Source organism: Megalobrama amblycephala, linkage group LG18 (assembly GCF_018812025.1).
Source record: "Megalobrama amblycephala isolate DHTTF-2021 linkage group LG18, ASM1881202v1, whole genome shotgun sequence".
Classification (NCBI taxonomy): Eukaryota; Metazoa; Chordata; class Actinopteri; order Cypriniformes; family Xenocyprididae; genus Megalobrama; species Megalobrama amblycephala.
Window position 1 is genome coordinate 39,887,377 of NC_063061.1, and position 72,089 is coordinate 39,959,465.

General features: G+C 35.9%; 6 long non-coding RNA genes and 1 pseudogene across 7 annotated transcripts; 2 read left to right on the forward strand and 5 right to left on the reverse strand.

Annotated features, from left to right (window-relative positions):
* Positions 1–8,352: 8,352 nt before the first annotated feature.
* On the forward strand, positions 8,353–12,642 carry LOC125253587. The gene is made up of 4 exons (XR_007181474.1): positions 8,353–8,785; positions 9,631–9,799; positions 11,402–11,520; positions 11,978–12,642. It is a non-coding gene; the product is annotated as an uncharacterized LOC125253587 (long non-coding RNA).
* Positions 12,643–14,217: 1,575 nt separating this feature from the next.
* Positions 14,218–19,348, reverse strand: LOC125253255. 2 transcript variants are annotated; one of them, XR_007181394.1, is made up of 5 exons: positions 19,243–19,348; positions 17,924–19,098; positions 17,618–17,716; positions 15,163–15,227; positions 14,218–14,716 (listed from the first exon to the last, which is right to left on the reverse strand). It is a non-coding gene; the product is annotated as an uncharacterized LOC125253255 (long non-coding RNA). The 2 variants fall into 2 exon arrangements; XR_007181393.1 differs by having other exon boundaries at positions 17,618–19,098.
* A 2,516-nt stretch (positions 19,349–21,864) lies between these two features.
* Positions 21,865–22,079, reverse strand: LOC125253077. The gene is made up of 2 exons (XR_007181355.1): positions 22,040–22,079; positions 21,865–21,949 (listed from the first exon to the last, which is right to left on the reverse strand). It is a non-coding gene; the product is annotated as an uncharacterized LOC125253077 (long non-coding RNA).
* A 5,943-nt stretch (positions 22,080–28,022) lies between these two features.
* On the reverse strand, positions 28,023–29,415 carry LOC125252101. The gene is made up of 3 exons (XR_007181152.1): positions 29,325–29,415; positions 29,045–29,183; positions 28,023–28,135 (listed from the first exon to the last, which is right to left on the reverse strand). It is a non-coding gene; the product is annotated as an uncharacterized LOC125252101 (long non-coding RNA).
* Positions 29,416–40,164: 10,749 nt separating this feature from the next.
* LOC125252100 lies at positions 40,165–44,346 on the forward strand. The gene is made up of 3 exons (XR_007181151.1): positions 40,165–40,722; positions 40,860–40,961; positions 43,564–44,346. It is a non-coding gene; the product is annotated as an uncharacterized LOC125252100 (long non-coding RNA).
* A 1,837-nt stretch (positions 44,347–46,183) lies between these two features.
* LOC125253633 lies at positions 46,184–46,300 on the reverse strand (annotated as a pseudogene).
* Positions 46,301–52,983: 6,683 nt separating this feature from the next.
* On the reverse strand, positions 52,984–55,792 carry LOC125252925. The gene is made up of 3 exons (XR_007181308.1): positions 55,432–55,792; positions 53,625–53,805; positions 52,984–53,400 (listed from the first exon to the last, which is right to left on the reverse strand). It is a non-coding gene; the product is annotated as an uncharacterized LOC125252925 (long non-coding RNA).
* Positions 55,793–72,089: the final 16,297 nt, after the last annotated feature.

Sequence of the window (72,089 nt, forward strand, 5' to 3'; positions counted from 1 at the left end):
ACTTCCGATACCGATCCCGATACCTGGGATTCAGTATCGGCCGATACCGATCCGATCCGATCTTCAAGTAATAAGAAAAGCGCTAAATTACCTAATAAACTGTATGCCTCACTTAGGGCTGTGACGGTCGGCATGACAACCGCGCCACCGCGGTCGTGGAGTGTCACCGGCGGTAGTGTGGCGTGTATATAATATATAATCTCAAAGGTCGGGTTAACCGAGAATTTTCCGTCATTGATGGAATTTTTTTTAGCAGTGACGGAAAAAATCTGCAGCCTGTCCGTCATTTTGACAGATTACTGAGGCTGATGTAACTTAACTGTAATTCCCACCCCTGTCCAGTAGGTGGTGAGTGTGCTCCAGTGTGGCAGCAGAGCGCGAGTTCAGTCTCCAGAATAAAATGAAAACGATGCCTTTGATTACACACACCCAGTTTGTCCATTTTATTATATATTATATTATAATACTTATGCTTACATAAAGTTTCTAATCCGTTTTGTTTTAAATAGTTTTTATTTTTGTTGTTGCTGACTAAGTTTATGGTCAATGAATGGCTTTTCCTACGTGACATTGTTTACAACACTGATTGAACTGACGTGATACAGATTTCGGTAAGCTACTGCAACTTTCAACATATTTTTTGATTTTCATTCATGTTTATTTCCTTCTGTAAAGTAGTAAAGAAGAAGAGATGATCACGTTCACTCACGATCCTCAAAAAGTGTTGAGATGAGATGTAAGATGAAAACTGAAAAGTGACGCAGACTTTAACTTTTCATAATACTTTCTTTTCATAATATAAATAATTGCATAGCCTATGCCTATTTGTTTATCTTATACGTTTGTGAATACATATGAAAATGTGGACGAAATCAGAAGCTATTAAATGTCTTATAATTAAAATATAAAATTAAAATGATGCAGCAACATATGATAGATAGGACAGAACAAAAAAAAATGCTATTAAACAATCTTTCATTGCGCAAAAATATTATAATATGAACGGCTCCCATACAGAGCGGCACAAAGCGCTTTATGCGTATACCGTGTGCAGAATGATGTGCTTGAAGCACCATGGAATCAGCGCGCAGCGGCAGCGCTCCGCAGTGAAAAGTTCAAAGCACAAAGTGAAGAAATATTGATGCGTATTGTATTACCGGTATCTTGATTAAGTATAATAATAGAAACATTGATTCATCTTGGAGAGAGTTTCATTGTGTTGACTGTCGTAACTGAACGCGACACGCAGTCTGAATGCTGAATGGAGAATGACTGACAGCCGCAGCGGAGGGAGGCCTTTACATGAACTTTAATTTAACAACTAAAATATTAATCTGTACCTCAAATTAAACTATGGAATGGCTTCAGAACACTTGGAATATAGTGCACAGAAACTTTATGGTGCTTTTTAATGTGTTTGTGCCTTTTGTAGAGCTTAACAACAACAGAATAGTACACGCACAATATCGGATTTTGGATCGGTCCCGTCCGGCCGATACCCGATCCGGCAAAAATGGCAGTATCGGCGCCGATACCGATCTGAATATCGGATCGGTGCATCCCTAATTTTATCGTTATTAAACACTCGTTAGGCAATTTACTTCCACTTTTAGAAAATTTTCTTTTTTTTAATTAAAAATAAATGCCTTTCTGAAGTGATATATGATGGGAAAAGGGAGAATAGCGAGCTCGTCAAAAGGCAGATTCGAACCCAGTCAATCACATCACAAGTTAATCCTCTGCACACAACACACTATTGCCTACACCACTACCACCATTAAACATACGACAATTTTAACCTCGTGTGACATTGGTGGGCGGAGTTACTGTAAATTTGCACTTAGTAAAACCCAGAAGAAAAAAAAGTATACTTGAGTGCATTAAAAAAAATACTTAAATACAAGCAAGTACATTTGTAGTACATTCTTTATTTTGGTGCTAATTAAAAGTGTCAAAGTTATACACTATAAATGCACTAATTCAATGTATATCTGTACTTCAGTAGTACTTCACTGCACTTGGAAAAGTATACTAAATACCACTACTACTAAAATTGATTTTTAGTGCAATGAAATAAAGTATACTTACCACAAAAATATACAGAGGAGTTTTATTAGTGTATTTGTTAAAAGAGTGCTTTCAATGCTTTAAAATTAGTTCAATCTTAGTAGACTTTCATATGATAATAACTAAAATGTGCTTTTAACATAATATCTCTGTATTTAAAAAATGTATTTAGTTACCACTTGTAGTATACTTGAACCCATCTTTCACACACCTTTAAATGTACTCATCAGACATAGGAAATACACTCATGAATTATTTAAAATATAAGAATAATATATGGTAAATATATACAAAATTTGTAATGTTGTAGGCAATAAATTATAAATACATTTTGAATATATTCATTATATATTAATCTTATATTTGAAATACATCATAAGTCTATTTTAAAAGTGTTTGAATGATGGGTTCTACTACAAATGGATGTACTACAAGTGGTAACTAAATACATTTTTTTTAATACAGAGATAGTATGTTAAAAGCACATTTTAGTTCAAATTCATGGTGTCTCAAAATAGCACAGTTGAGTACACTTAAATATTCTTAAGATTATCTTAAGAAGTACTAAAGAAGAGCTTTTAGTATATTAAGTACAAAATAAGTGCAGGGAAATAGAGCACTTTAAGTACATTATGGCAGTGTACTGTGTACTAAAATAAAGTGTATTTTATTGCACTTTTTTTTCACCTGGGTAGACACTCCAACACTTTCCATTAAGATTATTTTTATTACCACACTGGCAGATATTGATAATTTTACTTAAGTAAAATGCACTTAATTTAGATCCCCCCCAGGAAACAAGACTAAATATCTTATATCATTTTCTTATATAGAAAATCCATCTTGATTTAAGAATTTTTAGATATTTTTACTTGAAATAGGATGAAAAATACTCATTTTTGCAGTGTGAATGAATGAGTTAACTATTTAAACATCACTTGTACTTTAAAAAGGGGGAGGAGACCGAAGGAAACTCTGGGTTTACTGAAGAAAACCTGCTCCCGACCAGGTTAGGTTCACAGAGTAAGTTACTATGGTAACTGACTCTGAGTAGAAGTTACCTCTCTTTCAGAAACAGGCTTGACTTACCCTGCTTTCTCAGGTTTGACATACCTCCCATTCTGAAACAGAAAACCCAGAGTTTCCCTCATTTCAGGGTTAACAATACTCAGAGTTTTCACTTAACCTCCTTTCTGAAACGGGCCCCTGGTGAAGCTGTTAGCGATCAAAATATTGATTTTGAAGATGTTGAAAATTATATAGTTTTGAGAATACGTTTGAGATCACGAATGGGCTCATATTCGTGACGTCAAACATAAAACTAGCCCATTATTTTCTGAATTTACTGGGAAATGAGCTCTGACGAGGACAGTGATGGTGGCATAAAACATCTGCTCAAACTGAGCCCTTTCAAGCTCCAAAAGGTAACAAAATATGCTTTATTTTATTCTTCTGTAATTGTTACTCTAATATTAGGGGAGTTTTATATTATTGCGACAGATAGAGATCCTTCCGTATTAGATATTGATCCGTGTCGATAAAGACCCGAATATGTAAGAATGATTGGCGAAACAGTCATGCATTTAAGGGTTAATTAGCCTACTGGTGTTAGAGCATCTAACGTTATAACGTTATCTTAAAAATCACCGTAGATTGACAGTAAAACTTTAGTACTTTCTAATGGTATTGTTATCTTTATTAATATTTTAGATAGTATCTAAGATAGATATGCTAGGCAGGCGTGGTTTCAGCAACAAGTCGCATGGGCTCCAACCACATCCCTCCTCTTTGCCCATTTTCAGTTATCCGTGAGTGACGTGCGGTCACGTGCAGCTAAGATGGCTGCGGCCTCATTACGCGTCAAAACTCCTGTTCAGAACTCTATGGGTGACGTCACGGACACTACGTCCATATTTTTTTACAGTCTATGGTCCCACCTCATGTGTGCTGCTGCCTGACACCTGGGAAAGACAACAGCCATCTGACAATGAAGCGAAAAAGATATGATATGAATCCCGTGCATCACTTTCAGGTAGCTTATATGTATGTTCACAAACATGTGAAAGTTTTGGCTTTTGAAGGGTGAGATTATTTCTAGCCTACGTGTTTAACGCTGCGTTAATAATTTGTCCACCAGCAACACATCTGCCTGATTTGATACTAATGCAATTTATGTCTTATTATAATTTCATTATTTTAATGTGCTATGCATTGTGTTTTGAACCATGGTAAAGATATCGGTAGGGCTTGTCAATACCGGAAGTGTATCATTCCACTGTCTAAGATCCATGAACCGCATTATTAGACCATTTTCTAAGGATGCATGATTTATTAAAACCATAAAAAAATCATAATACAGCATTGCATAATGCTATCATTCTTAAATCTACGCTTACACAGGAGAATGCATCAATAAAAGTATCAATAAAAGTTTAAGCCCTCGCTCTGTATTTGCATATTTTGATGTCCACATATTCTTGTTCAAGACATTACAGTGGCTGTAGCATTTCTGTCATAAAGAGGCCGATTATTATTATTATTATTATTATTATTATTATTTAGTCATTTAGTCAAGTCAAGTCAGGGCTGCGTTGTGGTCGTGTCAAGGCGCAGGTCCTCAATCTCACCTGGATACGGCCCGGATCCGATTGACTACAGTAAACCTCAGGATAAACAGAAAGACTAATATTAGCGTAGATGCCATTCTTCTTCTGATGTAACGAGTACATCTGGTGTTATAGGAAGTGTTCCCGGTTCTGGCTGACCTAATTTATGCAGCCTAATAATCCTTTAACGGATTTGAAAATATAAACTGATAATGTGTTATGTGTATGCCAGGTTAAAGAGATGCGTTTTTAGTCTAGATTTAAACTGACAGAGTGTGTCTGCATCCCGAACAATGCTAGGAAGATTGTTCCAGAGTTTAGGTGCCAAATAGGAGAAGGATCTACCGCCTGTGGTTGATTTTGATATTCTAGGTATTATCAGCTGGCCTGAATTCTGAGATCGCAATAAACGTGAAGGACTATAATGCATTAAGAGCTCGCTCAGGTACTGGGGAGCTAAACCATTTAGTGCTTTGTAAGTAATTAACAAGATTTTAAAATCTATAAGATGTTTAACAGGAAGCCAATGCAGTGATGACAGAACTGGGCTAATATGGTCATACTTCCTAGTTCTAGTTCTGCATTTTGTACGAGCTATAGTTTATTTATCAAGCGGGAGGAACAACCACCCAGTAGAGCGTTACAGTAATCTAGCCTTGAGGTCATGAACGCATGAACTAACTGTTCTGCATTCTTCATTGAGAGCATATGTCGTAGTTTAGATATATTTTTAAGATGGAAGAATGCGGTTTTACAGATGCTAGAAACATGGCCTTCAAATGAAAGATTGGTATCAAAGAGCACACCCAGGTTCCTAGCTGATGACGAAGACTTAAGAGAGCAGCCATCAAGTGTTAGACAGTATTCTAGGTTACTGTGTGAAGAAGTTTTTGGTCCAAAAATTAGAATCTCATTTTTTTCTGAATTTAGTTGTAGGAAATTACTGGTCATCCAGTTTTTTATATCAGCTATACATTCTGTTAATTTAGCGAATTGGTGATTTTCGTCAGGGCGTGAAGAAATATAGAGCTGAGTATCATCAGCATAGCAATGAAAACTAACGCCATGCTTCCTAATGATATCTCTAAGGGTAGCATGTACAGAGTGAAAAGCAACGGTCCTAGTACTGAGCCTTGCGGTACTCCATATTGAACTTGTGATTGATATGACCTCTCTTCATTTACTACTACAAACTGATGACGGTCAGATAAGTTTGATTTGAACCATGACAATGCAATTCCAACTAATGCAAACATAATTTTCAAGTCTATTCAAAAGAATCTTGTGATCAATAGTGTCAAATGCAGCACTAAGATCCAGTAAAAAGGAACATAGTTGTGATGAAACTGCCTTTTCTAGTATTTTTGACAGAAAAGTGAGATTTGAGATCGGCCTGTAATTGACTAATTCTTTAGGATCAAGTTGTGGTTTTTTAATAAGAGGTTTAAGTAACAGCCAGCTTAAAAGGTTTTTGGTATCCTAGCGATAAAGACGTAAACAATATTAAGAAGAGGATCTATGACCTCTGGAAGCATCTCTTTCAATAGCTTAGTCGGTATTTGGTCTAACATACATGTAAAGAATTGTTCAGCTCTTAGGTGCTAATTAATACCCTGTGGCAACCACCAAATATTGTCCTGATCAGAACAATTAACTTAAGTGTTGTCCGTTTAGGAGGAGCTTGATGCACACACCACTCATAGACCACTCATTGCAAACTTGAACAATCTTTAATTAAGTGTGGTTCTAGAAAGAGAAAAAACAATAAAGTATAAATATACACACTGATGAAACATCAATATGCAAATTAATAATATCCGCATTTGTTATGACATTAACACTGAAAATACGTCTGTATAGCGATCGTATAATAAGATTGGATAGAGATTAGTTTACAGACACATGTGCTCAGCAGATGCGATAAGAACGTCTTTAAAGACAAATTCACGATCAAATGTAAACAGTATAATGAAGAAAGAAACTTACACTCACTCACACATGCGATTACTCAATATCACGGCAGAACTGGCATTATCATCACTGTTAGGTTTGTCTCGCGGCAGTAATAATAATGACGATCATAACTGAATACTAAACTGCGTCAGCATACAGGTCCTTTTCCCCTTCTGGGTCCTAACTATAGGCGAGTGACTGATGCCCGACTAAATAACAACAGCAAATTAAGCATTACACATACAAAGAATGAATGAACATATTAATCATTGGCCCTCAGTAAGTTTAGTACAATACATATTGTTGATTTTGATGATTTAACAAGTTTAGACAATTCTTCCTCTCCTAAAGCAGTAAATTAATTGAATTTTTCCTCAGGGACACTACAATGCACTGTCTGACACAAGACTGTAGTAGATGGTTGCATGGTTATTTTCTCTCTAATATTGTCAATCTTGCAAGTAAAGAAGTTCATAAAGTCATTACTGCTGTGCTGTTTGGAAACATCAGAAGTTGAAGCTTTATTTCTTGTTAATTTAGCCACTGTATCAAATAAATATGTAAGGTTGTGTTTATTTTCTTCTAAGAGTTTTGAAAAATGGGCAGATCGAGCAGTTTTTAAGGCCTTTTTGTACTCAATCATTCTCTCTCTCCACGAAATGCAAAATACTTCTAGTTTTGTTTTCTTCCCACTGTGCTCCATTTTTCTGGCTGCTCCTTTTAGGGCCCGAGTGTGCTCATTGTACCACGGCGTTGAGTCTAATGTGCTGGAAAAGACGGAGGCAATAGTTTCTGTTGCAACATTGCAACAGAAAAGAAATGAAGGTTTTTGATGAAAACATTCCAGGATTTTTCTCCATATAGTGGACTTCAATGGACTCCAAACAGTTGAAGGTCAAAATTATAGTTTCAGTGCAGCTTCAAAGGGCTTTAAACGATACCAGACGAGGAATAAGGGTCTAATCTAGCGAAACTATCGGTCATTTTTGAAAAAAAATACAACTGTATATGTTTTATAAACACAAAATTTTGCTTTCCGCATTCTACTTACGGAACGAACGCGGCTCCAGTTTCGTTTTTTTCCAACCTATAAGAGGTCTGTCATGTATGCTCCATAAACAAACACAATAAAACAATAATGAAGCTCCTCTCTGATGGAAAAACTGGTGTTATGTAACAGAACGATGAACATGGGGATTGGATTTAATTTGCAGTCTGACCTTTGCTGTTTTGAGGGATGATGTGATTTGGGTTGAGAGGTGTCAGAGCTTTCAAATCACCATTTCTGAGGCATCAACAAGCTGATGTTCACACTCCAGTGAGATCATAACAATAACATGCTAATAAGAGAAGACATTTCATGGCATTTCTGAATATTCTGGCCAATATCAGTATGACCAATATGATTTAATATTAGTCTCATTCTTCATAAAGTATCTAAACACTCACATAGTACACTGGAATTACCCTAAACCAGCGTGCTCTAATAACTATAGAGCGACAGAGAGAGAGAGAGACACACACACACACACACACACAATTTCTTAAGAAACTTCCTGCCTAGTTCCCGTATATACCCTCAATCTCATGCACTCTTCTTGTAAACTCTAAACGCATTCTCTCTCACTAAAACACACATATCACACTGTGATGAACTGCAGTAAACACAAGCTGCAAAAGCTAACCACAACTTCAACACAGTTGTCATCATTTACAGTTGACAGCTCAACATTGTCATTCTTGTTTCTAATGATGTGATCAAACCAACTGAATGAAATATGAGTCCATTCAGAAGAGAACACAGGAGAACTGAATGATGATATGAACAATCTGAGAGAGAGAAGGAAGAGGAGGATGATAAAGAGGAAGGTGAGAGAGTGTTGTTAGATCGACACACCAGAGGTTTTCCTCATCATTTCCTGTGGTGTGAACACAGAGACAGTATGGGGCAGGTGTATAACACACACAAACAATCCTTGTTAGCTTCAGCCTGAGCTTTTCTAAGAATTTGAGCTCTGTGTATTTTCTTTATAGCTTTTCTAAGAATCTGAGCCCTTGCCGCGATTTCTTGGATAGTTATATAAAACACCATTCAAGCAGCACAGCATCAGCACAGATCAGAGCTGCGTCGATGTTTCCTCTTTTCTGCTCATCACAAGGTGATTAAAACACTTTAATATTTATTTTGTGAAGTTTTTATTCATTCATTATTTAAGTTACAGTACTGTGAATAAATGTACAAATACATTTTAAATGTCTGACTGTTTTATCTTGAAGTGTTTTATTGCTGAACTGGAACTGATGAAGTGTAATTTACTGTCATGTTGTGATGAGAAGGAAAGAGATGAAAGTTCTGGATCTGATTATCAGTGTTGATCTTGTGTAAATGAAGACAGAATGATGTTCTGCTGAAAGAGATCTGTGTTCATGCAGCTGAGAAACATGATTTAAAGTGACGCTCGACTTTAACAACTACAAAAATACAAGAAACCGATTTACAGAATCATCTTTCTTTGATTCCTCCGTCCTTGTTTCTTTTCCTCATATCCATAGAGGGATGAAGAAGAACATGAGGAAAGACTGATGCTGATGGTTAATGTTTACTGCACTTTATTTCTCCAATTCTGTCGTTTAGCTGAACATCTTCATGTTCTGACTGTTACAGCAGCTCCTATTGCTTCTGATGCTGGATATACAACAACACGCACACCAAAGTCCTCTAGAAGTCGATCTTAACTTTTTGGCTACTTTATTGAACATAACGCAAACATGGTTGCATACTTTGACGATGATAGTGAACATCCAACATGTGGCTTCTAGTGTTTGTTTGGTAAAAAACTACTAAGAAACTAAGAAACACCTGTTTAAAACCCCTCTGTGCACACACTGCCCCCACCTGGTGACATTAAAACTGGCTCCTACACTGACTGCTGACAGACTAAATGAATGAACTGACACCACTGGCTTTAACTAAACTGTTTATGTCTTCTGTGTGATTGAACAGATACAAATGGAGTAGAGAAAGAAAATCACACATCCAGAAAACTGCTGGAGCCTCAGAAATCGCAGATCTCCAGCAGAGAGAAACATGGAGACACACACCAGTGATTTACAAGAGAGAAGAGGACAGACACTTGATAGATGTGAGAGTATGGAGAGACTAAGGCCAAACTGTGAGTGTTTGATCATTATGACTCTTGCTAGATTTACTGTTATTATATTTGTACTTTACGACACATTCAGAGAGATTCATCACTTTCTGCAGTCTGAGTATAGAATATGTTTATTGAAAGTTCACAGATGTGTGATTGTGTTTAATTGACAGAAAGTGTTCTAGATTGAGAACATAAAAACAAACCCAAAAAATCTGTGGCCTGTTGCATGAAGCTGAACAAACTCTGAGTTTCAGAATAGGTTTAGATTTGACAAATCCAGATAAATCCAACCTGGTTGAGATCAGGTTCAGTGGCTCACAATGCTCTGTATAAACTTTCTCTGTCAACTCAGGTTTACTCAGAGTTTGCGATTAACTCTGAAGCGCGTGAACCTGAAAGCCAATCACACGAACATGGAGAGCGTAGTTTGATTCACTTCTCGTGAGAGAGGCACTTCTGCGTCATCTTAACGAGACAGTCAAGGAGTAGATTGTGCAAGCTGCGCCATTTGTTTAACGTTAGTTTATATATTTATTTATTTTGGTTTATCGCACCATATTGTATATTGTGTCTATGTATTTTAAACATTTGAATGGACTGATAAAGGGAGCTGTAAAGTATTTTTGTTGAAGTACATAGTAGTTTTGACCATAATAATGTACCAAATCTAACTTGTATAAATATTACGTACTATAGAAAAATATTATATATACATTTATAGGTAAAATCGAACTCCGAGCCTCCTGTCACGTCAAACATCTTCCCTGTGCAAAGGATCATGGGGGCCCGAAATGTCCATCAGTTGTTCCCTTCGAAATCTTTAATTAAGAAGGGCCCTTTGAAGTGGCCAGTTTTGAGCTCCGAAGTGCCCTTTGGAGGATGATATATCCCGTTTGGAACACACTGTAAGAGATCGTTATGAAAAATATCATGAAATTAAACACATTTACAAAGCAGGAATAAAAAAGTGAAAGATTTAGAAGGCAATCGAAAGAAAATATCTGACTATATCAATGCATGTCAATCAATATGCCTAATTTCAAGATTAGTTTGAACAAACTCTGGTTTTTTGGGCTCATGAAAGTATATTTAAAAATATATATTATGTAATATCCTGAAGTTGTGGTGTATTTAACCTTAAATTTGAGTATATATTTTAAGTTTACTTATTCATCCTTGGAATTCATTATATTACTTGTGCTTATTTATTTCAGTATGACTAATGCATTAAAAGTCCCTTTTTTAATATATGCAGTGTAACCTACAATTTCCAAATATGTGTAAGTGTATATTAAGTTTACACTGGCAGAATCATTTTACAATCATACACACAAATCTATATTGAACACACCAGCAGCACAAGTAACGCTACATGCGAAAAATACGTTGAGTGGTTGAACTTGAGACTTCGTAATTCAAATGTCTGTAAAGTGTTGAATGCTTGACTGTACCGAAAACAATATCGACATGACATACCGATACAGTTCCCTGCTGATAATCCTCATTTACTGTTCAACAATAGTATTGGTTCAATGTTGGATTCAGACAGACTATTGTAAACGTGAATAAAGAGTTGATCATGCTGTCTGACCTTCTATCTTTTGTATATTCTGTTATCAGATGCTGTTCTTCACGAGTTTCTGCAGTCACTGTGTAAGCGGCCATCAGACACAATAATGAGAAGATCATCAGAAAATGGAATATTGGTCCAATAATTTTTTTTCTTTAATGAAAACATGGTAAGTTTTGCCAAAACCATGTTAAGTTTAAATAAAAACCATTGGATTTGTTAATGAATGTCTCTTCATTAATGATGTTGTTACATTTGATTTATTTTAATGGCCTTGAAAACAAATGCATCAACTTTCGGAAAATGTCACCTAAGTAATTCTTTAATCTGTATTTAAATGATAGCACAATTATAATACTGTATTGTGTGAGATTATGTAATGCAAAGTACGGTAGTCAACATCATGTAACTACATCATATTTGGTCTCTTCTGACAGTGAATAAACTGAATAGAATTGTGGTGAACTTAATAGAGATTAAAGTCTACTAATGTAGGGTTGTTAAATATTTCTTGTTGTACACTAGTGCATAAGCGCAGGTGAAATGTTTTTTCACTGTTCCAAAACACTATTACTTTAACACCTTAAACTCTTCATCATGATCCTCAAACGTTTCTTCAACAACAGGTGCATTATCCTGCTGAAAGAGCCACTTCCACCTGTGAACACAAAGGTGTTGCCTGGCCTCCAAAATCCCCAGATCTCAATCAAATTATGCATCTGAAGATGTGCTGAACCAGCCAGTTCAATCCACGGCAGCTCCACCTTACAGCCTAAAGGACTTCAAATGTCTTGGTGGTGTCATTAATGTCATTTTCTCCACAGGGAAACTGATGTTTGAAGATAACTTATAAACCTTTAAAGGCAACTATGAGCTACAAGGCTGATATTCGATGATATTTGCTTCAACTTTATCCAAATTATACAGATTCCTCCATCTTAATATCAGATCTCATATTTCTCCTCACACCGTCTCTGATCTGAACTAAGAGGCTTTTGAGTTTGCAGTGAAATCTACTTGCACCATCTAGTGGTCAAAGAGGGTAACAAATCTTCTATGTCTTGAATTAAATCTTCAGAATTGACCAGCATTCACTAATTATGTTCCAAATACTGAATGTAAGTTAATTTAAACCCTTATTAATTAGAAGCTAATTAAAACAACAGTGCTGTGTTTGACATGGATCAGTTTATTACATCCACTGAACTCCTTACTTAAAATTGAGTTGAACTTGATCTCTTTGTTGTGGTGGATGAACAGAAAGAGCGAATAAAGCATTAAATCAACTGAACATGTCCTCTAACAATAGTGTTTTAATTATAACAATATGTTTTAAATAATCTCGTGTGTGTGTGTGTGTGTGTGTGTGTGAGAGAGAGAGAGAGAGAGAGATTTGCAGGCTTTCTAATAAAAATAATCAATCAGTATGTTTTGTTGTTATTGTTAAAGGGTTAGTTCACCCAAAAATGAAATTTCTGTCATTAATTACTCCCCCTCATGTCGTTCCACACCCGTAAGACCTTCATTCATCTTCAGGACACAAATTAAGATATTTTTGATGAAATCCTAACCCTCAGTGAGGCCTCCATTAAGAGCAAGATCATTAAGACTTTCAGATGCCCAGAAAGCTACTAAAAATGTATTTAAAACAGTCATGTGACTACAGTGGTTCAACCTTAATGTTATGAAGAGACGAGAATACCTTTTGTGCGCCAAAAAAATCTGATGCTAGATTTCAAAACACTGCTTCATGAAGCTTTACGAATCTTTTGTTTTGAATCAGTGGTTTGAAGCGAGTATTAAACTGCCAAAGTCACGCCCCCCAGTGGTGAACCATTGAAATTTCAAAACAATTATGATGTAACGAAGCCTCGTTTACTGAAATCACATGACTTTGGTGCTCCAAATCACTGATTCGAAACAAAAGATTTATAAAGCTTCATGAAACACTAGATATTGTTAAATAAAGTCGTTATTTTGTTTTTTGGTGCAGAAAAATTATTCTCGTCGCTTTTTAACAGTAAGGTTGAACCACTGCAGTCACATGATCTGTTTTAAATACATCTTCATAGCTTTCTGGGCATTGAAAGTGTTAATATATCTTAATATCAAAAATATCTTAATTTGTGTCCTGAAGATGAATGAAGGTCTTACGGGTGTGGAACGACATGAGGGTGAGTAATTAATGACAGAAATGTCATTTTTGGGTGAACTAACCCTTTAAATTAGTTGCTAATCAATCAGTTTTAGGAGATCCATTTCTGTTGTGAAGTTTCGATGAAAAGGATTAGATGGATAAAGAGATGAACACTGATTACAGATCAGCTATAGAGTCTGGATTCAGCTCCAGGATCAGAGATATGAATCTGTTTATCTGTTTATAATGATCACCATTAGTGTATTGACCTTTCAAACTCAAACTTATTTTCATTTTCACTTTAAATCATCTGCTGTTGTCGACTGTCAGAATGTTGAATGTTGTACATCAACCAAAAGACAATCTGAACATTGTTTCATAAATTTTATTTGAATAACAAGTTTCTCTGCATCTACAGGATACAGGTTTAATGGACCCTTTTCACAGACCGACATGATGAGTTTTAACAAGTTTTTTCTATATTTTCATTTTTTTTTTTTTTTTTTTTAAATGTTAGTACATTTATAACAGTATACTTTTTTTATATTACCTTTGAATCAATTATAGGAAACTAGTTAACGCTGCTGTGATGGTAAAAATTACATCTTTCTCTCTTCTGACTGCCATTCTCAATCTCTCTCTAATTTTTTACTCTTTATGAGACTTGTAAAAACAGTATTGTGGAGTTTTTCTTTTGCTACTTGAGAAAATGGAAACACAAAAAATATATATAATGTATTAAAATATTTAAATAAAATATACATAAAATATGTATTTAATGTATCCCATTCATGGCTACAGAAGTTTACACAACTATGATGATTTCTGTTTCTGAGAAACCCAGAAATGTGTAAAGGGTCTGTGGTGTGTATAGTTCAGTCCAGTGCTGTTACAGTACAGTTTTTTTTTTTTTTTCACAGAAAACAGCAGCAACAACATCTTCTCAGTTCTTTCAAACTTTGAAAGAAGTTCACCATGAAAAGTTCTTTTTAACATGTAAAAGGCAGAATACTTTTTGTATCAATTTTAAATGAATGGAAGTACCTATGAATTTAAATAACATACAAAAATATAATACAACAATATGCAAGCAGCAATATGGTGCAATGAAGGCAGGGTAATGTTGAAAGAACGGAAAAGCAAACGATGAATCGATCACGTTTATCATCTGACGTCACGAGTGAAGATGCTGTCAGGAGCTCGAGGATCCAGAAGAGACTTCAGTGTTCTGTTTTCACAAAATATAAACAAGATCAATTAATAAAGTCACAGCTGAAAAGCTGTATGAACTGAAGAAACATTCAGAGCTGCTCAATACTCAAATCACATTCATCATCCTAAATATTATTGAATGTTTAAATATTACTACATATTTAAAATATGTAGTTTTTCTTCATCCAGAAAAATGTTCATATGACTATTTAAATATGACTACAATGATCTTGCTCAGTATTTTTGTCATGAGCTTATGATTAAAACAAGAACAAATATCTGCCAATGAGAGACAGTCATTTTGCTTCTTCTCCACTAAATGTATCTTGATTTAAGAATGTTTAGATATTTCCACTGGAAAACAAGACAAATTCTGAGGAAGAAATATATATTATTTATTTTTTTTTTTTTGCAGCAATGTAACTTTGTTTCATCTCTGCTTCTGATGTATCAATATCTTACCTCAGACTTTGTCTTTTTTAATACATCAGAAGGACACTTTACAGGTCTGTGTGGATCAGCAGAGACTGTGAATAAAAGCATGTGATTATCTTCAGAGTTTAATTACAGCAGATTAATTAATTCTACACATCCACAGACAACATTAGAACAAGGGAATAAGGAGGAAGATTTGATTAACTAAGTGAAGTACACCAGTGAGAAAAAAGTATTTTGTGAAAGTCTTTCATACATATACTAAAAGATCAATATTGGTTTTAGATGGGTTTAATTATTCAGAAAACCATGAAATTAATGAAGTTAAATGAAGTGTTATGGAACTGTCCTCACATCAGGACACAGGTGTGAAAGGGTTAATCACAACATTAATCACCAGGAGCAATTTATGGTTACTTTATTTCAATGGTCCGACTTTAGACATTCTACTAACTATAAGTAACTTTGCAGCTACATGTTAACTAACTCTCAGTAGAGTATTAGCCGACTGTTAGGTTAGGATTAGTAGGAGTTAGTTGACATGTTGCAAAGCTACTTATAATTAGTAGAATGTCTAAAGTGGACCATCAAAATAAAGTGTTACCCAATGTTCATTTTTATTTCCAGTTTCCACCTAGTGAAATGTATATAAATATGAACACTTGTGATGTTTTATACTTTAGTAACAAGAGCAGCTGTGATGATCAGAAGATTCCCTAAAACCGTGGTTCTCAACTGGTTTGGCCATGGGACCGACATTTTTTTAAGGAATTTGACCTAATTCTTAATAAATAAATAAATAAATATATAGCCTATAGGCTAATACAAGAATTATAATAATTTTGCTTTAAAAACCAAGCAAATGTATTTAATAAAATTGTTTGACTTCACTTTACTTAACATAGGCCTAAACATAAATTGTAAGAATATGACTAATACTGATGAATAAACATATAACAGTCCCAAAGTAGTTTATTTTTTATTTATTTTTTTTTTTAATACAATAAAGAGGCACCAGACATTTAAAAAAAAAAAAAAAAAAAACACAAAGTGAAAATAAAGTGCCATTTTGGGGTTAAGAAAACAAGTTACCATGGTAAATACACAATTCTAGCATGAACTGTTAATAAAATGTATGGAAACTGCTGCTGATGAATAACAACATAGGGGAGCGTGGGGTAAGATGAGCCATTCTTTACTCATGTGGTCCTCAAGATAAGGGAAAATGAGGCAGAAGTACAATGAAACTATTTAAAGTAATTTCAGGATGTTTCCCATCATTTTAAATGATCAGAATACATCTGACAAAGAGTTCTAAAAATATGGCTTCTTATTAAGGTATAAAGGTTAGGGGTAAGTTGAGTCGAGTCGGTAGGTGGGTGTAAACTGACCATCTAACTGAATCTGAATCAAACCCATGTGAAATTTTAAAGATAATGTACCTATTTTAAATACTAATTTAATAATCAAATTTCATTTACAAAATATTCTGTGTAAAAATATTTTACAAATAATTCTTTTTTTAAAGCTAAATTAAACAACATAAAACCAACCAAATGAAGCTGAAATTTCAGTATCTTTAATTGTTTGCATTTCTGAAACAATATGTTGAACATCAAAGTTGTAACCTTCCCATAAACAGACAAAACAGAGAAGTTTGTTGAGTAAAATTAAATAAAAACTAAATAAGAATGAATAAATGTCACTGAAACTAATAAACATTGTAGTAAGATATATATGTAAGATATATATGATGAAACATCCTCTGGTTCGTATCAGAGAAGGATTTGGTGTACTTGTACACAGTCATATCAAATAAACTCGAAAATTAAGATAAACTAAACCAGATGCGTAATTTACATTGAAATGACACCAGTTTATACTTCAGATTTAACTTAAATTCAGTGCCTTATGTGGGGTAAGTTACACTGGCTTTAAGCGACTTCCACTCCTCACATGTGCTTCTCCTTTTCACAGTCTGGCAGAAATTGATGGTTCTAAAATATATGGTCACATGACAATAAAAGGGTATGGTTGCCAAAATACAGGGGGTGGGACAACTTACCCACTGGCTCATCTTACCCCACTACCTGCATGCAAATCCTTCCCAGGTAACACGTACCAGTTATGTAATTTATTGTACAATTTTTGGCAATTTCACGACTTAATAATTAACAACATAACTGCAAAGTTGCATGCTCATAATTTCTTTTGCGCTTTTTATTTATATTGAAGCGATATACAGATATATGCGTCACTGCGTTTGCGCATGCACAGTAACAGCTGACAGGACATTAAAGTTTTCTGGGTTAAGAGACTTTTTATTTATTTACAATTTAAAATAACGAAAATAACATTAAAATAATGACAATGACATGTAGCCTTCTCAGGCACAAACAGCGTGTGTCAACAGCGTTAATGCATGTCTTTCAAAATAAAAGTCTCGCTTCAGAAAAACATAATTACTTATCAGTTTACTCACAATTCGGTCTTAAATCATTCAAGCTGTTCCATCTGACAAGGTTCACATTTTTACTGGTTTGTGTCTTCATCTGTCTCTCTCCTGTCTTCATGTGTTAATCTTAATGGAGAGACGCATAACAGGAATTATTAAAGTGATAGCAATTAATTTTTTTCTTTCAAGTATTTTATCAAAACATCAAATAATGCAGTGATCCATATGAAATCCACAAATGTTTGATGACAAAGTTCCTCAGTAAAGTAGCTACTCAACATTAAATCAATTTCTACCCTAAAAACATATTCATATTTTAAAATCGTATATCACCTGTGACGAGAGGAAATGTAGTAATATCCAGTGGAGTCTTCAGGGATTTATAATCACACTGTATGATCAGTTTATGCAGAAATCAGGATTCGCAGTCATGGTAACTTGTCTTAGACTAGGATAAGTTTCGTTAATGCAACTGCTTGAACTTGTGTGTGTTGAGCCACTTGGGATGGGATTGTTTTTTTTTTTGTTTTTTTTGATGGGCGGAGTCACGAGCTGGGCTGCGTTTCCCAAAAGCATCTCAAGTTCCGTCGTTACTAACATAGTTCAACGATTTGGTTTTTTCTGAAAAAATCGTTCAAACAAACATTCACAAACTGCATTGCAAACTCGTGTGGTTAGAAGAAGAGTGTCTTGTTTTTAAGACATGCTGACTCGTTATCTTGAGCAAAATAAACAAGCTGACATTAAGTACAATGTATATCTTTTATTTCGAATATATACAAATGTCATTTACATATTTTAGTTTGCCAAGAGATTTTAAGCACAGTCTTTGAGTGCGCATGTGCGTACATGCTTCAGTATGTAAGAACGAGCTTATTATTGAATCTGGAAACAAAGCGAAATAACTAAAAAAATGAGAATTAGTCCTCAGATACCATGTAATTTAGAGAGAGAGAGAAAAAAAAAAAAACTAGCATTAATTTGATCTCAAACGGATTCACCTAAAGAAGTTATTACTCACCACCTGCGTGATGTTATTCACTAACGTGGTTGAACGACAGGTTTGCAACAATACGTTTGCGAGAAAAAACAGTCCTGACTATATATTTGATTTATTCAACAATGCATCGAACTATGGTAGTGAAGCAGCGAGTTACAAACGCACCCCAGGACTGTGGATATGGCTTTCTGATGGCCACACCCAGAACTGCTGCGTTTCTCTCTCTTTTTTTAGCTGATTCTTTATGCATCGTGTCTGTGATTTCTGACATGTAGTTTAATCACTGACACAATCCTCAGAGGATGAGCTGAACAATGACGCATGTGAAATACAATACAATACAATACAATACAAAATATAAATGACACCAGACTTTCACTCAGGAAACTTTTCCACAAACAGTATTTAAAAATAAGTTGTACTGAAAATAAAAATGTAGTGTATTGGACATATAGCAGCTAGGAAACAGCTCCTCTTTCTCTTTCGTGTCTCTTCATGTAGTTTGTGGCTAGAAAGTAGAAACAAAAATAATTGTCAAACAAACATTTTTTATCTCATTCCTGAACACATTGAATCAGTTATTAGGTATTTTTATGCAACAAAACAATCCCTAAAACATTCACTGTTTGGATCTTTAGTGATATTTACTTACAGTTTGAACTCCAGCTGCTCCATCTGACAGTCTTCACAAGCTGTTCTTTGGTCTTCTCTTTTTGAATGCAAATGCACAGAAGGTGCGCGATTATAAACATGCAGTAACAGGCAGTAAGATCCTCCTCACTGCCTCAATGTTGAGTGAACCAATCAAATGGATGTGAGATGACCCGTCTGCAGAAATGGGGCGGGGCAACATTTGGTTTCCCCCCATATCTGCTCTTACTGGATTAAGTGTGAATGTTTGGAAAAGGAAGTGGTTTGGTGTGTCCAGGGGTGAAAAACATGAGAGATGCCATGAATCATGAGGGTGGAGATGTTTCCCACTCATAATGAAACTGCATGTAACTAAATAACAGAAACCGCAGAAAAATAAGAGAAACTCTTTATAGTCTATTTTCCAGGACATTTCATGTGCACAAACAGACGTGATTTATATTGTGCTTATTAGATAATTCTGCAGGGCAAATGTGTTTAAATGCTACAACATTGTCAAAAAAAATAAAGGATTAATCTGAAAAAAAAAGAAAGAAATGAAAAGTGCAAATTTTTAGTGCTAATTTTAACTAATACATTTTAAATTCTTAAATTCCCTTAATAAATCTTCATGAATTTCAATGCAAGGAACTTGTGAGACAAAGTTTGGTAACACTTTCAATAAGTTTCATTTATTAACTTTAGTTAATGTGTTAACTAGCATGAACATAACAATGAACATTATATATTTACAACTTTTAATAATCTTTGTCAGCATTATTAATTGTGCATTAGTGCATTAACTGATTAATAGAGGCTGTAGAAGGATTTGTCATTGTTAGTTCATGTAGTTAACAAACAAGACCTTATTGGAAAGTGTTACCCAAAGTTTTTACCTAAAAGGAGAACTGAGAAAAATAAATTCTGCCTTTTCTGTTTCAAAAAATCATCTTCCATGAACTGAAGAGGGAATCTCCAGCGCAGCTCTGAGATCAGACTGTTATTGGGATCTTTTAGTTCCTTTATAATCATGAAGTGAAACCACATGTCAGCACGCACCGCAAACAAAAAAACATCTCTTTATATTTCTCCTCTGCTCTTATGTGTCTCATATTTAGCTTTCTATTAAACCTGCCATATAAACATTTTGACATTGTGATATTACATATCTATCAAGACTGATGGAAACAACGCACATCTGGTCATTTTGGTAATGATTTGTTAGTTTCTCTCTTTGTTTTTAGATGATCTCATCACATCACACAATGCTTTACAGGCAAAAAGACACTTCTATCTGTTGACTTTGCAACAGTTAAACTGATGGTTAATTAGTATACATCGTGTAAAACCATATGTTTTGGTTTCTCATGACATTTTGTGTGATTTCTGGTCAGTTTGATCAGGAGTTTCTGTTCTTCTTTAAGGCACAAACCCTCTTTAGTGGTTCCTCTTGTGATGATCATCAGTCTGTGTGGCTACAGAAGTGATGACTGCAGGATAAAAATTTCATGACCTCGTCTCGACACACAGACTGATCATTAAATACTAGAGTTACACTGTATTATAAAATCAGGCAAAACCATCTCCCAATAATAAAATGATACAAAATAATATAAATACGAAATTAAAAAGATAGAAGAATGTAATGATAAAGCCAGAATTCACTTAACATTACAAGGATCATGAAGCACAATAATGATCAAACTATTTTAAGAACTGCTTAAAAGATCGTATGAATGTATGTATTTATTTATTTCTTTGGGGCACTATGAAAGAAACAAAACATTCATCACTCTAAACATGTGCTTTACTTTGCTTGAACAATGATGTGAGACTATGAACTATAATCTCAAACCTGCTGAGAAGATTTGATGTATTATATTTCACTATTTCTCGAAATGTGTTTGGTGCTTTTTGTTGCATCACCAGCACATTTACATTATAGTATGTGGTTTTAATTTATTATACCTTTATTATTTAAGTTAAAACTGTCTTTTTCTTACATGACCTTTCAGTTGTTAAACATAAAACAGGAAACTAAATAAGTTTGCGTTGTCAGCACTTTCATCTCCTCTCGTCGTTTCCACATGAAACTGATTGTGACAAAACCACGCTGATCCAATCCACACTCTTATTCTTCACTGGCATCGATGTTCCATGAAGAAGCTTTAACATCCATGAAATCTTTCCATTTTCTTTATAGTGAAAAGGGTTCTTTAGATGACTAAAATGTTCTTTACTGTATAAAGTAATGGTTCTGTTAGGAACTGATCACTGAAAGAACCAAAACTATGGCATTGCTACAAAAAACCCTGTAAACGTCTGTATAAGCCTGTTATATATGGATATATAATATAAAACACAGAAGAAAAACTACAAGAATTAAGAAAGCTATAAAATTTGAGTTATTAATCAAATTCATAATAATAAAGTGACAGTTATATTTAAGGTAATAATGATCAAATGAATTCCACATATCGATGGTTTTAAAAACAGACAAATCTAAAGGCAAGTTAAAACAAATCTGTAGAGATTAGTGATGAACCATAAGGGATTTTCATTTATATTTTCCTGTTGTGGAAAATATGCAATTGTCCTGTTATAAATGTGTGTAAGATAACTGTTTATTAAGAAAGACACTAACTTTTGTTTGTAATTGATTTATTAAGAGAAGAAGTTTATAAGGAAAGACTCTACAAGTTTTGCTTTAAGCATTTATTAAGAACATGCTGGAAGAATAGAGAGAAAAAACATGTATTAGAAAGAGCTTGTATGTAGTATTTATCTAAAATATGTATTAGAAGTAAAGAAGGTATTACCGTTGGATGACGAGACGAAGGAGACAGCGAAGGAGAAGAGCCCGAAGAAGGAGAACAAAGACGCAGAAGGCTTTATATAGGCAAGTCTTGAGGGAATTTCCAGAGAGGAAGACCTCAAGAGGTCAGGCTGTCTAAGGCTGAAATCTGAAGATTACGGCAGATGCTGATTCAGGACCTTCAGAACCATCGCTGATATTGCCTTAAAGAACTGTTTGATGTTTTTACTTCATTTAATACTTGTATAGATTACTTGTATTGTGTAGAAATACTAATTGTAATAAATAAATGAACTTATAACTTCATAACTAAACTCTGCCTCCCGTGGCATTAATGTAAGTTGTTGAGAATGAAACAGACCACAAGCTGAGTGTTTATAATTTAGATTAGATTTGATTTATACTTAATAATAGAATAATAAAGAATAAGGTAAAAGTGTTTAATTACACACCATAAAACATATATAAATAAAAATAAATAGGATTATGACGTTAACTCGTTCATGGGGAAAACCTTGTTCTTCACATGTCTTTGTGCCTCTTTCAGCAGGATATGCTCCTGCTACAAAGCAAAAATGGTTCAGGAATGGTTATCAAAATTATCCCAGAAGTTCCCCGTGGTAAATATGACTTGAGAGGGTGTTCATGTCCAATTTTTAAACTTGTATTTATGGTAATTCTGATATAATATGAAGGCATAATTCACCCCAAATTCAAAAGAATAATGAGAAATTTTGTTTTCCATGAAAATTTATCCCATCTTAGGGATGGATGGATGAATGAAAATGAAGCATGTTTTCAGTAGCCTATAAAATAAATATCATTTAAATTGTGACATTAAAGGGATAGTTCTCCCAAAAATTAAAATTCTGTCATCATTTACTCCCTCAAATCTGCAGTTCTTTCTTCTGCCGAACACAAAAGAAGATATTTTGAATAATAGCCTATGGGTAAAAAAACAGACCAAGGCCCCTTTGACTTCCATAATACTTTTCTCTCCCATATTTATTGAAGTCAGCACTAATTAAAGCTGCAGTCCAGATTTTTCCTCTTTGTCGCCATCTCTTGTTTGAAAGCTGCAATTGCAGTCATATGAGGAACAGTTATCTGTACGTGTGTTGTGCGTCAGCACGGCTCGTCAGCGCGGATGAATCTAATGTTTGCTGTCAGTCACCGCACCAGTGATACTGTACTGTACATCTTGAAAGTATGACCAAAATAAGAATTTTCACTAGAAAATATCATCTGAACAAGTAAGTAACGTTTATGCCACTTTTGTTCTGACCAACTGAGGAGAAAAGCATCAGGCCTACGATAAATCGCACTGCCAATGATGATTAAATCTAACGATCGCTTAGCTCTGATCATGCCAAACCGTGCAAATTATTATTACTGTTATATTGTTCTCAAATTGTTAGTGTTAACAACATCAGCATTGCGTGACTATGTGTATTTAGTGTGTATTAGTGTTACCTGTAGATTTCAATGTCTGTATCCACTCCACAATCCAAGTCTTTTGCTTTTGACTACAAGTGAATCTCCAGTTGTCACTGATGATTGTCATTTGGATCTTTCTGGATTACAATCCACCATCAAAATGATAAGTTTAATTGGTTAGTTCACCCAAAAATGAAAATTCTGTCATTTATTACTTACCCTCATGTCGCTCCACACCCGTAAGACCTTCATTCATCTTCAGAACACAAATTAAGATATTTTTGATGAAATCCTATGGCTCAGTGAGGCCTGCATAGCCAGCAATGACATTTCCTCTCTCAAGATCCATTAATGTACTAAAAACATATTTAAATCAGTTCATGTGAGTACAGTGGTTCAATATTAATATTATGAAGCGATGAGAATATTGTTGGTGCGCCAAAAATATAAAATAACAACTTATTTAGTGATGGCCGATTTCAAAACGCTGCTTCAAGAAGCTTCAGAGCGTTATGAATCTTTTGTGTCGAATCTGGTGTTCGGAGCGCCAAAGTCACGTGATTTCAGCCGCTGAATGATCCGCTACCAGCAGCATCCTCACGTGATAAAACCGTCTAGCCTGGACTCCTTCCTTTCTGTTTACGGACATGACGTACTGACGCACAGACGAACTGCTGCATGCTCGAATTTCCCGCGGAAATCCACCATGTCGTATTATAAAACATTATTACAAGCTTACCGTTGTGAATCGAGACACGGTAATGACATAGTTTTGAACACTGGCTGGTTATGTACTTGCTCAAAAATTTATTTTGGATCATTTTAACCAAAAAACGTTTCGGACTGCAGCTTTAAAGGAAGATCATAATACTGTCTAATGAATTATCACTATTGTTTTTTTTTTTTTTTTTTTTTTTTTTTTTTAATATTTATTGAGGCTGTTCAAAATATAGTTACTCCTGAACTTCAAGCAGTTTTTAGTTTTATTTAAATAAACCTCTTCTGGAGTCTGATATGATGTATGTTCACGTGATCTTCTCTCAGCTGTTGATCTGTTGCTGTAATACTGATGATCTCCAGTAGAGGGCGACACTGACACACTGAACCACGTGTGTCCATAGATCTCATCTTGTCTCCATTGTGTTTGCAGTCAGAACTCACATGGGCTTTTCTCACAGCAGATATCATCCAGTGAGTCAGCAAATGTTGAACATTTGTTTTAGTGAAATCATCTAATGCTGCTATAGTTAAGATTAGAGAGATCCTAGACTTTACTGTCAGAGCAAATGTGAACACACCTGTGGCCAGTTTTTCCATATCAAGCACACAAATGAAACATTAATGCCAGTAAGATTTATTTGTATTTTTAGTAGCAGCATTTTTTAAATGGTAAATTTTAAAGATGCAGCCCTAGTGTTTGTGTTTGTTCTTCTGCTTTATCAGTTTGTCATGATGTTTTTACATCTTCACTTTGTTCAAATTCTTGGGTAAAGTTGGTTTTATATTGCTCAGACATCATCAATATCCTTGTTAATCACACTACATTGACATTCATAATCACAAGTTTGCCATTAAAACAATATCTATTTTTCACTGTGAAAAATGTTGTAAGTTAAATTCATGTCGCTGTAAAATTCGCAAACATTAATTTATTGCACATTTATTGGAAAGCTGAATTTACATGTTGGTGTTTATATGTGTGACCAGTTAAAGCAAAAGCATTTGGGCTGCACCAAAATATTACAGTAACCTGTGTGAATATAAGTGATGAATCAAAATGAATTTTTCAATGTAGGCCAACAAATGAAACATCAGTGTCAGTGTGTTTGTCCATTTTAAGCATTGGAATAACCAGTGTCTGATTGGTGAAGGCGTTAGTTTAGCACAAATGTGTGTTTTTCACACTTCCTGCTAAGATGCAGCCATTTGTTTTTATGGTTTTGAATCATCAGTGTCATATCAGTCGTTCTGACATCAATCTTCACTGAATTCAGCTGACAGGATCTTCAGACAAGCTGCACAAAAGTTATCAAACAGGTTTCTGATTTCCATAACTAGGATTTCATACATTAGTGTTGTGCTTTGTTGCTTCAGCTATATCTTTAACTGTGAATCTTTTAATTGAGTGTTCAATATATTTAGACTTTAGAGGGAGTTTCTGCAGTAGATGTGTGGAGGAGTTTGTGTGTTCCTGTCGGATCTTGTCCAAGAATTTCACAGTTCATGACAGTCGTTTTCTTCCATCTTTATTATGATTGGAATGAAATCAGAAGCACTTCAGAACATCTTACAGAAATAATCACATCTGTGTCTTAAAGCAGAGGTTTTCAAACTGGTGTCCAGTGTCAAGAAGATGCTAAAGGTTGAACATCTCAGATTTCAGACAGAAATAATGTCATTTCTTTATTCACAAACACAGATGTTTATATTTTAGGAAGGTGTTTCTTCACAAGAAGATCATCATATTTAAGATCTGTAGCTTCAAAATGACCAAGTCTATAAATTCTTAAACAACTCTAACGGAGATACAGTGATGACATCAGAGATTACTATAAAACTATCAAATTCAGAAAAACATGTACTATATTTACAAATATCAAATACTTTCATAAACATTCATCACTAGAAAAAGTGCAAGAATGAATCTGTTAACTTGTATTAATGTACATTCACTAATGAATAGTATGAATGCTATACTATTAAATAATTTGAAATAATTTCAACACTTGAGTCAAGTCAAGTCACTTTTATTTATATAGCGCTTTTTACAATGCAGATTGTGTCAAAGTAACTTTACAGTGATAACTGGTACATAATTTTGGCTGCACAGCAGCTCTTAAATAATAGTGGCAATGCAGCAAATCAAAGCACTGTTGAATATCAAATGTCAAGTGTAACACTAATGAATACTAGCCTACTATTAAATAATTTAATAATATCTTTAAAAATATACAAAACCAAATTAAACGAAATTGACTAGTGTTAACATGAGATAGAAGTGTTTTAAATATGTAAACAGTGTATCAATGTGTGATCAAACACTGAGTTTGTAAACTTGTGTGTCACACAAAGACACTTGATGCAGCAAATTTACACTGCAGTGAAAAAAAAAAATAGTTTATCCTTTGGTTGCGTGATAATTAAAAGAAAAATCTACATTGCACTATTGCTTAGTGCATTTATGAAATTAAAGGTGCCCTAGAATCAAAAATTGAATTTACCTCGGCATAGTTGAATAACAAGAGTTCAGTACATGGAAATGACATACAGTGAGTTTCAAACTCCATTGTTTCTTCCTCCTTATGTAAATCTCATTTGTTTAAAAGACCTCAGAAGAACAGGCGAATCTCAACACAACACCGACTGTTACGTAACAGTCGGAATCATTAATATGTACGCCCCCAATATTTGCATATGCCAGCCCATGTTCAAGGCATTACACAAGCCAGTATTAACATCTGGATCTGCACAGTGAATCACAGACAAGGTAAGCAAGCAAGAACAACAGCGAAAAATGGCAGATGGAGCAATAATAACTGACATGATCCATGATATCATGATATTTTTAGTAATATTTGTAAATTGTCTTTCTAAATGTTTCATTAGCATGTTGCTAATGTACTGTTAAATGTGGTTAAAGTTACCATCGTTTCTTACTGTATTCACGGAGACAAGACTGTCGCTATTTTCATTATTAAAGTACACATGAAATCAAAATCGACCTTATTTATTTTGTTAGCTCAAATTGCTAGTTTTGTGGTGAACAATTCATCCGTGCAAGTCAATGCACACAAAAAAAATTGTTTGGCTTTGTAATATTTAATCAAAATCTGAAAATGCTCCTCCCCTGTGCAACGGTGCCCCTTCTTTGATGACATCAGTTTGACGGCTCCGGTTGAAAACGCTTAAACCACACCCCTGCAACCGTTAGTCTGCTATGAGCGAGAGATTGAGAGGAGGAGCACTGAAGTAAAACTTTGCCCTCTATTCAATATTCCGTTTCACTTGGAAATACGTTACAACACTGGAGAAAAGTCGTTTGCAACTTCCGGTTCATGCAGACTTTAAACACTTGCAGTCTGTATAATGCATAAACACAACTTCATTCTTTATAAATCTCTCCAACAGTGTGTAATGTTAGCTTTAGCCACGGAGCACTATCAAACTCATTCAGAATCAAATGTAAACATCCAAATAAATACTGTACTCACATGATCTGATATGCATGCATGACGAACATTTTGAAAGATCCATTTTGAGGGTTATATTAGCTGTGTGAACTTTGTTTATGCACTGTATTATAGAGTTGCGAGCTCAGGGCTGGGAAGCGCGAGCATTTAAAGGGGACGCGCACAGAAACGGCACATTTATAATGATGCCCCAAAATAGGCAGTTAAAAAAATTAATTAAAAAAAATCTATGGGGTATTTTGAGCTGAAACTTCACAGACACATTCAGGGGACACCTTAGACTAATATTACATCTTGAAAAAAAGGGTTCTAAGGCACCTTTAAAAAGCCTGCAATTTAAATATATACACTTAATTCATCTTTTCATAAACACTTATTCTCACAGCTGACTATGCATCTTCATCATCACTCTTCATCTTTTTCTTCTTCATCATCATCTTCTTTTTCTTCATCTTCACCTTCACTAATGGAAACTTTCCATGCAAACAAAAGAGGAGAATCAGAACTGTGTAAACATGTTAACCCTCTACAAAAATATTTATGTTTTGTTTTTGTTTTTTTTTAGAATTTTTTACCTCTACATAATGGTGCGGAACTTAGTAAAGTTTTTGGCACTTGCCAAAGTATACATTTCATATAAAAATTTAAAATAATATTTTTTTTTGTGCATTATTGCATTGCAATAATTATTATGATGCACTGCATTTTCATGGAAATAAACATAAAATTCTAAAACTTTTAAGTTCCTTTTTAAAACTGTTTTCACTTCAGCAATAATCTGCCATGTGTCTTTAAAAAGAGACCAAACTTCAGTCTGTGCTTCAAAACATTCTAGATTTATGACAGTTTAAGCTGGAAATTTCATTTATCTATGCTGCAAAAGTGAATAAATGGATTATAACTACTGCATAAATATAATTTAGTACCATAAAATCCTCTAAAAATACAAAATATTACATTACAAACAATGTTTAATAGATACTATTTTTTAAATAAGATTATTGAACAAAAATATAGTACAGTACATTCATTTCATTGAAATAAAAAATAATTTTTGACTGACTGACAAATTCATTTTTGACACGCAAAGAGCACCAGGGTAAAAAAAAAAAAATCAGTCTAAGATGAAAATAAAACTACATTATGATTGATTTCATACATAACAGAAAACACCTACACTTCATACACATTTCATATTTATATTTTTTAAAACAAACCGTCATATTACAGTCACTCATGAATCTATGAAATCATGCATGTCACACTTAATACACGCAATTAAAATCAACCCTGAATTTAGGCATGATCACCGATAACTGATCGATTGGTGCATATTTCAGAGTGTAGATGTAAAACTGTAAAAGGCTGTAAAAGACACTCACAGCTTGGCCTGCCTTTATCAGTGCTGTTCCGACGAGCTTGTGTCGGGATCTGTTTCTCTACTTCAGCAGATGAATCTCGTCCTCTTGGCTCGTCATTTTCTGATTCCTGCAGTTTCTGTTGATCCATCTTCTGCTATCTCTGTTGCAAAACGTACAATTCAGAATTAAAGTAAAATTTGCCTCGTATCAGAGATTTTTGTGCAATACAAATTTACGTTTTAGTTTAATAGTAAAAATATCAATGAGTAAAATGGGTTAATAAACAATTAAGGATAATTACCGGTGATGAGCTCTGGAGGGAAGTATCTACTGTCTGCAGCTCTGAGAGCTTGAGCATTTGCAGCAACATGAGGGAACGTCTCCTAAAATCATAGCCAACAGATAAACTGCATAGCCTACCTGAGAGTTTGTGCCAACATGGTCTTGGTCTTTCAGTTTTGAAATAATGCCAGATGTGTGCATGCATGGGCAAATGCTTTCACATTCCAGAGCAGATGCAACAGTTTCACAACAACCGCAAAATGACATGTAGTGAAATGCTTGGTACAACTCTTTGCACAGAATGCAATAAATTATACAGAAAGAAAAAAAAAATGCAGTAAAAAAGGAATAAAGGAGAAGAAATCTGAAGATTAGGGTTAAGAAAATCCAGATCAAGTATAACAGAGAAGTATGGTATAATTGCACTCAGGAATAGATTCTGCTCACTACTACTCAATTCCCGAGTTCAATTATATAATTCTCTCTAATTCTTAATCTGGATTTTCTTAACCCTAATCTTCAGATTTCTTCTTCTTTATTCCTTTTTTACTTTATATTTCCTGCATTAATCTGTACTGACCGATTCTGTACGAGTGTGGACTGTGTGGGCGAGGCCATGTTGGGCTGCTTTAGAGAAGAGGAAGAGTTGTTGTAGTAGAGTGTTGTTGTCATGCCGTCATTTTACGCCGGACTGCTTCACAAACGAGGGTCAATTCAACACAAAAGATGAACATGACGGCTAGGGATGTCCAGATCCGATCATGTGATCGGAAATCGGGCCCGATCACGTTGTTTCAGACTCGATCGGAATCGGACGTTACCTCCCGATCAGGACTCGGATATATATGTATTAGGGGTGCAACGGTTCTCCACTTACGGTTCGCTACGCACTTGCACCGCGGTCCATCTCGAATGACGACGCATCTATTGGTTAATATGGTTTGTTTAAAATAGCATCGTGGAAAACAGACAGACAGAGTTCAGATAATGTATGTTTCAGTCGATGGATGCACAAAACGTTACAACAACAATAATCAGAAAGCGTGGACAAAACAGTCACTCTTTGTAAACTGTTAACTGCGAGTGCCGTCTGCTCTAATGTCCAGTCGCCGTCATCACCCGGGTGTTGATAGCGCGCGAGCGCAGGTGAGACCTGAACAGCACACGTTGCTGTCTGTGTTTAAACTAACTCATTTAAGCCTTGCTGATTTAAACCTTCAAGAACAAGACGCGAAAGAGAGCTCGCGCGCTGTGAGAAGATTTGTGTGCGCTCATCCGAAGCGCGCTCACGCTTATTTCAGTCAGCGTGCAAATACTGAGTTCTCTTTCAAGTCTTGCGCTTCGGCGGACAAATTCATACAAAATTGTCAACATGCCCGTCTTGGCGAGTATCCTAGCAAACATAGTCGGTTATGTCTTAAGTGAACGTATATTAGTCGAGAAAGACAGTGCATGTGTAACAGTATATGTACTGGATCGTGTATGTCTTAAAGGGGAAAAAACTATTCCTGGTGCCTGTTTTTAATGTTAAATAACAAAGAAATCACTTACTGCTCTTGACTGAATAGTTTTTGTAACTTCAATAATGATTAATCTTTATTTATTTTATACAGTAAAGATGCAGTGATATTTTATATTTGATTACTTTATCCATTTTCTGTACTTGAAAACTACTGTAAGATACCTGAAAAACCTGAAAAGCACTGTTCCTGGATCTGTTTTTTTCGCTCTTCTTTATTCTTTTTTATGTATTATAAAAGTATCGGATCGGGACTCGGTATCGGTAGATACTCAAAATCAAATGACTCGGACTCGGACTCGAGGGCAAAAAAACGTGATCGGGACATCCCTAATGACGGCACATGCTAGTGGATGAGTTGAATCAACTCCACAGCAACTACATCAATTTATCCACTAACCATTCAGAAACGTCTAAAAGTAGTAACTTCTTCCTGAGTCTCTCCATCAGTGTCGACTCCGGTTTGAACAATGTAAGGCTGAACACTTTCCTCATTTTGGCTGCGTGAGATTCTCCAGCTTTGTTGTTGTTGAGCTGTTAAAGCTCCGCCCTCTTCTGGAAAGGGGGCGGGAGCAGCAGCTCATTTGCATTTAAAGGGACACACACAAAAACGGTGTGTTTTTCCTCACACCCAAATACAGGCAAATTTGACAAGCTATAATAAATGATCTGTGGGGGATTTTGAGCTGAAACTTCACAGACACATTCTGGAGACACCAGAGACTGATATTACATCATGTGAAAAGGAGGCATTATTGGACCCCTTTTAAAAAAATGAACACTTGAACTTACATCTGCGTGATCAAAACTACATAAAATGACAGAAACCATATTTGGAAAAAATAATAAAAAATCCCATTTGATTATATGGAGAAGGCAAGGTTTATGAGCTATACTGCATCCAGCCACCTGGGGGCGATCAAACAGTTTTGGCTACACTTTCAGGACATGGTTCTAACATGTACATCATGTTTGGTCTCTTCTGACAGCTTATAAACTGAATAGAATTGTGGTGAACATAATAGAGATATTAAAGTATTCTAATGTACAATCTGAACTATTGCTCAAACCAGAATTAAGAGAATATTTGCGTGCTTTTCTCCTTCTAGGTCCAGTGGTGTAAAGTATTTGAGTAAATGTAATTAGTTACTGTACTTAAGTATCTTTACATTACATTTGTGATGAGCAATTACACATTGCATTTTGCATGGCACCTAACTTTTTCTGCAGCTGTTTATTTCTGCTTTAAAGAAGTGATATCCTGATATAAGGGCATTGAAGGTACTACATCATCGTGGCGTTTTGCCTTTACTCACCCAAACTTGTCAACAAGGTCACTTTACGCAAATATGAGTGAATTATCAAGTAGTTTCTGAATCACAAAGGAAAGCAACACTCGCTGTTCAAAACTACATGCATGGTCATGTGAAAGAGCTACCACTGTCTCATCATATCTTACTATAATTCAGGAAAGCATACAGAACAAAATCAAGACGTGTACGTTCAGAGGTTTGTTTGTGATGAGACACTCTACTCCACTGATCAGACTCATATAAGCTTGATAAAAACATTATTTTATTTAACTGCTATTTTGAAGGATACTGATTTACTTATGGCCTATTTGTGCATGTGAGCTTAACTGAGACTAGAGTTTGTAGATGTTGTGTCAACCTTGATTTATTGCAATATTGAGTTTTATTTTGATTTTCACAAAATAAACATGATTTCTCATCTTACAAATCAACTGTTTCTTATTTTCACCGGCATGTCTCTCAGATGTCTCTAGTGCATCTTTAAACCTACATTCAGTTTGAGTAAAATACTTAAAATCAGATACTCTAAGACTTTTACTCAAGTCGTATTGGAATTGGTTGACTTGTAACTTGTAATGGAGTCATTTTTGCAGTATCTGTACTTTAACTCAAGTATGGTTCATGTAGTCTTTACACCTCTGCTTAGATTATCATCTGTTCAGTTTTACGGCCCTTTGGTTTCATTTCAGTTTGTTTCAGTGTTCGTATTCTATGTCTATTAATGCTTTGCTCAGGTCATAAGAAGGAAAGATAACCTATGATCTTATAGAGAGGTGTTTATTCTGTCACTTACACACACAGCACAGGATTGACATGCCCACACACGACAGACTAAAGGTTTTTACCCTGCTGCTTGTGCACACCAGAGACCCAGCGCCACCCTCTCTTCCTCTTTTTCCGCACACATTCACTCACTCAGATATAAGGTTTTTTACCCTGCCTCTTCTAGATCTGCGCTCCAGCCACACACTCCCTTCCTTTCTTTCCCCTCTCTTCTGCACAGCAGAGCTCAAGCTGATAGAAGAAGGGCTGTTACTCTGTCTCTTCTGTACAGCAGTGCTTTATTAGTGTTTCTACAGTATGTTCTTCCACTGTCCATCTATTTAAACATGCAACTTAAATAACTTTGCCTACATCAATGGCTTTGATAATATTTCCTTTTACTTGGATACTGTTGAAAGCTAAGATGATAGTAAGCTGAAGTTTTCCCGGTGTGTTCTGGACCATTGGCAACATGCAGAATCGGTGTTGGGGCGTCGGGCGAGAGAGAGAGCTCTGATTGGCTGTTCAGTTTAGTGAGCGCGGGAAAAATAGTAAAACAGTGAGCAAACAAGTCAAGGCGGCAGCCTACAGACAGAAGCTGTTCGGAGTTTACATCATGAAGGGTGAATTCGGGTTGATTGTGACCAGAGATTATATACTTTAGGGAGATGAGAGGGTCTGTTAGGTGTGTCCCTACCCTATGACTTTTACATTGAATAAGAGGTTAAAGAATAACAACGACTTTAATGTACGCTAATCAGATTAATTCTTTTGGTGTCAGATAAATGATTTAATTCTGCATATCCTTCAACTATTTTGTTCTTACAATTGGTTCAAAAAACTCCAATAATGAAATGTATGTCAAGTCAGTCAATCAACATTTTCCCCTCAGCTGAGAATCACAGATGTTGAGAGTCACTTTATACTTAATGTTTGACAGGATGATTCTCATCCATCTTCATATCAGATCTGATCATCATGACCATCATCACTGTCTCTCATCTGAACTGAACTAAGAGGCTTTTGAGTTTGCAGTGAAATTCTAGTTGCGCCATCTGGTGGCCAAAGATGGAAACAAACATTTGTTTTCCATCTATTAAAAATGCAATTCTATTTAATGCAGTTGCTAGTCTATATTCACTAATTATGGTTCAAATGCCAGCTGAATCAGTTGGTCAGAATCAGAATCAACTCTAATGAAGTCAGTGTAAGGACCTGAGGACTGGTGTGATATGATCATGTTTTCTGCCTCTGTTCAGTGTTCTGGATGAGCTGCAGATGTCTGATAGTGTTTCTGGAGTCCATTACAATAATCCACCCTGCTGGAGATGAAACATGAACAAGTTTCTCTGAGTCATGACTGGAAACAAACCGTCTAATTCTTGAGATGATGATATGCTGATATAGTTATTGTCTTTACATGACTACTGAAACTCAGCTCTGACTCCAGAATAAGATTCCTGACTCTGATTTTTAGTTGTTCACCTCTAGAGTGAAGGTATGTGTTCACCTTGAGAACTTCATCTTTGTTTCCAAACACAATGACTTCAGTTTTTCTCTGTTTAACTGAAGGAAGTTTAGGCACATCCGCAGTGAAGTCGACGCAAGCATATTGATCAATGCATTTGAAACGAGACCACAAATTCACTTCACATTCATATTCCATATTTGTCAATACACCACTTGTGATAAACGCTTAAAATACAACGCATATTTCAAAGATCCAAAATAGAACGAGGCGTCGGTTACAGTAGAACATTTTGTCATTTCACGTCACTTCCAGTGTGGACAGTCACAGCATCACTGATTATGGGTTTTCTTGGTGTGGTCTTATTACAGTTTTCTCAGTTGCTTATAGTGATGGGAAACCAAGGCTTTCTGAAGCGTTTGAGGCTTTCATTAAATTGTGCCCAAAAATGGTTCATTACTCGAAGCTCTTAACACAAGTGCAGTGCAGCTTCGACAATCTCCTTCTAGTGCCGCTCATGCAGGCTCAGCTCAGGTGCCGGTCGCGTGCAGCGCTGCAGCCACGAAAACAGAGTTTGCCCTTCCCCTACTGACTTTCACTTTCGGACGGGTGCCCGAATATGGAAGTGAATGAGGCTTTACGATTTTTTTATTATTATTATTATTATTATTTTTATCTAGGCCTACGTGAAATTCTGCATCCATTGTACGATTTTTTTTAATTTATTTTTTTCCACCTCGGAAGGGCAACGTGAGTCGAGAAGGGCATATGGGCAGTTGCCCGGGCAACCTGAGCAACCCCCCTGTGCACGTCCCTGTACTGCAGTGTTGACTATGTAGTCAGCTAGTGTTCTGATCAGTTCAGCTGAAGCACTGATGAGCAGATATATAGTGTGCGCTGCAGTATTGACTATGTAGTCAGCTAGTGTTCTGATCAGTTCAGCTGAAGCACTGATGAGCAGATATATAGTGTGCGCTGCAGTGTTGACTATGTAGTCAGCTAGTGTTCTGATCAGATCAGCTGAAGACACTGATGAGCAGGTATATAGTGTGCGCTGCAGTGTTGACTATGTAGTCAGCTAGTGTTCTGATCAGTTCAGCTGAAGCACTGATGAGCAGATATATAGTGTGCGCTGCAGTGTCGACTATGTAGTCAGCTAGTGTTCTGATCAGTTCAGCTGAAGCACTGATGAGCAGATATATAGTGTGCGCTGCAGTGTCGACTATGTAGTCAGCTAGTGTTCTGATCAGATCAGCTGAAGACACTGATGAGCAGATATATAGTGTGCGCTGCAGTGTTGACTATGTAGTCAGCTAGTGTTCTGATCAGATCAGCTGAAGACACTGATGAGCAGGTATATAGTGTGCGCTGCAGTGTTGACTATGTAGTCAGCTAGTGTTCTGATCAGATCAGCTGAAGACACTGATGAGCAGATATATAGTGTGCGCTGCAGTGTTGACTATGTAGTCAGCTAGTGTTCTGATCAGTTCAGCTGAAGCACTGATGAGCAGATATATAGTGTGCGCTGCAGTGTCGACTATGTAGTCAGCTAGTGTTCTGATCAGTTCAGCTGAAGCACTGATGAGCAGATATATAGTGTGCACTGCAGTGTTGACTATGTAGTCAGCTAGTGTTCTGATCAGTTCAGCTGAAGCACTGATGAGCAGATATATAGTGTGCGCTGCAGTGTCGACTATGTAGTCAGCTAGTGTTCTGATCAGTTCAGCTGAAGCACTGATGAGCAGATATATAGTGTGCGCTGCAGTGTCGACTATGTAGTCAGCTAGTGTTCTGATCAGTTCAGCTGAAGCACTGATGAGCGGATATATAGTGTGCACTGCAGTGTTGACTATGTAGTCAGCTAGTGTTCTGATCAGTTCAGCTGAAGCACTGATGAGCAGATATATAGTGTGCGCTGCAGTGTCGACTATGTAGTCAGCTAGTGTTCTGATCAGTTCAGCTGAAGCACTGATGAGCAGATATATAGTGTGCGCTGCAGTGTCGACTATGTAGTCAGCTAGTGTTCTGATCAGTTCAGCTGAAGCACTGATGAGCAGATATATAGTGTGCACTGCAGTGTTGACTATGTAGTCAGCTAGTGTTCTGATCAGTTCAGCTGAAGCACTGATGAGCAGATATATAGTGTGCGCTGCAGTGTCGACTATGTAGTCAGCTAGTGTTCTGATCAGTTCAGCTGAAGCACTGATGAGCGGATATATAGTGTGCACTGCAGTGTTGACTATGTAGTCAGCTAGTGTTCTGATCAGTTCAGCTTCTGAAGCACTGATGATTAGATATATAGTGCGCACTGCAGTGTTGACTATGTAGTCAGCTAGTGTTCTGGTCAGTTCAGCTGAAGCACTGATGAGCAGATATATAGTGCGCACTGCAGTGTTGACTATGTAGTCAGCTAGTGTTCTGATCAGTTCAGCTGAAGCACTGATGAGCAGATTTATAGTGTGCGCTGCAGTGTTGACTATGTAGTCAGCTAGTGTTCTGATCACTTCAGCCGCTGAAGACACTGATGAGCAGATTTATAGTGTGCGCTGCAGTGTTGACTATGTAGTCAGCTAGTGTTCTGATCAGTTCAGCTGAAGCACTGATGAGCGGATATATAGTGTGCACTGCAGTGTTGACTATGTAGTCAGCTAGTGTTCTGATCAGTTCAGCTTCTGAAGCACTGATGATTAGATATATAGTGCGCACTGCAGTGTTGACTATGTAGTCAGCTAGTGTTCTGGTCAGTTCAGCTGAAGCACTGATGAGCAGATATATAGTGCGCACTGCAGTGTCGACTATGTAGTCAGCTAGTGTTCTGATCAGTTCAGCTGAAGCACTGATGAGCGGATATATAGTGTGCACTGCAGTGTCGACTATGTAGTCAGCTAGTGTTCTGATCAGTTCAGCCGCTGAAGACACTGATGAGCAGATATATAGTGTGCACTGCAGTGATGACTATGTAGTCAGCTAGTGTTCTGATAAGTTAATCTTCTGAAGCACTGATGAACAGATATATAGTGTGCACTGCAGTGTTGACTATGTAGTCAGCTAGTGTTCTGATAAGTTCATCTTCTGAAGCACTGATGAGCAGATATATAGTGTGCACTGCAGTGTTGACTATGTAGTCAGCTAGTGTTCTGATCAGTTCAGATATATAGTGAGAATAATCATGATTCTGTCAGGTCAAACTCCGTCAGTGTTCAGATATTAAACATTGATCAGAGGCTTTAAATGAAGCTCTAAACTCAGAATTCACTGGAATCAAACTGATCTTGATTCTGATCAAATGATTGAAACCTTCAATAAACACAAAATCAGCAGAACTGATCTGATATAATGAGCTGTTTGACTTTTACATTTGACATCCTTGAGCCTGACTTCAGTAATGCTTCTCTGCTGTGATTCTGATGATGGCCTGTAGAGGGAGACACACACTCACATTCACACTGCTTCAGTCAGTGATGGTCAGAAATCAAAGGTTCAGATGAAGAGCCTCACGCTTCCTTCATTCATGGCCTTCAGTTTGACTGACAGTATCCTGCAGGAGTTTGACACTGAACCTACTGGAAATAACGATTTCACAACAATCAATCAAATATAAAATTTTATTCGTCAGGTAAGAATGCATCATGCCAGTTATATAAAGAATTGATAAGACGCCAGGTCAGAAATGAGAAATACATGACATGAGTTGCTGTAAGATGGATGTAAGAGTGAGAAATGAAGAGATCAGAAATTATAAGACCACAACAAATAATGATAAAACACTGAAATTCAACACACTCTTTACAGGAATGTTAACATCAGTTTACATTTCATTAACTTTAATTATTTCAGTAGTTTTTAAATAAGGAAAAATATTACTGTGAGACTATTTGTAATGCATTTATGACTGATCAATGATTTTATGCTATTCTTCAAGATTATATTGAAACCAGCATCAGCTATATACTGAATCCAGAAAAATGTCTGGAATTCTTATAAGAATTATAATTACAATTCTACTCAATTGTAGTTTCTTTTATTTAAAGTGACGCTGACATAAACACATTTTTTAACTAAAGCTGTTCTTGATCTTGGAGTTGACGATGCTTTAATCTAATGTTTAAACTTTTTTTTATGTGAATTAAAGTGTTTGCATCTCCAGGACACACATTTAATGGTATATTTATCTCAGTTTTTTTTAGTGCAGATAAATGTTCCAGAGAAGCGTATTAAAAACACTATCCAGTGTGTGAATGAGGTCAGGCCATCACAGAAGAGACACAACACAAGTCATTACAGAATCTGCTTGTGTCGAGCCGAACTTAAACACTCATTACATGAACAGAAAAAATGTAAAAGTAGGAGTGTCTCACTGTGGTTCGTGTTAATGTCCAAGCGAGAAACGGAGAGGCTTACAAGGAAATGAGCAACATTTACTGTCAAAGATCAGAATGGTTTATTTTTCTCATACCGGATAAACAGAACTGATCACACATCCTTTATTGTTCTATAAGAAAAGACCATTTCACTCTGAGAAATCTTACATCATACACTTTTTATTATTATTATTATTGTTATTTTAATGCTTGCTTTATAATTAGTCTCTTTATTTTATCTCCATATCTGGCTCTGTCTTCTGTATTGTGTATTGAGTTTTTTTACAGTATGTATTTACAGTAAATTTACAAGACACTGACAGAATTCTTGACTGTTTTAAGGTTGAGGACTAAAAAAAATCTAAATACAAAGTCGTGTTCTACTTGGAGGGTTGACAAAACAAGACAAAAACCATCATATCTTCAATAAATGCTTCAAGGATTCTTTTTGAGGAGAAAAAATGAAAGGGAATTCAAGTTTAAGTATAGTAAGTTTATTGTTGAGTATGTGAGTGACACAGTGACTGAGTGAAATTATTTGTTTTTACAATTTTTTTTTACAGGTTTTTAATTGTTTAATTTTGTTTTTGTAGTTTAAAACTGTTGCTCAATGTTTAGAGATGAACTATTAACTGATTTACTGTGGGATATTTAATGTTCTGCTATTCAACAGCAAATGATCAATTGTATAAAGAATGAGAATAAAATGAATAGCTGAATGTTACAAACCCCTACTTAAAGTCGTCAGAAAGGGGAACACGTGAAACTCAAACATGTTACTAAATATTTATTAAAAGGCAAAGAATCGGGAACACGTATTATACGTAAAAGAGAAAACAAAAAGTAATTCCAAATATAACACAAAACAATTAACCCAAATTAATAATATTAATACCTGAAACTTTAACCAAAACAAAAATGTTTGGTTCAGCATCTTCCACATAGTCAGTAAAAAGTGTGCACAACTGACGCAGGTGCACAGGGGCGGACCTACGATCAAACTCGGACAGAAAGTGAAAATAGCAGAGTCATGATGTCATATAGAAAACGAAAACACTCTAGGCACAGGCCATAACACTGAAATAAAATTTATTTCTGTTAAATAGAATATTAAACATAAATATAACAACTGGCCAGATAGACAACTGCTTAGTATCTTCATGGTTAAATACAGTATAGATAGATTGATGCTTAAGACCAGAAAACACTAGAACTCCACGAGAGAAGAATAAACGTGAGTTTTACTCTGTACATTATCTGTGCAAAAGTCTGGCAACAATCCAGGTCATATGTTTTGTTATGCGTCACACTCACACTGTCTTAGGAATGAAAAGAATGTCAGGGTACTTAGAAAAAAGAAATGCATTACTTTAAGTTTTGAGTTGTGATGAGCAGGTGTGTCTGGTGTCATGACTGAGGTCCAGGGTGGGGACGAGGGGAGGGGAGGGGTGGACTGTCTCAGGTGGCTGTCGTTTTGAGAGCTTATCAAGATCAGGCGAGTCTTGACTCATGGCTGAGGGTCAGGGGTCAGATCTTAGGCTTACAGGTTCCACCAATGAACAACATTTATCATCTCATAGTCGAACCTCTTCAGTTTGACAGACTGGTTTTGGTTTCTGTGGTGTTTGTACATCTTCTCTTCCCTATAGATTATGCTTATTTCACAAATCACTTAACATGTAGTCAGTGTAGAGATGATTAAATTGGTGTTATATGATCATATTTCTTGACTTTTTAAGAACTCAGCTGCATTTTGGACTAGTTGTAGCTTGTTTATTGAGGATGAAGGACAACCAGCTAGTAATGCATTACAGTAATCTAGTCTAGACATCATGATTTAAATATATATATATATATTAGTTAATCCATGTCCTTGAGCATGCAGTCGTCATCAGGGCTCCTCCTCTTCACAGATAACAGATATAAAGAACATAACAGTGATGAAACTAAAACTAAACAAAGCTCAATTCTGATCAGCACATCTGCACTGAAAGGTAGGACTGAACTTACAGAATTGCCTTTTAGTATGAAAAAGACAATGCAATTAGCATTAATGTTAAATTACATCATTTTATAAACTGCAAATAATGCTTTATATTTAGTACATTAATAAATTACATTATATTTACAGCTTTTCAACACATCCAAATCTCAAACTACAGCTAAAATGATAGTGACTGCACCCACTATCTGGTTTGTGTCTTTCTGTAATTCTGTTGCAGTTGGTTTACAGGTAATTATCACTATGAAAATATAATTGCAAATTGTTTTGGCTGTTGCTCTGTATGTTCAGAATAGACTGGAATAATATTAGGACTAGAGTAGCATTATCTAAAGTGCTACAGTATGATCAAAGCAACAATCACTGTCAGTCTTTAAATGTGAAAAGCCTCAAGACACAGAGAGGGAATATTCCTGTCATTCCTGTTAGGCTGTACTTCTGGTACTAAGATAAATATGTTGCAGTTCAAGTATTTTTATAGAGCTGTATTCATCAGACACTTAATGCTTACTAACACTATGGTTAGTCAGTTAACCAGATGAAACCTAATAGAATGGAAAGAAATAACTAGAGTTTGCTCAGTGAGAAAACAATAGTTATCTTAGGGTGTCAACTTAATGTCATTTTGATATTTTCATCATCTCTTAGGATTTTTAGGATTCTTACTGATTTCTTGTAATTTCATCAAACAGCATAGAATGTCTTAAATAATGACAAATCATCACAGAATTCACTCCACTGCTAATCCAAATATTAAAAGTGAAATTAGGACACATATTTTGATAAAAGAATTTTGAAGAGAGGAAAGAAAAAAATAAGTTAATTAAATCTCTTAATTAACAAGATTTTATAAGTGCATCTGCTCACCATAACAGTGAAATAATTGTTTTATATTATTTTTTATATTATACTATTTTTTTTTATTTATTGTAACCACTGACAAACAGACAAGGTACATAATCAAATCACTGAATGACACAACATATGATCAGCCATAGGTTGAGTATAGCCAATAACAAACAGGGATCACAATAAAACAAACTGACACTAAATAAATAAATAAATTAAAATAAAAATTAAATAAATCAAAAGGGGCTTTTTAAATGAATTTATACCTGTCTAACAGAGAAATCAACTTGAGGGCTTTCATGTTTTTAACCAGTTTTAAAGATTTGCACAAGAGATTAACCTCATTCATCCCCTGGTTAAAATCAGGTTTAGATTTAAACCATTTGCACTTATGAATGAAAAACTTTCCGACATAACGAAAAATTACTAACAAAATCAAACTCTTGGTTTTCCAGACAAATACCAAACCTAATTATCTTTACAGTACAACCTCCCTAGACATAACCAGTTCTGCATATCTCTTCATATCACAAAAAAAAAAAAAAAAAAAAAAAAATCAATATTTGTTTACAAAAAAAACACAGTTATTTATATCAAAATTAAATTTCAATCTTAAAAATTCATTGGTAGGATAAATCTCATTTAAAATTTTGAAGCTCACCTCCTTGGAGGGAGGGGAAAGACAGATTTCCATATTTTTTTAATTTGGATAATAAGCATGTAAGCTTTTCTGTGCATTTTTTGGCCACAAAAATCATAACCTTCTAAGGAGAGCTGCCTCAATTCTGGAGAGACTTTGGAGTGCAAAATGTCTTCTTTAACCATTAATCTTATACAACAATTAAAACAGCTCTAATCATTCTATTGTAAATATTAACAGAACACTGCAGTTGGAATTTCTCACAAAATTTTCTATACAGTAACAGATTTCCATTATCATCTAAGAAATGGGCAACTGCCCAAATTCCTTTGGATTTCCTTTCCTCGAAATATACAGACTTTCTGCCAAACCTTATACATCAGTTATTCCAAACTTAAGTGTTGTGAGGTGTGAAGTTATGTTTGAACAATAGTTTCCAATAGACGTCATGTAGAAAATGTGGCCGATCCAGTAATGTTGAATGGGTTTATAGCTAATATGTGAGACGCTCTCTACACAGTGTTAGTTTACTCAGTTGCTTACTCATGAAACATAGCAACACAGTGAAAAGTATTTCTAATATGCTGGACCTTTTATTGAGAGTAGCCCATATTTACCTGTTCACAAGCACCTGTAAGAGCTTTGATGTTTGAGTCGACGGAGGCGCAACATAATAAAAAAAAGTGCTTTTTCAAAATATGCTGGCACTAGGTGCCGCTAGTGTCACACAAACAACATACTTCACATTTAAACGTATCAGGCCCTGTCCACACGAACATGGGTATTTTCAAAACCGCAGCTAGTAACTTATAAAAGACATTTGTTCAAAATTTGAAAACTTGCAGTTGGCAATCCACTCAGCAGGGACGTCCCTTATGCACGCTCTTCACACAAACCTCACGTGGGCTTTGTTATGTGAGAAATAATTTAAATGTAGGGAGGTGAAAGCAAAGTTTATATAATTTATTTATTTTTTATTTAATAATTATATTACATCACCACACTTGTGCTGTTATTACCATTAAAATAACAATAATATTATTGCACTTCAAGAAATACGTCTTCTTCATTTACAGTAGCACTACTGCTTTTGCGTAAACAGTAAAGTACTGCAATTCCCATATACAGTAAGTTACTCTAAACTTAATAAATATATCCATAATGCAGTACATATTACAGTAGTTAACCATAAATAATAAATATGGTATTTTACTGGGCTTTTTTGGTAAGTAACTGTAAAATTACAGCAATGTCTAACAGTGATGCATATTTGTTTGTGTATATAGACAGATGATTTCACACTTAAATATTTTTCAACCACATTATGTATGCATTTATTTGCAGTTTATGATGTTTAAGTCCTTCAAGAAACAGCAGGCCCTGGCACTGGCTGCACACCAGCGAAAGTGGGAAATGGAGGATCTAAGGCTTAAATTACTAGGGGAAGAACTAGAGAAAATCCGAATAGAATTAGAAAACCATCAGTTGGAAATGGCAAGAATTCAAGCTGAGAATAACTATGGTTTAATTCAGAATACAGTAAAGTTGGTTAAGGATATTGTTCATTTGTTTTCAAAATAAATGTTTTGTTTAATTTCATTTCATTATCCCAATGTATGTATTAATCATGTCTCTATTTTTCTTTTTTACAACTATAACTAATTTTTTTTTAACTGAAAAGGTTTAACACTGTAAATCTTATACACTTTTTGTAACTATAATGTGTAAACAATCATGTTGTTATAGTGGGTGTTTTTAGGGTGTTTTTTCTTTCAGTATGAATATTGAATTAGATTTTTATGCAACATTTACAACAATTGTACAGATTAAAATTTGTAATATTTTAATATATTTATTCATATTTTCATTTTTACACAGTTACATATCTGTTGCTTTCAAATAACGTTCTCATCGTGGCATTTTGTCACTGCACCAGGGGTTATCTGAAGCTTGACCAGAAATAGTCTGCTTTTCTGAACTGATGGATCTAATGAATGGCTCTGAGTCAAGTTCAGAATAGAATAGTTGTGAGATTTTCAGCCTGTAACAACTTTTCTATGTGTGATGTTTCAATAAAGTGACTTTGTTTCATTACGTGTGTGTCATTAACATCAAAGCTTTTGACTCATCAAACACTGACAGATTAATTGCTTCAATTCCTTAAAAAATCAACTGAGCAACTCAACTCTTTTCAAGCACTTGGTCGCCACCTAATGGATAAGGTACGTATTACTTATAACAACATCAAACTGTTTTATATCTCATCACCCTTCCTTAGGAGTTACTTAACATATGTAACGTTGAACCATAAAATTACTATAGTTAGAAACAACATTTCTTTTTCCACTAACAATGTTTTCTCTTTTTTTTCACTCAAAATCGTGACATTAAAATGTTAGTTCTCCCCAAAATGAAAATTCTGTCATCATTTACTGACCTCATGTTATTCCACACCTGTATGAATTTCATTCTTCTGCTGAACACAAAAGAAGATATTTTGAATAATATGAGGCACCAAACAGGCCATATTGAGGCTAATCAAAATAGAAAGTTACTCATGAACTTCAAGCACCTCTTCTGAAGTGTGATATGATGTATGTTCACGTGATCTTCTCTCAGCTGTTGAACTGTTGCTGTAATACTGACGATCTCCAGTAGAGGGCGACACTGACACACTGAAACACGTGTGTCCATATATCTCATCTGGTCTCCATTGTGTTTGCAGTCAGAACTCACATGGGCTTTTCTCACAGCAGATATCATCCAGTGAGTCAGATTTCATTCTCATCTAATGTTGAACATTTGTTTTAGTGAAATCATCTGATGCTGCTATAGTTAAGACTAGAGAGATCCTTTACTGTCAGAGCAAATGTGAACACACCTGTGGCCAGTTTCCGTTGCAAGCAAACAAATAAGACATAAATGCCAGTAAGATTTATTTGCATTTTTAGTAGCAGCATTTTTAAGCAATAAATTCTAAAGATGCAGCCCTAGTGTTTGTGTTTTGTTCTGTTCATCAGTTTGTCATGAAGTTTTAACATCTTCACAAAATAACCTTTTAATTTTCATTTATTTAGTAGACATAAAATTATTACAAGTCAAGTCTTTATTTTTATAAGATGAAAGACAATGTTAACAGTGTTTCATCTTAAACACTTTCAGTTTAGTTTTTCACTGTTAATGCTGCTCCCAAGGGCGTAGATTTGGTTTCAACATTGGGCGTTGAACATTGTTATGCTGCCTGTTATTATTTTTTTAAATAAAAAATAATAATAATCTGTTTTATGTGTAGTGTACTTGGATAATTTATTTCTTCTCTATCTATCTATCTATCTATCTATCTATCTATCTATCTATCTATCTATCTATCTATCTATCTATCTATCTATCTATCTATCTATCTATCTATCTATCATAACTTTATGAAATTTATGTATAATCATTCATTCATCAAATTCTAACATAACTGAGCGATTCTAAAAAGAAAGAAATTATGTTAATAATAATAATAATAATAATAATAATTTGTTACATTTATATAGCGCTTTTCTGGGCACTCAAAGCGCTTTACATATTGAAGGGGAATCTCCTCAACCACCACCGATGTGCAGCACCACCTGGATGATGCGACGGCAGCCATATTGCGCCAGAACACCCACCACACACCAGCTTATTGGTGGAGAGGAGACAGTGATGAAGCCAATCAGTGTATGGGGGTGATTATGAGGCCATGGTGGACAGAGGCCAATGGGCAAATGTGGCCAGGATGTCGGGGTCACACCCCTACTCTTTTCGAAGGACATCCTGGGATTTTTAACGACCACAGAGAGTCAGGACCTCGGTTTAACGTCTCATCCGAAGGACGGTGCTTTTTGACAGTATAGTGTCCCCATCACTATACTGGGGCGTTAGGACCCACACAGACCACAGGGTGAGCACCCCCTGCTGGCCTCACTAACACCTCTTCCAGCAGCAACCTAGTTTTCCCAGGAGGTCTCCCATCCAGGTACTAACCAGGCTCAGCCCTGCTTAGCTTCAGTGGGCAACCAGTCTTGGGCTACAGGGTGATATGGCTGCTGGCCAAATATTGAAACCGCCAGTAGGGGGCAGCGATTCGCTTTTTTATTGAGTCACTTAAATTGATCATTTAGCCAATTCGTTCAAAAGTTAATTAATTCAGGAAGAAAACAAACACCGATATGAATACATTTGTAATTGATAAGACACCATTGAAAAATGAACTAACAAAATAGACGGCTGATTTGGTAACTGGTTACAGTTACACTGATAGTTATGGCTGAACTGCAATGCATTAGCTAGCTAAAATATATGTGGAGTGAATTACACATCATTCTCATACCTCCTTCTCGGTACATGCTTTATTCTTTTTAACGTCCCTCTTTGACCAGCAGTTTAATATACAGGTGCTGGTCATATAATTAGAATATCATCAAAAAGTTGATTTATTTCACTAATTCCATTCAAAAATCGAAACTTGTATATTATATTCATTTATTACACACAGACTGATATATTTCAAATGATTATAACTAACTACTAGGGTAATCTCAAATTCAGTATCTCAGAAAATTAGAATATTACTTAAGACCAATACAAAGAAAGGATTTTTAGAAATCTTGGCCAACTGAAAAGTATGAACATGAAAAGTATGAGCATGTACAGCACTCAATACTTAGTTGGGGCTCCTTTTGCCTGAATTACTGCAGCAATGCGGCGTGGCATGGAGTCGATCAGTCTGTGGCACTGCTCAGGTGTTATGAGAGCCCAGGTTGCTCTGATAGTGGCCTTCAGCTCTTCTGCATTGTTGGGTCTGGCATATCGCACCTTCCTCATAGATTTTCTATGGGGTTAAGGTCAGGCGAGTTTGCTGGCCAATTAAGAACAGGGATACCATGGTCCTTAAACCAGGTACTGGTAGCTTTGGCACTGTGTGCAGGTGAGTCGCAGGTTTTTTTTTTTTTTACACTAATGCATGGCTTCGCTTCAGAAGGCCTTTATTAACCCTTCAGGGCTGCGTGGAATATGATGGATGTAGATGAAGACTCTTTGTTCAACTCATACTCGTTTTGTAACGCATACTGCCATTAGCTCATGCGTCAGGATATTTATTAATATTTCTCAGATTGTCTTCGTTAGAAAGAAGAAAGTCATATACATAGGATGGCTTGAGGGTGAGTCAAGCTTGGGCTAATTTTCATTTGAAAGTGAATTAATCCTTTCCTGGTAAAAGATCGTAACAAGCGTGAGAGATGGAAAATGAATGAACTTACTCTACGTTTAAAAACGTGAATTAGCCGTATGTGGTGTTCAGTAAGCCCAGCTGAACCAACGCGATCTCACGACCAATTCGTACTTATTTTACGAGGTGGCTAATTCGTATGAGTTCATACGACTTCACTCAAACGAATTCGTACGATTTGTCTAAACTCCGGTTAGGTTTAGGGGCGGGGGTTTGGGGTATGAATTCATACGAATTTGTCAACTCGTAAAATACGGTCTGTGACCACCCCGCTCCCATGTTAAAGGGATAGTTCACCCAAAATGAAGATTCTCTCATCTGCTCACCATCAGGTTGTTCCAAACCTGTACAAATTTCTTTTGTCTGTTGAAATAAAATAAAGTTTATTTTAAAATTAAAAACAGATTCAATATGTGGCTCATAGTGATGCGCGGGTCGTCTAATAACCCGCGGACCCCGCCGGTAACCCGCAGGTCTGGTTGGGGCGGATAAAGAAATTGTCACTTTATAGGCCATTCGCGGGGCGGGTTGGGGCGCGTCATTAAAAACAACATTTAAAAAAAATCCATGTATGTTGCATGCAATTCCCTATAGCCTATATTAAATATTTGGGAATATCTATTTTTATACTTTATTAGGTTCTTTGATAAGATTACAATACTAAGGCCATAGCAATAACTTGCGTGATGTCACCTTTGGCGTCATATGACACGTCACGAAAGCGGCGCGCCAAGCAGCTCCAGTCGTCATGACAACAAAAACGGAGAAATAAATGTGAAGATGGAAGACTAAATGCGGGAGAAATTGAGGTCGGGAATTTACATATTTAAAAGAAAAAAATCAGGCTGCTAAATCTAATGTTTGGGACTGGTTCTCAGAAATAGTTGCAGCAGGAGAGAATCGAGACAGTATTGGCTAAGTAAAGTGCAACTCGTGTGAAAAATATACAAACACGAGAGCCACAAAACGGACACGTCTAGGGTCGCGGGTGCGGGGCGGGGGGTTGTAAAAATAGATACAGTGATGCAGAACGGGCTGGGGCGGGGAAAATTAATTTCATAAATGCGGACCGTGGGTAGGAAAAAAAAGGCCGACCCGCGCATCACTAGTGGCTCATGAGCAGGAGCGGACTGGGACAAAAATTCAGCCCTGGCACTGTAGCCACACATCCCACATTACCACACGCACGGACACGCGAATTTCCAGGTGAAAAAAAATACACATCCATAATGTAGGCTACTTAAAGTGTTCGTGTTCTATTTTCACACACTAATTTTGTACTTAATGTACAATTTTATTACAATAATTTTATCTTGAGCCCCTGCCCCTTTGATCGCGAAAGTGAAAGTGTCCTTTGCAGTCGCATTGGGGTGCTCCCGCGGTATTGGGGTGCTCCCTCTAGCGGTTAATAAACAGAACTGCTCGTGTCTTTTGCAGAAGAACATTGAAGCCGAAGCTACTTTTCTCTGTGTATATCTATGGCGAGTCACGCAGTTACTGTGATACTCTGCGGTGGGTCCTACCAGTCTGGTCTGAAATAGTCAGAATATAAACACCTATTATAAGTGTACCATAATGATTCAGGATAACACAAAAACACGGTTTGGAAAATGGATTCATGTTGTATATTCTCATTATATAATTTTTGTAAATCTTTAACACAAAAAAGTTGCAGACTGTAGCTTTAAGATAAAATAGATAATCGAATTTATTAAAGGTGCCCTAGATTCAAAAATTGAATTTACGTCGGCATAGTTGAATAACAAGAGTTCAGTACATGGAAATGACATACAGTGAGTCTCAAACTCCATTGTTTCCTCCTTCTTATATAAATCTCATTTGTTTAAATGACCTCTGAAGAACAGGCGAATCTCAACATAACACCGACTGTTACGTAACAGTCGGGATCATTAATATGTACGCCCCCAATATTTGCATATGTCAGCCCATGTTCCCAACATTATGAAAGGCATTAGACAAGGGCAGCCAGTATTAACGTCTGGATCTGTGCACAGCTGAATCATCAGACAAGGTAAGCAAGCAAGGACAACAGCGAAAAATGGCAGATGGAGCAATAATAACTGACATGATCCATGATATCATGATATTTTTAGTGATATTTGTAAATTGTCTTTCTAAATGTTTCGTTAGCATGTTGCTAATGTACTGTTAAATGTGGTTAAAGTTACCATCGTTTATTACTGTATTCACGGAGACAAGACTGTCGTTATTTTCATTATTAAACACTTGCAGTCTGTATAATTCATAAACACAACTTCATTCTTTATAAATCTCTCCAACAGTGTGTAATGTTAGCTTTAGCCACGGAGCACTATCAAACTCATTCAGAATCAAATGTAAACATCCAAATAAATACTATACTCGCATAATCCAACGCATGCATGCAGTATGCATGACGAACACTTTGTAAAGATCCATTTTGAGGGTTATATTAGCTGTGTGAACTTTGTTTATGCACTGTTTAAGGCAAGCGCGAGCTCCGTGGGCGGAGAGCATGAGAATTAAAGGGCTAGCAGCCCTGAACCGGTGCATTTCTAATTATGCCCCAAAATAGGCAGTTGAAAAAATTAAATAAAAACAAATCTATGGGGTATTTTGAGCTGAAACTTCACAGACACATTCAGGGGACACCTTAGACTTATATTACATCTTGTAAAAAAACATTCGATGGCACCTTTAAGAAATAAAGATAATGTATGGAATGTTTTCACCAATTACATATTTAACTCTTTGGGTGACATTAATTTTCTATTAAAATGTAATTTTTCAGTTGAAAAATCCCAGTTAAACTGGCAAACTTTCATAAGCAGGCACTGCCGGCTTTGGCAATTATTCTATAAACATAACTTTTCACCACATCGATACTTTATGGAATAACAAAGAAATCTTGTACAAAAAAACTTACTGTTAGTTGCTAAATGAACAAGGTTTACTTTTAACATATTCTGAATTTCTCAATAAAAGTATGATCCCTGTGAGGCCAAAAGAATATGTTATTATCTTTGATGCAGTCCCTGTTGTATCACTATTACGAAACCCTGGATTCTATCCTATAAACGATCGTCAAACCAGTTTTGTAGTGATACAATATTTATGATGACCGATTTCAAAACACTGCTTCAGGAAGCATCGGAGCATTGTGAATCTGTGTGTCGAATCTGCAGTTCGGAGCTCCAAAGTCACATGATTCCAGCAGTTTGGCGGTTTGACCCGCGATCCGATTCATGATTCGATACACTGATACATTTATGTGAAACGACATGAGGGTAAGTAATAAATGACAGAATTTTCATTTTTGGGTGAACTAACCCTTTAAAGAGCAACTTGTTTTTTGCAAGCCATTTTTTAGTTTCTGTTATTAAAAGAGGTGGGAATGTCTGTGTGTGTTCACCCAGAACACCCTATCAACCACATACCAGCAACAGTTTAGCAGTCACCCAGAACATCTATATTCCGGCCTAAGTGACAAAACTATTTACGTTTTTTAAACAAGACTTTAAGTTGGCTTTATGACAAGCCAGCATAAATTTGTCTTTCAAACTTTTCAGTCTTATTGTTTTTCTTGATTGCTAATGCACAATTCATGAAACAACAATGTACAAACCTCAAATGTCCATGTCAAAATAAATAAAATGTTCTAGTCATAAACCTATCCTCTTCTGACAAAATCAAACTTTGGCATCAGATAACACAAACCGTAAAACATACACAGACTACTGCACTGCCCAGTGAACACTAGTGAGATCAATTAATTTAACACTGGGATTCAGGGATTATTTTGCAGCTCAATGTCTACTACACTATGCAAAAATAAATTTACAGATGCAGATACAGTAAAATACAGAACTGAACTTTTGGAGGAAATCTTTTATTTTATTTTACTATTGTAAATTGATCTTGCAGTAGATGAAAAGCACGAGAAAAATAAGAATGAAGTTGGTATGCACCACAATACAGTATACTGTCAAATGCAGTAAAAGTAAATTCAGCATTTAAATTCAGCATCCTCTGCACATTTGGCTATAAATTTCATTACAGTATATACAGTAGCAGTGTATTTGTCTTCTGACACAAGACTATTTCCCTAGGCAGTCGTTTCTCAGTTCTGCAAAAATACAGCACAGTACATAACACATACAGAGAAAGGTGACAATCACAAGTTTGAGGGTGTACAACAGTTAATGTACAATAGTGAACTTTCCCTCATCTAAAGTACTGCTTCTGTGTAAGTGTAAAACCCCTGTAAATTATTAATTTCAGCTCTCTCTCAGATTTTGTCTGGTGTGTCATCAGTTGTTAAACGTTTTGATAAATGTGTCTTTGTTTTGAGAACTGAATGAATGGTTTGGAAAACCATTTTGGGCCAAGTGAATCTCTTATAATGTGTTATTAATCGAGAAAAGCTAATACGTTGATTCTTGCTAACTCTGCTATTGTTTTCTGTGATCAGGATCTCCTTATTGATTTCATGTTATTGTTTCGTCGGATGAAGACCTTCATCCATGATGAAAGTGGAGCAGGCGGTGAATCAGCTCGCCAAAAAATTACGAAAATAATCTCAGATATATTCGGATGGGATTACATTTCTCACAGGACTTCTGAGTTAGCCGAGAAGCAGTAATTTTCCGATTCACGAACAAATGGAAAACAATTCATAAGTGAACTTGTTTTTGACTCCCAAAGAACCGGTTCATAAGAGTCATTTGTTAATGAAGCTGACTACACTGGGCGCGCTGCGTGCGCGTGCAACCGTCAAACATTTTATTGAAAGAAGTGTTTTCTTGCCATTATTTTGTGTTACGCTGTCTTTTTTATGTCCTTACATTGAAGCGCCGCTGCAGTACTTGAAACACTACATTTATATTTTATTCTGTGATAAGTTTGGGGTGGCAAAGCTTTTTCTTAGGGTGGAAGTTGCCACACCATTCCACCCCGGTATCTGCCCCTAATATTCCTATAACATTTTACACAGAGTTTACCCTGTTAAGGAGTTGCTTGAACATTTCCATTTGAATATTGAAAACGTATGTGAATTTTGTGGCAATGCCAGAGAATCTGTGACTCTTTTTTTTTTCTTTTTTTTTCTAATTTCATTTCTAGGCTGTTTGGAACAGGTAACACAAATTGATTTGTATGATGTAGTATTTTTTATTTATTTATTTATTTATTTTTGTGCATGTCAATGTTGACTCCAAATGTGCTTCCTTATACAACTTTTTGTTTTACTTTAAATATCATATTCATGTGAAAAAATGGACTAAAGCTAAGCTAACTTTGAACATTTTATAAAACAGATTAAACAATATGGAGCTACATTAGACAAAATTAAGAACAAAAACGCAAGAAAGACCTTTAAAGCTTTTTGTTACTTTAAATTGTTGTAATTTTAGCCATGGCATGATCTACTATTCTTATGTTTATTTGTTTTCTGTATGTACAAATCTTTGTATAATTTTTGCATTAAAAAAATACATTAAAACACATTCAAATATGTAAAACATCCTTTATTGAATTGATTCACAAATTCATGTTTTTGTAGTTTACACAGAAATGATAATGGTATCCTTTTCAAAAACCTGTTTTCAAAAGTTTTAGCGTTGAAAATGCTGTTGCCAAGTAAACGAACAGTCAAAACGTTTTAAAAAAGTGTTGAAAACAGTGTCGTGAAATGGTCCCTCAGTCTGGTTAAGTCTATAAAAGCTTGCAGAATCCAGGAGATGGATGAAGATGTGATGATTATAATTATAATGATGATGATGATGATGATGATGATGGTGGTGGTGGTAGTGATGATGATGAAGATGATGATGTTCTGGATGATGAAGGGTTTTGATGAGAGAATCTCTCCTCAGTTTTGACATCAGAATCAATCTTTACAGGATCATCTGGATCATCTGAGACTAGAAATCACAAATATATATCAGATTATCTCATTGTTTTGAATTTGTTTTTATGTTCTCAATCTATAACACTTTCTGTCAGTTAAACACAATCACACATCTGTGAACTTTCAATGGGCTATAGATTCAATATTCAGAAAGTTATTAATCTGTCTGAATGTGTCATAAAGAGTAAAAATAATAATTACTACATCTAGCAAGTTCATTAATGATCAAACACTCACAGGTTGGCATTATTCCCTCCATACTGCTACATCTCTCAAGTCTCTCTCCTCTTTTCTCTTGTGATTCACTGGTTTGTGTCTCCATTTCTCTCTCTGTCTTCTTGTTTTCTGCTGCTCTGTGATTTCTGAGGCTCCAGCAGTTTTCTGGATGTGTGATTTTCTTTCTCTTCTCCATCTGAATCTGTTCAATCACACACAGAGTTTAGTTAAAGTCAGATTAATGTAGGATCAGAACATGAAGATGTCCAGCTGAACTCCTCATGTTCTTGTTCATCCTTCTGTAGATACGAGAAAAAGAAACAACGATGGAGGAATCAAAGAAAGCTGATTCTGTAGTGTGCAAGAGGTTCTGGGTTCTAATCCAACCATGTATTTTTTTCTTTTTCTCATTAAAACCAAAGATGTTCATCAGTGATTGTATATCAAGAGCAGGGACACTTTCATGTGTATTTTGTTTTGTGATTCCCCCACAAACACACCTTCCCTTCCCCCTGACTCAAGTCACTGTAAGTTCTCCAGGGAGGCATATTCTGTGTATAATGTAACTTGTGTATCTATTGTTTTTCCTTTCGTGTTTGGTATCATTTCAAATGTCTCAGTGTGATTGGTAAAATGGTCTCAATTTCACAGCAGTCACTGGTGTTATGAAGAAGATTGAAAACTAAGGAGAATTCTGTCCTCTTTTTCTGTCCTCTTTCTGCCCTCTCTTCCCCAAAACAGGTGTTGGTGTAATAAATATTTACAACCGTTTTGTTCTGGTCTGTATATAAGGTACATTGCAAAGCAGTCAGGGGGGATGGACAGGTGCCTTCAAACACTATCCACCACTGTGTGCATGTGCATTTCAACATTTATTATTTCTGAATTGGCTTCTAATTGTCCAACTATGTAATTGTCATGATACATTTTTATTTGCCAAATAAAATGTTATATTTCATTTACTCTGGATTCTTCTGAAATCATTATGACCGGTAGATTATTGAAATCCATATTTCCGCAAATCTGCGTCAGGATAGATTCAAACTAAAGGCCCATGAAAGGAGCATGTTGCACATCTGGGGACCTTTTTGATTTTTGTCTATCGACTGGCTTAGCAAGTTGCAGTATCGTGACAAAGAAAACTGTGTTTTTGAATGAACAAGAAATGTGGTGGTTTGACTCAAATGCATTAGTAAACTCTGCACCTCTGACTAAGATCAGAACTGGCGAGTTTGTGATTGTTAAAGGCGCTCACCAACCGAAATTACTCTTCTAAAGCGATACCGGGACCGCAGTGAACTAAATAATTGAAAATATAAAGTAATCAGAATAATCAAAAATCTAAATGAAGGCATAACTAATGATTAATTTCTACTTGGAAACACAACCTAAGAATAAGAATCATTTGAAATTGGAGTCAGATCAAGCGAGTGAAATTAAGTGAACTTCACAGAGACACTGAAAAGACATAAGACATACAAAAGTCCCACCCGCAAATTACGCCTATGGTTCAATATAAAACATGTTTCTAAATTCATGATGTAAAAGGTGTGAAAAAAAGTTTTAGAAGCTCTATTAAAGATCCATAAACTTTTTTTGTTCACATGAAAAAAGTTAACTACCAAAGCTGCCAAGCAGATTGTTGCTGTTATTATTATTATTTTTATTATATCATAATATTTTTTTTTTTTTTTTGTGTGTGTTGCCACTGGTCAGAAATTTAAAGTGTATTTTTACATTTAAGTTTTTACAGTACTGAAACTCCAATAATGAATGAATACATGTATAAAAACTCTTCACAAAATAAATATAAACTTATTTTAATTACCTTGTGATGAGCAGAAAAGAGGAAACATCGACCTAGCTCTTATATCCGTGCTGATGTTGTGCTGATGAGCTTCAGTTTTAAGGGCTCTGATGAAAAGCTAAATACAGTCAAATCAAAACTAAGGAAGTTTGGTTGTGAGTGGTATAAAGACCAAGCCCCACGGTTCGGGACGCATTTGCTTCACGGATCAAGTTTCACCGCAGTAGAGTGAAATGTTATCATTTGCACGTGTTTTGTCTTGCTAGTTTACACATTGAATAGATATAAAACCATTCCAGCGTTAGAAGAGGCAAAAGAGGATTTAATTCGGTATCGCACGCAGCGCTGTTACCAGTGCGCACAGACGCGCATACAAGGCTCGCGCGCGCACACACACAGAGAGAGAGAGAGAGAGAGAGAGAGAGGCGCGTTTCAGATCAGAACTCCTCAATGCACTTGGATGGACACACACATTCACGCATTATGTCAGTCAAAATACCCCCCTCGGCAAGTATTCTCGTAAACACATTCGGTTATGTCTTGAGTGAATGAGGTGAGAGATCAGATGTGTGTGTGCATGGGGTCTTACTCTTAAAATGACAGTAACCTGCTGTTGTCTGTCATGTAAATCAAACAAAACACAGCTTTAACAAAGATCTATATTAAATTTATACAGTGAACAGTGTCATTTTGCATTTAATTATTACATTTCTGTATACAAAAATTAATACTACAGTTAGGCCGTGTGTCCACCTAAGCGTTTTTTCCAGCTGCTAGCGTGCTTTTTCAATTGTTTTCAATGGGAACGCCGCGTTTTTTAAACGCCAGGAGCGTAACGAGGCGCTGAGCGTCTTTTTCACGCTCAAGCGCTGAGAGCTGGGCGTTTTTTACTGGTCGCCTCGAGTTGAAGGATGTTCAACTTTGAGTAAAACGCTGCGCTCATCACTGTCACTCTTTAGCCAGCCGTCCAATCAGAGTGGAGGAGGGGCGGGACAAATACAACTCCGACCAACTGTCACACTCTTGCTGTACAGCGACATCAATAAACAGAAACAAAATGGATGAGAAATTAATATTGCTGGTCTCCGAACATACATAGCAAGTAATTCCACATTGTGTGAACATTTTTAGTCTGAAACAAATTACCTGCAAAATTATGGAGTCAAATTAATGCCTTAATGTTTTGCACAAAAATAAAGTTTTGCAAAACAAAAAAAAGAATTGAGCAATAAAAAAATGTTTTGCAAACAAAAATAAAGAATTGCAAAGGGAAAATAAAGTATTGAGCAGAAAAAAAAAGTTTTGCAAACAAAAATAATAAATTGCAAAATAAAATAAAGTAGTGCAAAAATAAAAATATAATCAATTATAAAAATCAATGACAGCTGTAATCCTATTTTATCTTTGCCACATATTTTTCATGCTCAAACCTACTAAATCTTTTACAACGCTCATTTTATTCTGCGTTTCAGTCAAGCGTGCGCTCACGATACCGGTTTTCTTTTGCGCTGCACTTTTCAGTGCGGATCTCTTTATGGCGCTGGTTTGATGTGGGGGTGGAGTCAAGAAACGGGGGCACGCCCCTGCGAAATGCATTGGAGGAGAACGTAATCGGCGACAGGTGAAATAATTCTTTGACATGGTTAAAAAAAAATGAATGGTTTGTTTTTGTTGGTTTGTTTAACATATGTTGTCGCCGATTACGACCCCATCCAATGCATTCTTGTAGTAATATGACCCGTTGCGCTCTGTTTCACTGCCTGTATCCACTTTTGTGTCCTTAAACATTTGTTTTTTGGGGTCGACAGCTTATAAAAACTTATTTCTGGGTTTTTTAGCTTGTTAGCTGTACACCTTGTCACACAGCAGCTTTTAGGCATTGTTCTGTTTTTTTGTAATATGTCAGAAAAGACAAGAAGGCAGCCTCACGCAATACAAAGTCAATGGAGATTATAATAAATGCGCTCTGTCTCTATGCTTGATCTATTCTGTTGCGATCTGCGTCTCCTGCCGATGACGTGTTTCGCGGAGGCGTGCCCCCGTTTCTTGACTCCACCCCCACGTCAAACCAGTGCCATAAAGAGATCCGCACTGAAAAGTGCAGCGCAAAGGAAAACCGGTATCGTGAGTGCACGCTTGACTGAAACGCAGAATAAAATGAGCGTTGCAAAAGATTTAGTAGGTTTGAGCATGAAAAATATGTGGCAAAGATAAAATAGGATTACAGCTGTCATTGATTTTTGTAATTGATTATATTTTTATTTTTGCACTACGTTATTTTATTTTGCAATTTATTATTTTTGTTTGCAAAACTTTTTTTTTCTGCTCAATACTTTATTTTCCCTTTGCAATTCTTTATTTTTGTTTGCAAAACATTTTTTATTGCTCAATTTTTTTTTTTTTTGTTTTGCAAAACTTTATTTTTGTGCAAAACATTAAGGCATTAATTTGACTCCATACAAAATCAGTTATAAGTAACAGTGCCGCGGATATTCCGTATCATAGCAACAAAGCGTCTCAACGGAAAAAAACGCTGCGCTGCAGAAGCGCTTTCAAGCGCTCACAGACGGGCGTTTTAAGCAGAGCGCCTAGCGTTTTCAGCTGGCTAAAAACGCTCTGGTGGACACACGGCCTTAGACCTTATAACCTTATAACTGTATGTTGTATTTATCTTGTAATTGGTGTACAATGTTGTACACCAATTACAAGCTAGTAGTTTCTGCTGTGGTATTGGAGTAGTTAAAGTAGACTAAGTGATAATTGCAAAGTTACCCCCCCCCCCCCCCTTTTTTTTTTTTTAAGGGTATGCATCGACGTCACTTTCCCGCCGAAAACGCGCCCCCTCAGCTGGACTGAGTGGCAAAAGAACCTGCTGTGTGACTGGATTTAATAGAGGAAACTGCGAAAAACGCGAGTAAGACAAACGATTAGTCTAAAGGTTGGACTCGAAAGTGTTTCTTACAACTTGTCAAATAAACCTAATCCATGGATACTGACATGCAGCCAGGAGTCGTGTTTCCTGACATTTATATGTGCCTGATTCGACGCCGGGGTAATACATAAAGCAAATCTGCCTGTGAATATTTTATATAGGACTACAATATAGGTAGTAGGTCTAAAACCCAATTATGCAGAATATAAGATGGTAAATGTTGTTAACGCAATTTATAACAATACCTATATACGGTATGATTTTACCTCAATATCCAACATTTTGACACAAAATGATAACTGCAAATCCATGTTTCTAAACTAATATCTAAACTTATATGTTTGTTTTAAAATTTAGTTTTCACTTCAGAAACACTTGGAAGAACTCATAAGAATTCCTAAAGTATTTCATAGAGCCTTATAGGCCTTGGGTGGTTTATGGACATCAAAAACACTGAATCACAGTTTGATTGATTTCACACACACACACACACACACACACACACACACACACACACACACACACACACTTTATGTAAGTGAGGATACAGTGGACTACCAGTAAAATTGATAAAATGGAACCAAAAAAATTATTCAGACACTTTGACCTGACCATGTTTTGCTTAAGTTTTATCTGACATATTTAAGATTATTTTTTTCTGACACAGTTTAACTTTGAGATCTTGTCATATTTTATTACCATTTAAAACAAACAAACAAACAAACAAAAAAACTATTGTGAATAAACTGTAATAATGAATGAAATGTTCAATGTGTCTGAATAAATTGTGGTTTGAGTGTATATTTGTGATATATATATATATATATATATATATATATATATATATATATATATATATATGTTAAAGAAATCGTCTGAAAATTACATTTTTGTTTAGCTCTACCTCCTGCTCTACCTCCTCCAGAAGAACATTTATTTAATATTTATGAAAGGTATCTTTATCTATCTATCTATCTATCTATCTATCTATCTATCTATCTATCTATTTAATCCACATCAGGTGACGATTATTAGGTTAAATGTTAAAGGATATGATTCTATAAGGTAATATTTCAGCACTTGAGAAACGGACAGCGACTCTTAAGTAGCGTGTTCTCGCGTGTTCATGTTAAGTGCATTTTTAGAAACGCACGTGGAATTGCGTAACCTCGCTCGAAAGCGCTCTTAAGAGCTAAGATACATCGTTATTGGGAAACCCGGCCCAGGATGTTAACGAAGTGTGCGTCTCTGTGTGTCACTTTCATTTTGTTCTCGGGCATGAGGGTTTTACAGTTATTCCTGTGGTGAGAGTGCCGTTGGAAGGCGGTTGTTGTAGCCCCACTTATTAAAAATGAGCCGTTATGCTACAGTCAGGGCCGCGTTATCCTATCCACAAGTTTCCTACGCCCCATGAGGCCTTGCGTCAAACGTGGGAGTGTCTTCCGGTTCTAAGTAAACAAGCTGGACGTGACACTCATTCATTCAACAGTTGACAGTCATTCAAGATTTAACGATCCAAACTTGCGAACGTTTGTTTTTTACTTAAAGATTTAAGATTGCAGCATCAATATTTGAACAATGTTTTACAATAAAAAATGTTACAGTAATAGTAATTTATCAATTTATGTCAGGAGTGCACATCAATCATGCTAAATCTAACTGATATTTATATTGACATAAAAAGAAAACACATGCCTATTCAGTTGCGCCTGCTTCCTTTTATTTACGATCACAAGGATGCACAAAACAACTCCACTAAGGCTTTTAAATCCAAAGGCTTACACATTTAGAAATATATTGATAACATACCCATACCATGTTTACGTCACTTTTCTGAGCATTTCTATTGATTTTCCTCTAAATTATGCGATGACTGCAATCCGAGGACGTTTGCGCGATCTCTCGTCTATCTATCCTGATCCTTTCAGCCAGAGCAACAGAGGGAGCTCATGAGAAGACAACAGGAGTTATGAGTTATACGAGTTAACCGGAGTGTGTGAATCTGTGAAAGATATGCATTTGTCAGGAATCAACAGGCACAGGGAAGAGACAGATAAAACATTAAACCAAATAAATACACGAAAATCATATAAGAATTGTCTGCAAGCAGTCTCTGATATTTTCCATAAACGTGTGTATTTATTTTCGCAATGGTTAACATAAGTAGCCTTTAGCATCGCATATGACTGTGGAAACGCGACTGGCTCTGGCATGCACGACACGTTAGGAGCAAAATATCACATCATAAGGCTTTGGTGCATCAGTGACCGGTGAAGTACAGACAGCGGGTTGTTCATGTATTGCAGGGTCAGGATGCTCTAGTCATGCAGCAGCACTTTTGTGTAAGGTCAGTAAAGTAAAGGGCAATTAAGGGCACAAAAACTGTTTATTGCATTGTGATATTATTAACTAATAAATGTACTAAACTGAGATGTTGTCCCTGAGCACCGTAACAACATCTCTCATAAAGATTTGTAACTTTACAAAGTAAACAATGATCCAAAAAACACTTAGCCTCTTCGCTAATTAGCACACAAAATACCATTGGTATGCTACTTCCGCCACCTCACCGGAAGTTGTACCCACGTTCTCTTTTACAGTAGCGCGCCCCGCGGAAACAGGTGGATAGGCAACATGCGTTTTAAAACGCATCGTTGTCACACACCCGAATCTAGTCACAGGCGCAGCGAACACGCAAGCAAGAATACAACCAGGGCTGCGTTTCCCAAAAGCATCGTAAGCTTAAGTTGATCGTAGCTCCATTGAAACCAATGGAGCTACGATCATCTTAGGCTTACGATGCTTTTGGGAAACGCTACCCTGGGGTGCGTTTCCCAAAGCGAACTATGGTCGCAAGTTCCGTCGTTACCAATAGAGTTCAATGGGACTTACGACCATGGTTCACTAACGATGCTTTCGGGAAACGCACCCCAGGACAGTAGCGTCTGGGGGTTACGGGCTTAACCCTTTAACTGCCCCACCAAGAAAAAAGCATTTGAAAATTTTTTTGCTTGCATTTTTTATCTCATTATGTCACTAGTTACCACACTCACTGTATTTTTTTTCAATACATCCCATAATTTTTAAAATATCGGCCTCTACCAAATGGTTGAGATGGCACTTAAAGGTAAAATAAAAAAATTCATACACATACTATGAAATTCAGAAAATATGAACTATAATACTAATTAATTTAAAACATAATCAAAATAAAATAGTTTTATATATTGAATCTTGTTTATTTATTGAAATATTCTATAAAATATTTCAGATTTTCATTTTATGACAGAAAATTACATGTTTTCTTGTTTTTTTTTAACAATAAACAAAAATAAATAACACAAATAATTAAAAGTAACAAAACTAAAGACATTACATTCTTTCTGCATTCAAAAACTAAAAACAAAATAGCAAAAGATAGTAATATAATGGCATTTTAGGCTTTTATGATTCAAGAAACGCCATCAAGTGTGGTAGTGCAACAGGATTTTTCTTTTTTTTTTAGACATATGAACATTTCTCTTCTCAGACAGGGTGATAATTTGGATCCTCTATTGGGTCATCATCATCACTGAGCTCAGCATCAGAATCTGGGGGGGTTTCTGGGGCAAGGGCCTGAAGAGTGCATGTTCTTGTACCATAGAAACTGTTGACATCCATCTAGTAACTGTAAAAAAAACAACAACAAACAAATAAATAACAATCTCTTACAATTTTAGTAATGTTAGTTCACCAGCATGTCATTTAAGAAGTAATTGCCTCTGATAATTATGATTTCCACACATTAATTCAATGAATTCATTATATTTACATCAAAAAATATGCAAAGTGGCAAAAAAATACATATTTAAGAAATTATCTCAGCATATTCATGAAGAAATAACAATAGCTGTCATATTCATAGCTAATAATGATCAGAAGTTTATATTTCTCAGCAAATAGTCCATTCTGACTGCAGAAATGGATGATCTGAAAAGATTACCTTAGCTTTTCTGCATTTAAGTGTCAAGTGTCAAATCAACCGTTTGGTTGAGCATGTTTTTGAAAAATTATTTGAAACATACTAAAGTGTTTTAATGGCACCAAGTAACATAATTTTGTAAAGTTAGGGCTCTTACAGTGTAATATGTCAAAAAAAGTTGCTTACCTTGCAAATTTTCACCAAGAACAGTTCACATGGCAGGAGTGATTTCTTTGTTTCTGGCATCCATGTTTGAGGAAGTGTTGTAACAAGTGCTGTTTATTGACACTCTGACATCTAGTGGATTTTTTTGGCATAACATACCTCAACCAGATGGTAGAGATGGCTCAATCAGCTTGAGTTAAGTTAGGTACTCCTCTCAGTGAAATATAGTGACTCAAAATATGCTCTACCATTTGGTCGAGCAGCCTATACTTAGGGCGTTCGCATCGTTTAATTTTCGTTATCAGGAGGGTTCGCGGACGTGCGCACTCCCCGTCCGCGTGCAAACCAATTTTTGTGATGGCACGAACAGTGTGTGTACTGTACAACAGCCCATGCGAGAGTGAAGTGAGTGCTTGAAAACAAAAGTCCACTAGATAGTGCGCACGCCGAACGCATCTTTCCTCAGCCAAATACTTTTAAACCCACTGAGCAAATTATGTCCAGAAGACGTCTTTTTGAGGTCTTGTCTCAGGTTGAAAAGACGTCCACTGAGGGGCCAGAATGAAAGTTTTTATGACGTCTTTTTTTGACGTCTTCTGAACATCCGATATAGACGAACACGCAGAATCACCAAAGGAGAAAAATCACAATTTTTAAGCCACCATCGTGGAGATGAGTGTTTGCTTTAGTTGGGCTCTTGACCCTTGACTTTATATATTAGATTTTGTTTGGGTAAAATAAAAAAAATCATACACATACTATGAAGTCAAAACAGCCAGACAAGCAAAGAAAAAAGATGGTCAGGTTTTGGTTATGATTTCACATAATCATTATTTGATCTGAATCACTGAACTCATTTAGAGTCCAATCTCTGAGTTAGATTCACATTATTGATTACAGCAGAACTGTGATTCTACAGCAGAAGATCAACTTTATCAATACGATTCACATGATTTCAGAAAAGGTGTGTTGAACAAAAAAAAGTTTGTATTTTAGGCACACACAGACATCAAGGATCAGTGTGTGAATCTCAACAGTGGTGGCCATCAAAAAGCATGTTGCAATGCATTCTGGGAGCCGCCAATCAAAATTCACCCATGGCTCCCATCATGCATTGCTGCATGAATAAATTATGAGCTGAATTGTCTTAGTAATTTTCTTTATTCTCACTATTTAAATTTTTCTGTTTTTATGTGACTTTTTAGTAGCTTGTTTTCTAATGTTCAGAGTTGATCTGTTGATCAGAATATGTTGCTTGTCACCGTCATTGAGATTCACAGGCTGATTCTTGATGTCTGTGTGTGCCTAAGAGAAAGATTTTTTTATCATGTGAAATCCTTCATATTATTTTGATAAAGCTGATCTGCTGTAGAATCACAGTGCTGCTGTAATCAATAATGTAAATCTAACTCAGAGATTGGGCTCTAGATGTGTTCAGTGATTCAGGTCAAATAATGGTTATGTGAAAACATAACCAACACCTGATCATTTCTCTTTACTTGTCTGGCTGATTTGACTCAGTTACAGCAGCCCAAACAAACTCTAATATTAATAAGGCAAGGGTCAAGAGCCCAACTAAAGCAAACACTCATCTCCACGATGGTGGCTTAAAAATTGTGATTTTTCTCCTTTGGTGATTCTGCGTGTTCGTCTATATCGGATGTTCAGAAGACGTCAAAAAAAGACGTCATAAAAACTTTCATTCTGGCCCCTCAGTGGACGTCTTTTCAACCTGAGACAAGACCTCAAAAAGACGTCTTCTGGACATAATTTGCTCAGTGGGAAGGCTCGCGCGTCTGTGCGCGAGACAAGAAGCCGTGTACATATGTTCAGAAAAATGAAGTATAATAGAAATAGTGCTGTCAATAACTTGCTATAGCCTAGTTTGTTAAATGTAGCCTACTGAAAATCATTAAGAAGCTGAATAAATGGACCATAAATGGACGCTGCCATGTCTTAACGTCTTAAAAGCAGTAATGTCAGTAGTACAGAACTGAGTCATATTGTATTTCTAAAAAAAGGGCTACGTCTGCACATTTTAAGATGCTGCACAAGGTGTGAATAAATATAACTCGCACTCGCTGGGGTGGATACTCTTTATTCAACGAAATAAAATGCTCATAAACGTGATGGAAACATATTTAGAGAAGAAACTTCTAATGAATTTATTAGGAATAAAACGTGCATTAAAAAGTCTGTGACAGAATAATTAATCAGCTAGAATAATCTTCGGACTCATCGCATCTGAAATGAGGTTATGATCATTCTGAAATTGCAGAGCCAGAGTCGAATTTAAACTTGGACTTGTTGAAAAGGCTTTTTTTTTTTTTTCTTTTTTTTTTCCCACATTTCTGAAATAAGGGAAGTGGGGGTTCCTTAGCCCATGGTTGTCTGGTGTCCAGACTAAACCACATGTCTGAGCCATTTAACTGAAAGCACATCTTAAAATATGTCAGTGTCAGTGTTGATTTGTATCAAGATTCACAGCAGTAGTAAAATATTGAAAAAAATGACAGTCAATTAAAAAACTCAAACGAGTCAGATTGACATGAGGGTTAACTGTCCTAACTGAACTGAGATCAGTGTGTCAGATAAAAGCACATGGTGGAAGTGTACTCAGACCTCTGTTATTATACAAGTTGATCTGTAAGGACATGAACAGTCATGAGTAACAGACCACTGAATGAGCCGTGGAGAAAATGAGTTCAGAAAGAGTTAATGCACAAACACACATCTGATCATTTTATATTTATAATTGTGTGTCTGCATCTCAGGATGGACTTTTATTGGCTTGTTTAATTCAGTTTTTAATCTACTGTTGTTACATGTTTCAAAGACAAAGAGCCTTAAATGAGGAAAACAAAATGACAAATAATTCAAATAATTACAGGAAACAGCGGGTGCAAAAATGACACAAACATCAAGAACCTCACATGAGGAGTGTCATATTTAACATGGAAAAGACACAATACTGGAACAACTGGATGAAAATACATTATTTCACTTACAACTGAAGATTCAGAATAAAAAAAAAAACTATACAACAATATGAGAATATAATAGCATTTACACGTACACTATTTATACTGTTATTTTACCTACAAAACATTTATTTCTCCTGCTGGTTTGTTCTTGTTCAGGTCTGTTCATCTTATTTCATAATGATCCGTTCTGAATAAAGCTGCTGTCAGGATCTTCAAAGTCCAGAAGACACTTTAATAAAATTAAAAATAATAAATGTTATTTTATAAAGTGCCTTTTAAAGCAGCTTCTCAAAGTGCTGTACACAGTTTAAACAATACAATTAATAAAAGCAATAATAATAATAATAATAAACATCAACAAGCAAATGCATGTTTAAATCACTTGTGTGCTTTTAAAAGAGACGCATGAATCAGACATGATATTTCATCATCATCATCATCATCATCATCATCATCATCATCTACTGACTGATCATCAGAGATTCACATGATTACATTTGGAAATAGGCATGTTTTGTAACAAAATAGAGATATCCTGTCAATGTTATAAACTTTTGTAAACCCAGCCAGTATAATCACAATGAAAGAATTCAAACTGCAATATTTAACATATATACCATGTTTAGTGTTGGTGTGTGAACACTGGTTTGATGGGCGAAGATTGTGTAACGGACGAAAATATGTGGCTGAAAATTATGTTCCTGTTTTATCTTGCATCTGCATTCTTCATTTGCATCTGTTTCCTTCACAAAAACGAAGTTCTTTCACCCCATTTCACTCAGACCTGCCTCTACACCCTCACACACCCTCACACACACACACACACACACACACACACACACACACACACACCCTCACACACACACACACACACACACACACACACACACACACACACCCTCACACACCCTCACACACATACAAACTTAAAACGTGACAGCTAGAAATAGGTATGAGATGTTTAATTTGCTAATGAACTTATTAAACATTATAGTGATTAACAGATCATTATTTAATGTAAATTACTATTGTTATACCAGTGTCCTCCACTATCAGCTCTTCTCCTGTCCTCCTCTCTCCTCATATATGATCTCCTTCTATATGTTCCACTCTTCCTCTCCTTCCTCTATACCCACACCACACCTTTACACTTACATCTCTTTATTTTTCTATAAATTTAGCTTCAATTTTGATCAAATTATTTTCTAATCGATTGCATATTGTGTCATATATCCCTCGAATGCATACTGCAGTCCCTTTTGTCTTGCTCTCTCAGATATTTCACCTGTTCGCCAAAAAAGACACCGGTGCATACATACTGTAAATGACTTGCCAGGCACGAAAGCTTGACAGGCGTAGCAACAGTAACTAAGGAGGGCGGGGCTTAGAGAAGGGTCCATTGTGCCTTAAGAAGCTCATCACAGTTTAACTGTATCAGTGATATTCATTTGGATCAGACAGATATTGAGAAGCTTTTGTTCACATGGTGTTGATCTGAGTTTTATGACAAACTGAATCTCTCTAGTACCATTGAAATATACCTTCTCTGAATCATTTTTTGATTTGAAAATCAGTTCTTAGTAAATGTTTGTGCTTTCCCAGATCACAGATCTTTTGTTTTGAATTTTGTCAGCATCTATTTCACATAATTCATTAAATCATTGTTACTGGCAGCAATAATCAGATCATCAGCCTAAAATTATTACAGTCTTTCTCTCTGTTTCAGTGTGTTTACTGTACACACAGTGATCAGCTGAATTCTGCACAAAATCATCTATCATTTTATTTTAAAACTGTTTTAAATCATACAGTGAATTGTTCAGCGTGGAGATTAGCTTTTCTCCTACGTCTGACTTCACTCCAAAACCTTCTGACTGTTTCATGTAAATCTCACAGAGAGAGCAGTCATTTGGGAAATTCTGTGGCCAGAAACCCCCATGCAGTGCTGGGTGAGTGTATTAACAACACTAATCCACCAGTGTCATTACATGGAATTCTTACTGTGTTTTCACTGAGTGTGGTTCTTTTAAAGAGAACTCAAGTGTGAATAAAGTGTGAGTCATCTTTGAGCAATTGATGTTATAATTTATTATTTCTGAATTAGCTTCTAATTGTGTAATTATGTAACTGGCATATTTTACCTGACAAATAAAATGGTACATTTGATTCAATCTGGTCTCTCCTGAAATCATTATGACCAGCAGGCTGAGCTGCTCCAGATCTGTGTCCAGGATGGGTCAGACTGAAGGCTCATGAATTAGAATCACAATCTAAATTTAATAATCTTTTGAAATCTTTTGAGTCTGATTAAGCACACGGCTAAAGTAAAATAGAAATTAATTAAAAAAAAAGGTGAAATTCACAGAAGCGCTGCATTATACCTTCACCCAGGCCGTTGGAATCCGTTCGTTGGGCCAACAGGTGGAGTTTTGGCCTTTTCTCCTCCTGAACCATTTTTTGCTTCCTTTTGACTTGCCTTGTTACTTATAATTTTTGTAAATAAACCTTTTTTACTTTTTCACTGTTACTGCTTCACTCAAGGGAAACGTAACAACAGCAGATCTACATGTTCAAACTGTCTTCAGTTTCACATGATCTTTCAGACATTGTCTGATATCAGTCTGTTTTCATGAAATCTGCTCATATTTAATGATCTCATGAATGTGACTGATCCTGTAATATAATGTGATCCAGATGAGCTTCATATGTGACACATGATGATCCTCATTCAGCTTCAGATCAGATCTCTGATTTCTCTTCACTGTCTCTGAATCTGAAACTAAAGGCCTCAAATCTACTGCTGACATCTAGTGGACAAAGATGGAAACTGCACTCAATATTCTGTGTGTTATTAGAAATATAAAACACAATCTGAGACATATTTATTTACAATACCATAAACTAGTGACATTACTTCAGTTTAATTCACTGAGTGTCATTCAGTATCAACTCAAATAATAATACGATTTTACATTTAGAGTGAAATGACAGAACTTACAGCAAACTAATGCAATAATGGATATTATATATATAGTTGATGGAGTTTAAACTCTGGAAACAATATGGATCTGAAATCATATTCTCTCAGTAGATATTGTTTTGAACTGTTAAAGGCGAGTTTTATATGTTATGGATGTTAAAGTATTTTCATTTTAAATTGAAATTATCTTACATCTAGTAATGATGAAAGTAGCTTTTACATAAGGAAAATGTATTATAATGAGACTCATTTTAATGTATTTTTGACATGAGTTTATTAATATATTCTTCCATTAGGAGATGATGAAGATGAGCTTGATATGAAACATCATCATCATCATGATGATCTGCTGACAGATGAATCAGAAACACAGTCTCTGGTAAGAACAGAAATGATTCTGTCAGAAAGAGAAACAGATCTTCTGTGTGAAACGACAGAAACTGGAGAATAAAGTCATTCTGTCATAAACTCCATCAATAAAAGCACAATCACAGCCTGCTTTAGGATATTAAAGCTGAAACTGAAGAGATCTTCATTCAAACCTTCACAATAATATCAAAACAGCACAAGTCATACTTTAGATCAACACTTTGACTCATTTCACATCTCTGTGTTCAATAATGTTTCCCTTAAAATTACAACTTGTTGCTTTTCATATTCTCTGAACAACAGAAACCTGTATGTGTTTTCATCGCTGTAAAACACATTTATATCTGTAGATTCTGCTGTGATTCTGGTGATCTCCTGTAGAGGGCGACACGTCACTGTATTACAGGGGTCAAAGGTCAATCCAGCTCTGGAGCCTCAGTTATCTAACTGGATGAAGAGGAATATTGAGTGTTTATTGATTTTTTTTATTTTTTATTTTAGAAATGTTTGAGTTTCTTTTCATAAATCTGGATTATTTCAGAGAAGTTTATTCTTCACTTTTACATTTATTTGTACAGCACTTCATTGTTTCAAAGCAGCTTCATGGAAAATGCATATTTCTACATTAGTTAAGATCGATCAGTTATGCACAGATAATACAGTCACAGTTACAGTAGTGAACGTCAAATTAATGATTTCATTACAGTATAGAGATGATAATGTTACACGTTGTGGAGGAATCCAGGTGAGGAAAAGAAAGTTGTCTATTCTCAGAACAAACACAAACTCAACACAACTATATGAAGGTTTTTCACATGAGCATCTTTAAACTAAAGATTTATTCTTTCATTTGATTCACTGCTCCACATTAATAAAGAACGGACTTTCACGAACGTTCACCCTGAAAGTCCAAATCCCATTATCTGTGTATCCGACTGGAATCTGATCTGAAATTATTGACGTCCTCATTGTGTATCTCAACTGTTTAGATCTGATTTGTGTTCTTGTGACGCTCTTTGGTTTGCTGGAATTTCTATGGCAATGATGTTGTGTTGGGCTTGTTTCTACAGTTTCTATAACACCGTTTGAAGTTTACGTTACATGGTGTGAGAAAGTCACATAAACCACACAAAATCCAATCAGAGCGGCCAGACTGAGGTGGATTTCCAGAAATGAGGTTTGAAGAGGATTTCAAACCATTTGAATGTAGATCAGAACAGATCTTTGACCATTCACTCTTGCTAAATCCAATCAGATTTCAATTACATGTGGACAAAAATGGGATTTGGACCGTCAGTCTGAACGTATCTTAATATACACACAGCTGAAGCATATTGATATCTTCTTGTCTGGAGTGAGGTTTATGTAAGGCAGGGGTTTCCCAATCCTGTTCCTGGAGATCTAGCTTCCTGCAGAGATCAGATCCAGCCCTGATCAGCACCTGTCTGTAATTATCAAGTGCTCCTGAAGATCTTAATTAGCTGATTCAGGCGTGTTTGATCAGGGCTGGATCTGAACTTTGCAGGAAGCCTGATCTCCAGGAACAGGGTTGGGAAACCCCTGATGTAAGGTAATGAGAAAATAAGCGGGCAGTTTCTCAATCAGAGAATCAGTGGCTCAATTAGAGCGCTGCAGTTCCATGTTTCACCACAGATTCACACTGGAATATTGTGTGGCGCTGTAGAGCTGTGGTTTTCAACCAGCACCGGTTAAGGGGGTCACGAGCACCTGTCAGTTCAAAAATGAAAGTGAAATTCTCGAGTGAAACAGCTGTAAAAGTGAGATTTTACTAGCTATATTTAGTCATCCATTAAAGGGGGCAAATTGACTCTTCTCCCAGCTAATCATTGGGGTTACAGCAGGTTGGTGCAACTGAATTTGAGCAAAAATAACAAAAAACAAAATGGACTGGTGAATTGTAAAATCAAGAATACCAGAGATGATCAAAACTAATGAAATTATATAAACGTAGGGGGGCGCATGTCCAAAAAGTTTGAAAACCCCTGCAGAGAGTCAGATCAGTTCATTAGTCTGTTTTTCTGTGATTGGATGAGTCTGTAAAAGCTGAAACATGGAGTAAACAGACTGTATGATGAAGATGATGATGATGATGTTCAGGTCTTCATCAGTGATGTTGTGTGTTCTTGAGAAGATGATGAAGGGTTTTGATGAGAGAATCTCTCCTCAGTTTTGACATCAGAATCAATCTTTACAGGATCATCTGGATCACATGACACTAGAAATCACAAACATATATCAGATTATTTTTGGGTTTGTTTTTATGTTCTCAATCTATAACACTTTCTGTCAATGAAACACAATCAAACATCTGTGAACTTTCATCTGTGACTCTGAATCTCTCTGAATGTGACACTTTATGACATTATGAGTGTAACAGGAGAGCAGGTTTGGTTGTAACACTTCAGCATGTGTAACTCACTGAATTTTTTTAGCTAGAGTTCTCAAACATTTAGACAAAAGAACATTTGTTCTAGCAGTATTTATGCTTAATGAACATCAACTCCAGTATACCTGTGTATAGAACATGAAGATCTAACCACAAAAATAGATATAGATAGATAGATAGATAGATAGATAAATAACATTGTAAATTAGTGTGTATATGTGTGAATATTTTCAATCAGAATAACAATGTTTTGAATCCATTGGGCCCAGAAACAGCACAGTGCACAATTTACACACTTCCTTTGGTTTTGAGCTGACAAAAGACATACAGACGTATATTTTTCTGTATTTCCCTGATTGATGTTAAAACTCTCCCCATGTTACATCTGGTCTCCCCTGTAGTAAAATAAGAGTCACACTCACAGTTAGTCATTATTCCCTCCATACTGTGATGTCTCTTGTGTCTCAGTTCTCTTTTCTCTTGAGATCCACTGGTTTGTGTCTCCATTTCTCTCTCTGTCTTCTTGTTTTCTGCTGCTCTGTGATTTCTGAGGCTCCAGCAGTTTTCTGGATGTGTGATTTTCTTTCTCCGCTTCATCTGAATCTGTTCAATCACACACAAGTTCACTTAATTTTTAGAATTTAGGTTTAATTTGACTTTAGCTGCATGCTTAAAGCTGCAGTCCGTAACTTTTTTTGGTTAAAATTATCTAAAATCGATTTTTGAGCAAGTATATAACCAGCAGTGTTCAAAACTATCTCCTTAGCATGATTCACAATGGTAAGCTTGTAATATTGTTTTATAATAAAATCAGTACAATGTCACATAGAGAATTACGTCGGCTGGGTCGTAGTCTCACGGACACAAACTCATCAGTTCTG